The sequence below is a fragment of the Salvelinus namaycush genome, chromosome 11, assembly GCF_016432855.1.
Source record: "Salvelinus namaycush isolate Seneca chromosome 11, SaNama_1.0, whole genome shotgun sequence".
Lineage (NCBI taxonomy): Eukaryota > Metazoa > Chordata > Actinopteri > Salmoniformes > Salmonidae > Salvelinus > Salvelinus namaycush.
In genome coordinates, this window is record NC_052317.1 from 20,510,077 (window position 1) to 20,561,525 (window position 51,449).

Sequence of the window (51,449 nt, forward strand, 5' to 3'; positions counted from 1 at the left end):
GTGTTCCTGTATTTGTGCTTGATGTCATGCAGAACATAGACTTACCATTTTCATGTCAATTATGAAATTCCTTGTCTAGTTTAAGTTACTTGTGTAAATCAATGGAGACCTCGAATGTTCCTATTATTTGCAATGGTTTGCATTTGTAATGATCAGCACCCCACCCTAGTTCTAGTTTATATCGCAGGGTTGAATTTACTAAGCGAAACCTTATCCATAACAGTGCATCCCACCGTGATAGCTAACGTTAGTGTACTCATTATTACACTGCACCATTTTAGGTCTGATAGGAAGGAAGCCTTTATCAACTGTGCACATTGCACAAAGACCCAAGATAAATCCCGGACATACAGTGCATTCGGAAAGTTTTCGGCCCCTTGACTTTTTCTACATTTTGTTAAATTACATCCTTATTCTAAAATGGATTAAATACTTTCCCCCCTCATCAATCTACACACAATACCCCATAATGACAAAGTGAAAACAGGTTTTTAGAAATGTTTGCAAATGTATTCACACAAAAAAACATACCTTATTTACATAGGTATTTAGACCGTTTGCTATGAGACTCAATTGAGCTCAGGTGCATCCCTTTTACATTGATCATCCTTGAGATGTTTCTACAACTTGATTGGAGTCCACCTGTGGTAAATTCATTTGATTGGACATGATTTCGAAAGGCACACCTGTCTATATAAGGTCCCACAGTTGACCGTGCATGCCAGAGAAAAACCCAAGCCATGAGGTTAAAGGAATTGTCCGTAGAGCTCTGAGACAGGATTGTGTCGAGATACAGATCTGGGGAAGGGTACCAAAACATTTATTCCGCATTGAAGAACACAGTGGCCTCCATCATTCTTAAAGGGAAGAAGTTTGGAACCACCAATACTTCCTAGAGCTGAACAAACTGAGCAATTGGCGAAGAAGGACCTTGGTCAAGGAGATGACCAAGAACCCGATAGTCACTCTGACAGAGCTCCAGAGTTCCTCTGTGGCGATGGGAGAACCTTCCAGGAGGACAACCATCTCTGCTGCACTCTACCAATCAGGCCTTTATGGTAGAGTGGCCAGACGGAAGCCACTCCTCAGTAAAAGGCACATGACAGTGCACTTGGAGTTTGCCAAAAGGCACCTAAAGGACTCTCGTACCATGAGAAACAAGATTCTCTGGTCTCATGAAACCAAGATTGAACTATTTGGCCTGAATGCCAAGCGTCATGTCTGGAGGAAACCTGGCACCATCCCTACGGTGAAGGATGGTGGTGGCAGCATCATGCTCTGGGAATGGTTTTCAGCGGCAGGGACTGGGAGACTAGTCTGGATCAAGCGAAAGATGAACGGCGCAAAGTACAGAGATCCTTGATCCCTGCTCCAGAGCGCTCAGGACCTCAGACTGGGACGAAGATTAATCTTCCAACAGGACAATGACCCTAAGCACACAGCCAAGACAACGCAGGAGCGGATTCGGGACAAGTCCCTGACTTGAACCAGATTGAACATCTCTGGAGAACCTGAAAATAGCTGTGCAGTGATGCTCCCCATCCAACCTGACAGCTTGAGAGGATCTGCAGAGAAGATGGGGAGAAACTCCCCAAATACAGGTGTGCCAAGTTTGTAGCGTCATACCCAAGAAGACTCGAGGCTGTAATCACTGCCAAAGGTGCTTTAACAAAGTACTGCGTACAGGGTCTGAATACTTATGTAAATGTTTTGTATTTAATACATTTGCTAAAATTTCTAAAACTGTTTTCACTTTATCATTATGGGGCCACTGTGTTCTTGGGGACCTTCAATGCTGCAGAAATGTTTTGACATTACACAATCCTGCCTCGGGGCTCTACGGACAATTCCTTCGACCTCATGGCTTGGTTTTTACACATACGTGCACTGTCAACTGTGGGACCTTATATAGACAGGTGTGTGCCTTTCCAAAGGTGGCCTTCGTCTGCACTGAAAACGCTGCGCATGAGGAAATCAGGTAAAACTCTCTCACTGACCCCATGTCTCTGAAAGTCCTCCAATCAATAGAATTTACCACAGGTGGACTCCAAGTTCTAGAAACATCTCAAGGATGATCAATGGAAACAGGATTGAGCTCAATTTCGAGTCTCATAGCAAAGGGTCTGAATACTTATGTAAATAAGGTATCTTTTTAAATTTTTTATACATTTGCAAACATTTCTAAACACCTGTAATGTAACAAAATTAGGAAAAAGTAAAGGGGTCTGAATACTTTCCGAATGCATTGTAGGTTGGATTTGACAGAATTGAAAGGCGCAAAACACTGGTTTCTTTCTCACCATTTCCTTCACAACTCCCTGTTCCTCTCTGCTGTCAGACATGTTTGGTTCAGTAGTGGTGGGCATCGGGACGGCAGGGTTTGTGAGGATCAGGGACATGCTAGCCCCTCTGCCTTCCAGTGCAGCTGAGAAGCTCAGTGTCAAAGGATTCATTTCCAGGTGAGGCACCAAGACATCTCATTGTTTGCTGACAGTAACAAAACACGAAAATAACAATGGTTGCAATATATGAAATAAATAGAAACCTTGTGCACAGCAGTGTGTCCAGGTGCTGGTTTTGGCAGGAACAACTAGTATTAAAAACAACAGTAAAAAGCGCACGCTGAAAAAAAGAGATGGCCGACCTTGATTTTAGTGCTTATTTATTTTATACACAGTGTACAAAACATGAACAACATCTTCCTAATATTGAGTTGCACCCCCTCCTTTTGCCCTCAGAACAGCCTCAATTCATCTGTGCATGGACTCTACAAGGTGTCAAGTGTTCCACAGGGATGCTGGCCCATGTTGACTCCAATGCTTCCCACAGTTTTGTCAAGTTGGCTGGATGTCCTTTGGGTGGTGGAACACTCTGATACACACACACAAACCTGTTCGGTGTGAAAAATCCAGCAGTGTTGCAGTTCTTGACACAAACCAGTGCGCCTGGCACCTACTACCATACCCTGTTCAAAGGCACTTAAGTATTATGTCTAGCCCATTCACCCTCTGATTGTCACACATACACAATCCATGTCTCAAGGCTTAAAAATCCTTATTTAACGGGTTTTCCCCCACTTTCATATAAACTGATTGAAGTGGCATTAACAAGTGACATGAATAAGGGATCATAGCTAGCTTTCTCCTGCATTCACCTGGTCAGTCTGTCATGGAAAGAGCAGGGGTTCTTAATGTTTTGTACACTCAGTGTATATTTGCAGTGCAATGACCTTTTGTTGCACTGAAAATAGGAAATAGATAAGCACTAAAGTCAAGGTCAGTCGCCTGTCATTTTTCACTGTGCGCTTTTTAACTTCTGTAATACTTCAATATTGTAGAGTGAAGCTCCAGACGATCATATTACGTGATCTTGTTTAATGGTGATATATAATCACTGACCTGTCCTGTACTCGATCACAGAGGCAGCAGCTGGGATGTGTGGATGACTTTGTTGCGTGCACACTGTAGCAAACCTTTTACGCAACGGGAACAATTCAACTGTGCTCTTGACAAGTTCATGTAGTCTGTGTTTCACTCCATTTCAAATCAATTTCCCGCTACTGAATACAACTCTGTCTTCCCATAGGAGGATCCTAGAGGAGCAGCAGGGAGTGAAACAGATCACTATCGAGGATGCCCTGAGGAGAGATGACATAAAGGTGGCCTTCGTCTGCACTGAAAACGCTGCGCATGAGGAAAACATCAGGTAAAACTCTCTCACTGACCCCATGTCTCTGACGGTCCTCTGTGGTAGGTGTTTAGTTATCCCTCCATCAGTTTTGTTTCTGTCTGTAGTGCTCTTACACAACAGAGCTATAGTTTCACCATGTTACAAATCACCACTAGGAGTCAGCACTGGAACACGTGTCAAGCTTCAGTACACTGTTGCTTTTCTTTCTCAGTCCACTGAGGCTCAGTCTGTCGGTTAATTAACCATTCATTGACCCTGGCCCATTTACCAGGCCCTCAGACAAACTGTCTAACAGTTGTAGTTCATAAGCTATGTATTATACAACGTTGGGACACTGAGACACACAGTAACACGACAGTTTAGCAAGTTGTTCAAGATATCGTCCATGACCCTCATAGGTGCTTCATTGTAAATCGATCAGGTAACATCTGAGGAGGTTCTGGAGCTGTATCAACAAATGTCGCCCGGGGGGCTCCTCTGGCATTCACATTATCCTGAGCAGTCTCCTCCCTCTCCCACAGCTGATTACAATATGTGTAGCTGTTTGATGTCCACCTCTCAAACCCTGGAGAGCATGACCAAGGCTACTGCTCTCTAATGGCCCTCATTATGACTGCAAACTGTAGTGAAAACACACTCTTAAATTATGCTTTCTACTCTCCCTCTCACTGCTAAATGTTAGGAGTGTACAGAGAGGTATAGACAGGCTGTTAAATAATGGAGACTTATTTTAGGCTGGTTAATGAGGGGTATTGAGAACATAGTCATCATGTTTCACTGCTAGACAGTTCCAGGCTAACTGTCTAAATGGAACAGCAGGTACTGCCCTTCATACTATAAAGGAAATGAAAAGTAAAGGGGGAAAAAAGCCCTGAAATGTTCTTGAACTACTTTTTCATATAGGATACTTCATTATCTTCTTTTGTTGTCAATTTAATTGGAAGCAATGTTTTTGAGAAAGTTACAAGGAGTTTAAGAGTGGTCAATGTGAAGTTTTCCAAACTCTGAACACCCTGGGTTATTGAAACATTGACCGACGGGCTCTTACTGGGAAGTTTGGGATATTAAGTTACATTTGAGTTGTGCATCTCCCTAGTACAGAAGTCTTTTTAAATCTTCTTCATAATTTCTACTAATGTTCTGTTGAAGCAAGATCTCTTTGACACCCTTCTTGGCTACTCAAACAAACTAAATTACCCTATACTATTTTGCATGTTCTAACGGAGCACAGGGCATTTCTGGAAGCTGGGAAGCATGTCTGTGTGGAATATCCTATGGCCATGACACACAAGACTGCCGTGGACCTCTGGGACTTGGCTCAGGAAAAAGGTGAGCTGGACATAATCATTGGGAGAGATGTATTTTGGTTAATTTGAAGTGTAGAGAAGACATGGTGAAGTATTGATGACATTATGGGGATGATGTAGTAGACTCGTATCTTAACTAGTACTGATCACCTATGTATTTAATGTTCTATGTCTACTATGTACCTAGGAGTGGTCCTGCATGAGGAGCACATAGAACTCTTGACAGCTGACTTTAAGCAGCTGAAGAAGGACATAGCAGGGAAAAAGCTGGAGGAAGGATCCCTTCACTTCACAGGTGAGAGACAGACTGGAACAGGGAGTAAAGCACAAATACACAAAAATCCCAGCACCACTGATGCATCACCTCAAATACAACACTGATACATCACCTAAAATACAATACTTGCTACAGAAAATAATAAATAACTGCATAACATGTATCAATTTGATGTACATCGTCCAGGTCACAGGGTTCGGAATGAATATTTCATTCCAGAGCTTTTGATATAGTATAGCTCCCATCAAAGTGACTTGTAAAATGTTTTCTCAGTCTCCACAGTACACCCATTGGGGTTGATGTGAAAGAGAGCCAGCCTGTGGAGAGAGGCAGGCAGACAGGTCTCTGGTGTGAAATACAGCAGGGTGTTATTGATGAAGTCTAGAGGTGCATGTCAAACAGCACCCTATTCCCTACATAGTGCACTATTGTCATTGGTAGTGTACTACATAGCGAATGGGGTGCCATTTGGGATGCGGAATAGCTCTGTTCTATTTCATCAGAGCACTGCTGGGGAACAAGTTAGTTAATGCATATGAATGGGCTTCTCCTAAAGCAGCTGTGACTGAATAATAAATCATAGTTATCAACTTGAAACGCTCCACACAACCTCAGATGACAGACAATATTTTATAGCGGCTGACTTTTGACTAAGAATCGTAGCGGAGAGCGAGTGGAGGAGCCAGAGGGAGTAGTTTCTGACATTTGAGTCAGGGCTGTTTTAGGAGTTAGACTGTAGGAGGCAGCAAGCACCAAATGAAATATAACTGTATCTGTTGGGAAATTCACTTCAATGGTTCATATTCATTTTATGGTGTGATATAACAGCACCACAACAGTGTATGTACTGTAATGTGATGAGTACAAAATCAATACAAAAGGCAAAATGTGTGCTAACCAGTCCTAAACGTGACCAGATGATGATTGACAATGAGCCATTGGATTACATGTCCCTTTACAACTACTTCTGACTGTAGTTTTCCTATGTGTCGTCTGATAGGAGGTCCTCTGAAGCCGGGCTTTGGGTTTCCAGCTTTCAGTGGCATCGCCCGGCTTACCTGGCTGGTGGATCTGTTTGGAGAGCTGTCTGTCACCGCTGCCAGCATGGAGGAAGACCAGGAGAACAAGTACATGAAGATGACCACTCAACTCATGACTAAAGAGCAGAAGTATGTACTGTACATTAGAATCAAGTAATAATATCAGATAACGTGTCCTTCACAACACCTCAAACCTAGCTATTCGGCCAGCACCAAACATAATTGCCTTTATTACACCTAAAGAAAATACTGGTAGTCCAGCCCTGAAACTTTGGGTTAACTATAACCTCCTTGTAACATCTTATGGTTTTAATACAGGCCTCTCATGTGGATTGAGGAGAGGGGTCCTGGCCTGCCCAGAGTGAAGAATATCAACTTCCGCTTTGACTCATGCACCATGACCCTGCTTCCCCCGGCTGCCAGGGAGCCGGTGGGTCTCTTCATGCAGGACCTGGTGCTCTTCAGTCAGAAGCTGCTGGGCCAGGTGCCCCGTGACCAGCTCCATGCCGAGCGCCACAGGGTCCTCCACTGTCTGGAGCTAGCCGACCGCATCCAGCAGCTGAGCCAGCAAGGCCAGGGATCAGCCCAGAACGCCTAGAGACACAGTGGGGTCCCAGCCTACCGGGCGGCCCCAGCAAAATTACAGTAACTTTTACATAATTCCCAGGTTTTCCCAAACCTAAGCAACCCTAAGCCTACTGGTAGATGTCCAAGCGCACAAGATCCGGACATAAATAAGCCTTCTACAGTACAGCTACTGTAACCTGCTGTACTACTGACAGACGCACTCGCAACGTCTTTGAAATGTTAAGGGATTTTATTCATAAATGAGGGAAAGGAGATGTGCAATGCCTTTCAGAAACAGATAGGTCTCTAAGGCATGTCAGCTTATTATATTAGGGTTAGGCTGTTACTCACAACCGACCTCATATGTACAACATCTTCACATTGATGAAAGGTCCGTTAATAGTTTGATGTTTGCATTGTGTTACTTATTCAAGTTAATCTACATTACATGTACTATAACTTTCTGGTGGTTGAACACAGCTCATGATGCTTTAGCTGGTGGTGCTTTTATGTTCATTATTTCTCATGACATTTATTGACTTATGTTGTTTAGCTACCGTGCACTCAGAAGTGGAAAGCAAAACAGTGTCATACTGATCCTTGCATGTTCAAATCATTCACTCTCTACAATAGGTGTTTGCCTGATACCTCAGGTAAATATTGCACTGATGAATATTTAGATAGCTCTGGCAGGTGAAAGTGTCATTTACACTGCAACTTCAAAGTTGTCAAAATGTTGTTAGACTGCAATTGGCACATCTGTTTTAAAGTATTATTTGATTAATGTTCATTCCTTGGAGAGGGAGTGTATTATCATGTGTTGACAAATTGACAGTGTTGCTTTATTCTATTTATTCAACCATAAAGCGCCGTTTTTATTTACAAAGACGTGAAGCCATGGCTGAAACCACTTCCCTGGTGTTAGCACTAAATAAATCACTCTTGTGATTGTTCTTGCAACGTGCTTCCCTTCCCCTTTCTCTGTTTCAAAACTACTTCTACATGGCTGATGGTGATAACTTAAAAGACAAAATATTCTTTGTGTATGTGAACTTTGAACTGTTCACTCCAAAAAGTCTTAAGGTTGCAATTCGATGGTAGAACAAGTCCTCCTTTTCTTTGTCTCCCCAGTGACTATCCCTCTGAATGGGGCCACAACAGAAACCAGTATTTCAATGGTCTCCAAATTAGTGTTGCATTTAATTCCGGGATGCTGACAGACTAAATTTGTGCCTTATTGGCCTGCTCAGTTCCCTCCATTGTTAACATCCATGTCAGTCCCATCTAATGATGTCTATGGTTCCATCCCGTGTCACACAAGTACACACTACCCAGTGCGGTTTGGACACTTTTAACTGGGTGTCACTGTAGTGTTATTAGCAATTTATAGGGAGATAAAATTTCTTCATCAGTTGAAGAAGGAGAATTGTACTGTTATATTGGATTATAATGCCTGAATGTTTACATGTTGAGTGTATTGTAACTGTATAGTTTGCTATAAGATTCATAATTTGCTGGTATCCATATTAATAAAGTGTGCCTGATTGATCATCTTCCTGTATGGTTCTGGATTTTCATCCTTGATGAAATAGTCACAGGGTGTCATAATAGTACATGGTACTTATAGAGCACTTTTTCAAGGATCCAAAGTCACTACAAAAACAAACAAATAAACAGGAGTCAAAACATCAGACTAAACAAGAACATGAGTAAAGAGAGGGGTGGGCTCAAGGAAGGGAAAGAGTGTGATGTAGGGTTGGGATTTGGATACGAACACGGTTTAGGGTAAGGCTTTGGGTTAGGTGCTGCTCAGTATGGTGAAGAGAGTAGTGTTTTTGTAGTGTATTTCTTTGTGTGTGGGGACGGGGGGGGATTAAGGGTAGGCTTTGTCAAAGCGGTGGGGCTTCGGGATGGACTGAAAGATGGTGATGGACTTAGAGCCACAGATTGCTGGAGGGAGGAGCAACCCTGGAGAAGGCCCTGCCGCCCAAGCTCTGGAGCTTTGCCCTGGGGATGACAAGGTGGCCTGCTGTAATTCACACAGGATTGCATGTGTAGGTTGGTAGGGGAGAATCAAATCAAATGTTATTTGTCACATGCAGATGTTAATGCGAGTGTAGCGAAATGCTTGTGCTTCTAGTTCCGACCATGCAGTAATATCTAACAAGTAATCTAACCTAACAATTTCACAACAACTACCTTATACACTTAAAGGAATGAATACGAATATCTACATAAAAATATATGAATAATTGATGGCCGAACGGCATAGGCAAGATGCAGTAAATGGTATAGATTACAGTATATACATATGAGATGAGTAATGTAGAGTATGAAAACATGTAAAGTGGCATTGTTTAAAGTGGCTAGTGATACATTTAAATACATCAAGATGGCAAGATGCAGTAGATGGTATAGCGTACAGTATATACATATGAGATGAGTAATGTAGGGTATGTAAACATTAAAGTGGCATTGTTTGAAGTGGCTAGTGCTAAATTTATTACATACATTTTTCCATTATTAAAGTGGCTAGAGTTGAATCAGTATGTTGGCAGCAGCCACTCAATGTTAGTGATGGCTGTTTAACATTCTGATGGCCTTGAGATAAAACAGCTTCTTCAGTCTCTCGGTCCCTGCTTTGATGCACCTGTACTGACCTCGCCTTCTGGATGATGGCGGGGTGAACAGGCAGTGGCACGGGTGGTTGTTGTCCTTGATGATCTTTTTGGCCTTCCTGTGACATCGGGTGGTGTAGGTGTCCTGGAGGGCAGGTAGTTTGCACCCGGTGATGCGTTGTGCAGACCTCACTACCCTCTGGAGAGCCTTACGGTTGTAGGCGGAGCAGCTGCCTGTACCAGGCGGTGATACAGCCCGACAGGATGCTCTCGATTGTGCATCTGTAAAGGTTTGTGAGTGTTTTTGGTGACAAGCCGAATTTCTTCAGCCTCCTGAGGTTGAAGAGGCGCTGCTGCGCCTTCTTCACCACGCTATCTGTGTGGGTGGACCATTTCAGTTTGTCCGTGATGTGTACACCTAGGAACATAAAACTTTCCACCCTCTCCACTACTGTCCTGTCGATGTGGATAGGGGGCTGCTCCCTCTGCTGTTTCCTAAAGTCCACAATCATCTCCTTTGTTTTGTTGACATTGAGTGTGAGGTTATTTTCCTGACACCACACTCCGAGGGCCCTCACCTCCTCCCTGTAGGCCGTCTCGTCGTTGTTGGTAATCAAGCCTACCACTGTAGTGTTGTCTGCAAACTTGATGATTGAGTTGGAGGCGTGCATGACCACGCAGTTGTGGGTGAACAGGGAGTACAGGAGAGGGCTGAGAACGCACCCTTGTGGGGACCCAGTGTTGAGTATCAGCGGGGTGGAGATGTTACCTACCCTCACCACCTGGGGGCAGCCCGTCAGGAAGTCCAGGACCCAGTTGCACAGGGCGGGGTCGAGACCCAGGGTCTCGAGCTTAATGACGAGTTTGGAGGGTACTATGGTGTTAAATGCTGAGCTGTAATCGATGAACAACATTCTTACATAGGTATTCCTCTTGTTCAGATGGGTTAGGGCAGTGTGCAGTGTGATGGCGATTGCATCGTCAGTGGACCTATTGGGGCGGTAAGCAAATTGGAGTGGGTCTAGGGTGTCAGGTAGGGTGGAGGTGATATGGTCCTTGACTAGTCTCTCAGCACTTCATGATGACGGAAGTGAGTGCTACAGGGCGGTAGTCATTTAGCTGTTACCTTAGCTTTCTTGGGAATAGGAACAATGGTGGCCCTCTTGAGGCATGTGGGAACAGCAGACTGGGATAAGGATTGATTGAATATGTCCGTAAACACACCAGCCAGCTGGTCTGCGCACGCTCTGAGGACGCCGCCGGGGATGCCGTCTGGGCCTGCAGCCTTGCGAGGGTTAGAAGGTCTGAGAAGGTTTTGTATTTATTATGGATCCCCATTAGCCATGGCAGCAGCTATTCCTGGGGTCCAGCAAAATGAAGGCAGTTATATACTTCTCTACTACCACATATCTTCAACACAAAATCCATGTGTATGTGTGTGTATAGTGCGTATGTTCTGTTGTGTGTCTCTTCACAGTCCCTGCTGTTCATATAAGGTGTCTTTTTATGTTTTTTAAATCTGATTTTGCTGCTTGCATTAGTTACTTGATTTGGAATAGAGTTCCAAGTGGTCATAGCTCTATGTAGTACTGTGCACCTCCCATAGTCTGTTCTGGACTTGGAGATTGTGAAGAGACCTCTGGTGGCATGTCTTGTGGGGTATGGGTGTCTGAGCTGTGTGCTAGTAGTTTAAACAGACAGTTCGGTGCATTCAACATGTCAATACTTCCCACAACAAAAAATGGTGATGAAGTCAATCTCTCCTCTATTTTGAGTCAGGAGAGATTGACATATATATTATTCATGTTAGCTCTCCATGTACATTTAAGGGCCAGCCGTGCTGCCCTGTTCTGGGCCAATTGTAATTTTCCTAAATCCCTCTTTGTGGCACCTGACCACACGACTGGACAGTAGTCCAGTTGCAACAAAACTAGGGCCTGTAGGACCTGCCTTGTGGATAGCGTTGATTAGAAGGCAGAGCTGCGCTTTATTATGGACAGACCTGTCCCCGTCTTAGCTACTGTTGCATCAATATGTTTTGACCATGACCGTTTACAATCCAGGGTTCAGTCTCAACTTGCTCAATTTACACATTATTCATTACAAGATTTTGTTGAAGTTTAGGGTTTAGTGAATGATTTGTCCCAAATATAATGCTTTTAGTTTTTGAAACTAACATATTTCTAACTTATTTCTTTCCACCCATTCTGAAACTGACTGCAGCTTAAGTGTTGCAGTGATTTCACTTGGTGTGGATTACAACAGCGTGTTCCAGTTCCCACCAATATTCAGCAACTTCTCACAGCCACTGAAGAAGAGTAGGACAACATTCCACAGGCCAGAATCAACAGTCTGATCAACTCTACGTGAAGGAGATGTGTCACGCTGCATGAGGCAAATGGTGGTCACACCAGATACTGACTGGTTTTCTGATCCACAACCCTATTGTACCTTTTTTAATTTTTTTCCCCAATTTTGTGATTACGATCTTGTCTCATCGCTGCAACTCCTCACCGGGCTCGGAAGATGCGAAGGTCAAGACTTGACAAGATCGCAATTGGATATCACAAAATTTGGGAGACTGTCAGCTTTAATTTGAGGTTATTTTTATTTTTTTTTATCGGGTGAATCGTTTAGCAATTACAGCACTTTTGTACATAGTCTCCCCATTTTAAGGCAGCAAAAGTATTGGGACAAATTCACTTATATGTGTATTAAAGTAGTAAAAAGTTAAGTATTTGGTCCCATATTCATAGCATGCAATGACTATACAAATTTGTTGGATTAATTTGCTGTTTGTCTTAGTTGTGTTTCAGATTATTTTGTGCCCAATAGAAATTAATGGTAAATCATGTATTGTGTCATTTTAGAGTCACTTTTATTGTAAATAAGAAGAAAAAAAAATCCAAACACTTCCACATTAATGTGAATGCTACCATGATTACAGAAAGTCCTGAATGAATCATGAATAATGATGAGTGAGAAAGTTAGACGCACAAATATCATACCCCCCAAAAATGCTAACTTCCCCTGTTATTGTAATGGTGAGAGGTTAGCATGTCTTGGGAGTGCGTCTAACTTTCTCACTCATTCCCAATTAATTCAGGATTATCCGTAATCATGATAGCATCCACATTAGTGAAGAAATATTTAGAAACATATTCTTATATACAATAAAATGGACTCCAAAATGACAGGTGAGACTCACGAACACGTACGTGTTTGTTGTTTTGCTGTAGGATGCTCACAGGCCTCACAAGACTGGTCTGAAGGTCCCACAGTACCGGTTGAAAACATGAATGGAAGTATATATATATATATATATATATATATATATATATATATATATATATATATAAAGAGAGAGAGAGAGAGACTGTTTAGTGCCAAAAAGAAGGGGTTAAATACATGTAAAAAATGTGTTTCCTGATCTTTCTTATTTCTCTCAGATATAGAACAGACTCTTCCAAACAAACTTCCTTTCGATTTTTTGGGGGGACTATCTGTTGTTCCATGTAGTGAATCTGCTATTCAATGCGTTGGCATGGGCTAATAGAAGTAAGGCCAAAAATAATTTGGAATCAAACAATTTTTTTTATACAGTACATATATATTTCTTAAAACAATTCCATATAGCTATGTAGTACCACCCACCCATCCTTACAAACTCTTGCTCCTACAAGCCAAGATTATCACCACCTCCCATCCTTACCCTCTCTTACCCACCCAGGTCTAGTTTATCCCAACCTCCGTCTCAGACACATTTACACCCCTCTATACATTTACTTACTGATCCATTCCCCTTCAATCACACACAACATACACCCTATACCTCAGCACACCCATTCTCTCCCGCCCGCCCTCCTACACATATTCACTCTCCTTCTCTCCCATTCATATGCACATACACCACCTACACATACACCCACTCACACACTCACACACACATCCATAGGACAATTATTTACAATTATTGACTTCCTCTTTTATATTGTCTTTTCGTGTCCATGTATCTCATTGGCAACGGCTAATTCTATCATTACCTCCTAGAGAAGAATAGTTACTTGGGGACAATAGAGTGTAGATTGTATTGTCTCAATTTATGATAAACTGGTCTTGGGCATCACTGTATGCAGCCTAGTATACATATCGCTTTTTATGTGTTCCCTTTCATACCCATAGTACTGTCGTGAATCGGAGTTGAGACTTGATACCTTTTTCCTCCAGTGACTGTCTGATCGGAATGAATCTCTTGTGTTTTTTCCTCAGCTTGGCAGACAGGTCCTGGAAGAATCTAATGGACTGACCATGGATTTTGACTTCCTTTCCCTCCTGTGCCTTCAGAATGTTGACTTTGGTCTTATAGTTCCACAGCTTGAAGATGACCATGCAAGGATTTTTAGCGTTCTTCTGTTTCACGCTGATCCGATGGCATCACTCCAGATCCTACGTTGATATATCGATGTCAAGCTCCTCCGATATCAGCATGATCACGTAGATGGAAAGGTCTCATTTTTCCTCATCTTCCAGTAGGAGCAATATTCTCATATTATTTTGTATCATTCTGGTTTTAGAGAATTTGAAGTTAGGATAACCTGAACGTGTCACGGTTTACTAGGAGTGGTGGGTAGGAGTCAGGCGCAAAGAGCAGAGGGTTCAGTGATTTGTAGATGTATTTCTCCGGCTCAAAACGGTCACGCCAAATACAGGGCGCATAAACACTGACCAGCCCAAACACAGGGCAAACGATCCGGAGAACAATGAAACCACATCCACATCCACATCCACATCCACATCCACATCCACATCCACATCCACATCCACATCCACATCCACAACCGACAGAGAACACAAATAATCACGCACAAACCTAAACGGGCCTAACAGGCTTAAATAGACCAAAAATCAAGAAACAAACAGGAACAGGTGCAACTAATAAGACTAAACTAACAGAAAAGGAAAAAGGGATCGGTGGCGGCTAGTAGACCGGCGACGACGACCGCCGAGCACCGCCCGAACAGGCAGGGGAACCACCTTCGGTGGGAGTCGTGACAGAACGTTTTAAAGTTGTTCTTGTAGCTTGTAGGGGCAGGGCCATTTAGAATAACAACCACTGTATTCCTATGGTTCTCATTCGAACCCATGTTAATTTATGCAAATTTAAAATGTATAGTTCCAAAGGTATACATAGTATCATATATCCTTTGACAAGAAATCTAAGTTGGGCCAGTCTGAACATCTCAATGTTGGTTTGTTGTTGATAGCTTAAACGTGTATGAGAAAGGTCGAGAATTGTAGCTTTTTTTTGGACCATTCAAGTCTATAGGCCTTTTTTTGAAATGCATTGGGAGATAATTTAAATATTGTTATAGTTCAAAAAGTATAAATTTGGGGCAGTCTTAAATCTTTAAACTCCAGAGATTTAAGCTCTAGAGCTGGCTAAAGAAATCTAATAATAATATGACTATGTAAGAAATATAGAGTTGTGCTTTGCCTTCAGCAAGCACATCTAAATATGACTTTGTAAGAAATCAAGAGTTGTGCTTTGTGTTCAGCAAGCACACCTAATGAGTAAACACTGTTACTAAACAGGTACCAGGGAGAAGTGTCAGTCAAGCATGATGCCAGCAGACACTCTTGCCCGGAAAGGACTTTGCGCTAATTGCCAGTGACAATCTCAACTGTGAAGAACAGATCAGCTCCAATAGCTTGACTGTCTGAAGCCGCACCGATTGACAGCATATGACTTTAAGCAGGCAACCACCAATAATAAAGCATTGTAGAGGCCTGCATGATAACTATTCTGTATTGATGTTTCACAAGCACACAAGCTGTTGCAACCCGGACCCAGGGGCATGATACTGGTCTGATCTGAAGGATATATGGTTGCCAGGCGATGGACATGAGTGTTGCTCCTGCCTGTGCCATCTACTTCTGTTGTGAGACTCACAGAGAGTAACTGATGGTGATCAGAGAGAACACTATGGGTTACTCATTAAACATTTAGACAAGGTAGATACACACCCACACCAATAAGATCAGAAAATATATAAATGTATTAAATCCTTCATTCATTACTCATTACTCTTACAAATGACAAAACCTCTATAGCAGGGGTATTCAACTCTTACCCTACAAGGTCCCGAGCCTGCTGGTTTTCTGTCCCAGGTCTAAATCAGTCCCTGATAAGAAGGGAACAAAGAAAAAGCCCAGTGGAACTGGCTTTGAGGTCCAGAGTTGAGTTTGAGGGCTCTATAGCATTGCGTTGCATACTGCATATGATTTGTGTGATCTAAATGTTGTGACACAGAAGTTGTGACAGTGTGGAGTCATAACCTGTCATGGGTTAAAAAAAAAATCTGAATGACGGTCTGCGAGCGCTTTCGAGCAGTGCTTCTGCGTCCTTGAGTGCAGTGTTCCTAGGGATACTGTAGGGGCGTGTCGTGTGGATCATGATCATCGCGTATGTGTACAGAGGGAAAACACGTACGTTTGTAAAAATAATATGTACAATACGATTTGATGCTAAAGCTAATTGCCAGTGTCCAACTCAACTGTGAAGAACAGATCAGCTCAGATTGCTTGACTGTTTGAAGCCGCACCAACCACTGGCACCGATTGACAGCGCGAAATAAACAGAACTGTCGTGGCCCGTGGCTCGCCAAACTGCAAACGCACTATGCGACGAGATGGACAAAGAATGATTTCTGATGAATTTTGGATTGTCACGGTGTTTAGGTGAACAAGGCTACTGTCCGGTGTTGACATCTCGCCAATTATGGCAGTTCTGTGTGGAATCATATTTCTGTTTTGGTTAGTGGATGAGGTGAGTATCTGATATTTATAGTCATAAATTCAATCAATGTGAAAGTGAAGAATTATTGCCCTCTTTTTGCTTCTGACTCGTTGGTCTCTCAAATATGAATTAAAGCCCTGGGGTTTATTGAATGTCAACATAACAATGTGCCTTGCTGCTGCAGAAATGGTAGGCTATTGAAAACTATTAAGGCCTATGAAAGTTAGGCAGTTATGTAAGGTTACATAAGTCAGTGGTATATCGAAGGCTATTCTGTAGTAATGTATTAAGATCTATTTTATGTTCTTGAAATGAAACATTCTTTTGAAAAATTCAGCATTCGTAACAATCTTACTGGGCTCATATTTACATCAGCCTGGATCATATCATACCACAATATGAATTAGTTTGGCCTTGTCTTGCCGCTGATCATTTGGTTCCATCAAATAAGAGACAACATACACCAGTGGTGGTTGGTGACGTTTAAGATGAGGAAGGATGATTTTTGTTTTATGAACATGTCTTATTACAGCACATTGGATGACTGTCATTCATATTCCATTCACCCAGCTCAATGTAACATCGATAGGTTTAGGCTACTACATGATATTCAAATTTTCATGAGGTTGCTACAACCTAGCCTATGAATGAAGGTTTACAGCGTAGGTGATTCGGGTCGAGAGAATTTTGAGTAATCAAGGTGATAGACAGTGCCACATTCAATACCGCCTTGCACACTCTTGCGTGCATCTAGCTGATCTAGTGTGTAATCAATAGTCCAACATCTGCAAAAAAGAGTTTTGAGTGGAAAAATTCAGATATGGTTATACATGTTTCGTTCCGTTTGCTTCCGTTTAAGAAAAGTTTTTCAACAGAAAAGGCACAATGAAAACACCCCTGATCACGCACAAATGCAATTAATTTTCATAGCAACCACATACAAACAGCTTCTTGTATATATAATTCCATCTATCTAGGTGAAAAAACCTTCCCAAGCCAAACCTTCATATCATGACCACTAACCGCTACACACAGCCTACATCATTGTCACGTCATAGTCAACATAGCTACTAGAACTAACACTTTAGTAAACCACTACAATCATGCAGTACAGTGTACAGTCAGCAGCAAGCACTTTAGCAGTTACACCGGTGGGCCCCGGTGGTAATAAATTAATAAAACCAAAACGTACCTTAACTTGGAAGAGTTTCAGTGTTGGATACCCATAGCCAGCTAGCTAACATAGCATCTGACCCTGTTTGAGCCGGGTGTTTGAGTAGGCTAAATTAGCTAGCTGCATTCGACGCTAGCTAAGTAAGTGAAAGTGAAAAAAATATAAACTGTGAAATATAGTTAACTGTCTTTCTCTTGCATCTCCTTAATTTTGAAATTAATTAATTGGTTCAAAACTGTTCAACTATTGTCTTTCTCTCTCTTTGAGTCAACTACTCACCACATTTTATACACTGCAGTGCTATCTAACTGTAGCTTATGCTTTCAGAACTAGATTAATTCTCTGATCCTTTGATTGGGTGGACATGTCAGCTCATGCTGCAAGAGCTCTGATAGGTTGGAGGACGCCCTCCGGAAGTTGTCATAATTACTGTGTAAGTCTATGGAAGGGGTTGAGAACCATGAGCCTCCTAGGTTTTGTATTGAAGTCAATGTACCCAGAGGAGAACAGAAGCTAGCTGTCCCCTGGCTACACCATTGTGCTAGCCTAAAGAGTGCTGCTGAGACTACTGTAGACCGTTATTGCAAAACAGTGTGTTTTAATCAATTATTTGTTGATGTAAATATATTTTGTATAGTTTTATCTAAAAAGGATCACCTTTTTTAATGTTTCACTATTTTTATTTTTATGAAATTTGCTGAGTAGGATGGTCTTCCCTTTCCTCCTCTGAGGAGCCTCCACTGACACACACACTAACACACACACACACACACACACACACACACACACACACACACACACACACACACACACACACACACACACACACACACACACACACACACACACACACACACACACACACACACACACACACACACACACACACACACACACGAGGCAGCTCTTCCTCTGCTAACCATTGTTAATTGTCACTGAGCTGAAGCAGTGACAAACAGCTCTTTGTGGTCCTTTCCGTGCCCACAAAGGCAGGCTCCAGTCCTGCTCAGGGGCTGCCTTTGTGTCCCCCTGCCATGACTGTATTTGGAAGGGACACCCTGCTAGCTGCAATTGACCGTGGACACAAACATCCACCTGGCAGGCTGGTGTGGAAAAAAAGGCTGGAGTGTTTCCCACAATTACTCCCATTAAACAAGGGCCAATGCTAGCTGGCTTGCCTCACAGGTCACACATGCCTTAAATGGTGATGGAAGGACATCAAACAAAGTGGACGTCTCATCGTCATACAAGCCAGAGCCTCAGAAAAGAACACAGTGGAATAGTTTGTGATTATGCCCAGTGAGGGCAGTAATAGTGAGTCCACAGCCTGTTTTTCTCCAGTACCTCATTTAGAGGCTTGTTATACACAAAGCCCTGGGCCTGGTCTGACAGAGGCTGCATTGTATGTGTGCAGAGTGGGTTCTGGTCTCGTCTGGACTTTGCAGTCAGCGGTTCACAATCATCTTGAGTTGGCCTCTGAACATAGAGCATGAAATAGAAGTTTGGTTCATGAAATATGAACTTTACTTACAGTAAGTGATATTTATAATACCAATGTTAATGACAAGACAACCAAGTCCTGTTTGGTGGTCACATTTGGCACATCACAGAGAAATTCAACTACAAGGAATTCACATGGTTGACATGTTTACATGCCCAACACAATGGCCATTCAACATGTTCTCTCATTTCTTATCTGCCTTTCAAGATGATTTTATAATGATGCTTCATTTTCCCTCTGAGATTGCTCTTTGATTTCATACCAGCAACTATAAATCAATGACCAGTTTTCCTCTTCTCATATACAGTGCACAGCTTCCAAGAAGTACTGCTGGTATTTTGAAGGAGGCTACCCGATCTATTTCATGTAAGTATACTGTACATACACATGGGTAACATAATTCATCTGGACACAGACACAATTACATTGCAGCATACTGTATATTAATTGTTAATAGTAAGACATTAATATTTTACAAGACATATTTATTAGTTTTCAACCTTCTGCCATTCGGATTAAACTGTTTGTGAATTTAAAGAGTGCAGTCTATTGATTCCCTCTGGCTTGTTTAAAGGCCGGGTGGTGTTTGGTTAAAGAAAATGGTCCCTGGATGTGGATGAATACAGAGAAATCACCCAGGTTGGTAACGTTATTATGAGTCAATACCAGCCTTTGACTCACTCCACTATCATAGCAGACTCATTTTGGCAGTCATTCAAAAAGCATGCCGTCGAAGCGGCGAGGGGAAATAATGAATAAGCTGTAGCTTTTCCAAATCCAAACATCAAATCCAACACAGCATCTAGTCTCGAGGACCAGACCCTAGGCATCACAGTGATTAGGGTCTGGTTTCTATGATGGACTCTTTTGTCATAGAATAACTACGTCACTGCCTACATTGATAAGGTGAAAAAAATCTGGGGACTCCCAACAAATCACGAGGCAGACATGCCAGAATGTCGGGATTCAAAACCAAAGTTTGCAGGCAAAACATTTGCAGTGGTTTTAGTTAAGGTAGTTGATGCAAACTAGCCACTTGCGAAATGCACTCATTAAAAATAACCTCTGATCTCCATCTTGCTAGCTACTATTTAGTATTTTATTTAAGTGGAAAGGTAGTGACGTAGGTTGTGACGTAGTTCCTCTATGCCTAAAAACTCCATCAATGAAACCAGACCATAGTCACTTGTTGCCGAGGGTCGGGTTTTTGAGACTACACAGCATCCACTGGGTTGAGAAATCACATTGGAGAAGCTCTTTGACTTCTATCTAAATCATTGAACTAATGGGCTAATAATTAGTCTTCAGACCGAGTCTTTGCAATTCTAAAAACATGTTAGCCACTAGGCTGGCTGCAGAATTCTACCACTTGCTTTTAGAAAGGCCTCATTTTCAATGTATGAGGAGCTTTTAAAAATGCACTACAGTGGTGGTGCATCAGTACGAGTTATAAAAAATGTAAAGCCTAAGGATGGAGTTGGAGTTATGGTAGGAGAGAGAGGAGAGCATTACTGGGAGTTAGCATGCTGCAGTGACTGGGGGATTTGGATTGAATTGCCTCTGTAAAATAGTGCACACACAGATCTAATGAAATACAGTATATTGCAGTGCGACTGTGGAATTGAAATAGTGCACTATTAAGAGAATGCTGGCTCAGCTCTATGCCCTCTCCTAGCGCTGTGCTGCTAATGACTTGTGTAATGGATGGCCTTAATGCTGAAAGCCGGAAATGCAGCTCTCACTTATAGTACTGCTGGTTTTAAAATACAGTATAAAATACTGACAGAAGGAGAGGGAGTATTTCAAATGCTGAGGAGGATTTGTCATGGAAGTGGATTGCCGTCTATTTAGCCAGAGGATTTGGATGTTCAGTGCAGATCAGTGGATGATGAACATTTCTCTGAAATCTGTAATGATGCCATAGATCATCTCTCCTCTATGTTTAAAACTGAAGCTGCTATCTGCCTTTGAAAACATCAGATACCGCAGCTCTCTGCGCATTGCAGATCTGAAGCCTGGAACTGCCAAATCACATCTCTGCCTCACACAATAAGCACTGCCCCATCGACATAGAAAAAAACTATTAAAGTAATTTGTTAAAATGAATGAGTTTCTACTTACTTCAATGACTAAGTATGATTCATTCTTACCTAAAAGTTCCTATATTTGACATATAAAACATTGTGTGTGTGTGTGTGTGTGTGTGTGTGTGTGTGTGTGTGTGTGTGTGTGTGTGTGTGTGTGTGTGTGTGTGTGTGTGTGTGTGTGTGTGTGTGTGTGTGTGTGTGTGTGTGTGTGCGCGCGCACAGAGTAGTCAAGTCACAATGAGAGCCTGTAGGGAAAAAAAGGAAGGGAAGTGCTGCTAGGGTTAACAATAGTAGGTCTTTGTAGATAGGTGTTATTTGGTAAAAGGGGTAAAAAATCATCAAAAAGAAAGGAGGACCAAGGCACTCTTAATATCATTAATTCAAATGCCTTTATTTACATGGCATGTTCAATGGAACCAAGACTTGAAAACTCTTGGTTCCGTTGAACCTACCATACAAATAAAGGCATCACAATGAGAGCCATTCATCATCAGCTCTCCTGCATATAGATGCTGACAATTGATCAGCAAGGGGTTCAGATACAGTTGAAGTCGGAAGTTTACATACACCTTAGCCAAATACATTTAAACTCAGTTTTTCACAATTCCTGACATTTAATCTTAGTAAAAATTCCCTGTCTTAGGTCAGTTAGGATCACCACTTTATTTTAAGAATGTGAAATGTCAGAATAATAGTAGAGAGAATGATTTATTTCAGCTTTTATTTCTTTCATCACATTCCCAGTGGGTCAGAAGTTTCCATACACTCAATTAGTATTTGGTAGCATTGCCTTTAAATTCTTTAACTTGGGTCAAACGTGTCAGGTAGCCTTCCACAAGCTTCCCACAATAAGGTGGGTGAATTTTGGCCCATTCCTCCTGACAAAGCTGGTGTAACTGGGTCAGGTTTGTAGGCCTCCTTGCTCGCACAAGCTTTTTCAGTTCTGCCCACAAATCTTCTATGGGATTGAGGTCAGGGCTTTGTGATGGCCACTCCAATACCTTGACTTTGTTGTCCTTAAGCCATTTTGCCACAACTTTGGAAGTAGGCTTGGGGTCATTGTCCATTTGGAAGACCCATTTGCGACCAAGCTTTAACTTCCTGACTGATGTCTTGAGATGTTGCTTCAATATATCCACGTAATTTTCCTGCCTCATGATGCCATCTAATTTGTGAATTGCACCAGTCCCACCTGCAGCAAAGCACCCCCACAACATGATGCTGCCACCCTCGTGCTTCACGGTTGGGATGGTGTTCTTCGGCTTGCAAGCTTCCCCCTTTTTCCTCCAAACATAACGATGGTCATTATGGCCAAACAGTTCTATTTTTGTTTCATCAGACCAGAGGACATTTCTCCAAAAGTACGAACTTTGTCTCCATGTGCAGTTGCAAACCATAGTCTGGCTTTTTTTATGGCGGATGAACCAGACTTGTGGAGGTCTACAATTCTTTTTCTGAGGTCTTGGCTGATTTCTTTTGATTTTTCCATGATGTCAAGCAAAGAGGCACTGAGTTTGAAGGTAGGCCTTGAAATACATCCACAGGTACACCTCTAATTGACTCAAATGATGTCAAATAGCCTATCAGAAGCTTCTAAAGCCATGACATCTTCTCTGGAATTTTCCAAGCTGTTTAAAGGTACAGTCAACTTAGTGTATGTAGACGTCTGACCCACTGGAATTGTGATACAGTGAATTATAAATAAAAAAATCTGCCTGTAAACAATTGTTGGGAAAATTACTTGTGTCATGCACAAAGTAGATGTCCTAACCGACTTGCCAAAACTATAGTTTGTTAACAAGGAATTTGTGGAGTGGTTGAAAAACTAGTTTTAATGACTCCAACCTAAGTGTATGTAAACTTCCGACTTCAACTGTAGATATCCAACTTCAGCTCAGGGACTCAAGACAAACTGAAATTAAAATGGAACTAATCCTAGTGCTCCCTCAATAGTTTACTTAATATTCATCTTAGACTGCAGAGCGTTTGTCATCTGCTTCATATGTCTATTCTCCTGGGCCTCTTGGTATTTGTCTCAGACTTTTATCTCAGTACTGTGCATATGAGAACTTCCATTTGTCTGAATGTGTTTTGAGAGGGTTATTGGAGGACTGTACTGTTTGTACAAAAGCCTTCTCTCTCAGTATTCTAGATGCTGGTGATTGTAATTAAAGCTTTCTCTCTCTCTCTCTCTCTCTCTCTCTCTCTCTGTGTGTGTGTGTGTGTGTGTGTGTGTGTGTGTGTGTGTGTGTGTGTGTGTGTGTGTGTGTGTGTGTGTGTGTGTGTGTGTGTGTGTGTGTGTGTGTGTGTGTGTGTGTGTGTGTGTGTGTGTGTGTTGTAGATGCCGGTCGTATGAGGACTGTTGTGGGACGCGGTGCTGTGTCCGAGCTCTCTCCATCCAGAGACTATGGTACTTCTGGTGAGTTCCCCCAAGACTAGCCTGCCAGTCTAGCTTCTCATCCTACTCTATTTAATATACTCCCTCCTTCCTCCTACTCCCCTCCATGCTCTATCTCTCTCTTTTCTCTTTGTCTCTCTCGCTTTCTCTCTCTTACTCTCTCACTCGCACTCTCTCTCTCGCCCCTCTTCTCTCTCTGTCTCTACCCAACTTAGCCCCTGTATGTACTTGTGTGCATTTATGCATAAGCCACTGGTTTGTTCATGGAGTTTATGGTCCTATGGGAGCACCTTTGTTTTTGCTTAGACCATGCCCCTCACGTGAGGGTTTCTTGCTGCAGCTTAGAATAGCTACGCTGGCTCACAGTGAAATGCTTCCCACTGGGCACAGACGTCAATTCAACATCGTTGGGTCAATGTAATTTCATTGTGGAACCAACATTGATTGACCAGCGTGTGCCAAGTGGGTTGATTGTTATGACATGATCTTAATATGCAATTCAGTCATTGTAGAAACTGCTCTGTGCATGCATTAGGGCTGTCCCGACTAAAACAAAGCTTGGTCGACCAAGAATCGTCTGTTCTTTCACCAATCGATTGGTCGACATTTTAAACGTATATTTTCCATATATTGACACATCGTATGTGTTTTAATCAAATCAACAATATTCACTGAGCTTGTCTGATGCTTTAAGCACACAGTTTGATTAAATAATGAAGACACACAAATGACAAGCAATTGATTTGATAGTGCTGGGCCAGGCTAAGACTTGCTGCGCTGTGTTAAAAAAACAAACATGGAGTGACTCTGACTAGCATCCAGTTGTCTCTTTCTCCTCCCTCCTGCAGCGAACACCACAGAACATCAAAGTGTTTATTGCGCTGTCCATGTTGCTGAAGGTGCAACATAATTAAAGCTATTTCTGACTGAAAAGTTATGTTTCCGAAATCCCTAATTTGTTTAAGAAAAACATTCCCTATTCCCTCAACCCTTGCTCTCTTTAGACCAAAGACCTATTCGCACAGAACTAGTATTACTAGAGAACGTTGGTTATATAATTATTAATCCAGAATGTCAGTTATTCCAGAGGATGATTCGGACAGGATTCATTTTTTTCAAACTGCTCCCTGTAATTCTTTATTTTTTCCCAATAAATTGGCAGTTAGGACGCAAGCCTGGAGGTTTTTATTCTAGGCGTGAATATATAGTATTTCAACATGTCCAGGTGATAGGTCACAGATAGATAACTCGAGCTTGGTTCGCAAGTTTCTAAACCATACCAAACCATCTTTCCTATAGTGTTGCCATAATATTTGAATTGAGGAAGTGTGATCATAATCATTAGGATATTTTAGTGATCCACAGTACGTCCTAAAACTAATTCCGTCCGAATAAGGCACAATAAGGCTTGACCTATAGCCAGGGCCGGTCTTTGCCATTCTGCCGCCATAGGCAAGACCAACAAATGCATCCCCCTGCAAAACTAGAATAGTCCCAGTAAGCAAAATTAAGTTGAAAAGATGTCTAAAATACGTATTTTCCAGACATTGAAGTTAGGTTCAATTTGGGTTCTGAATGAAGGGTGAAAGGTATTTTCTGTATGTTCAAATGTATATTTTCTAGGATGCTGAAAAGAAAAATATGTACTTTCCAGACGTAAACATGTGGTTCATTTTCGGTTCTGAATGAAGGTTGAAAATACTTATTTTACGGATGTTGAAAATACATCCTTTACAGACGTTGAAAATGGGGGGGGGGGGGGGGGGGGTTGAAATCAGGCTCATATTTGGTTCTGAATGACAGTTGAAAATATGTAATTTATAGATGTCTATGTTTAGACCAAAAACCAATGTCAGTGGATGTGGAAATCAAGGCCGGTCTGGAACTGCACCAAGAAAAGATGTCCAAAAGGCGTCGGTGTTGGTCCATGTTTACTGAGGCGTAGCCTACAGTGTTGCCTGAAATTTTATTTTATGAATGCCCATCTATGTGGTAAGCCTACCATTTGTAAAACACCAAAAAACTAAAACTGGACAATACCAAAAAAAAACATCCAAAAGATGTCTGCTTGTGCTTACTAGGTTGTAGCCTACCATGTCGGCCCAAGGGCATTTTATGGATGCCCATCCATGTGGTAGGCCCACCGTTTGTAAAACAGGCCATTGCTTTGGCTTTATTTGTCCTGATTCCTGTGACTAATCAATTTTACTATTTATGCACTGAGTATCAGTTACCCAACTTTATCAGGATTTATCGTGAGCCTATTCGCAATGTGTTTACACAGCGGGTAATGCAGAAGCAAATTTTTCTCGCTGTAATCAACTTGTCAAAAAAATGTACAGAAACAAACTTGAAACCACTGATCATTCACCCCATTGTGGTGTTTCACAATGGGGTGAAACACCTGGACAACAGTGATTGTCCATTCCATAATGTCCATTTTACTTTGGCCTGTTCTGATTTTAGGATTAGTTGTTTGTTAACATGACAGTTGACATTTTATTTGATTATGCCCACATAGGTTAGGCTGTTTGATCTGAGAAACCTGCATGATGTAAAAAGTGTCCCTTCTCATTACATTGTCATACATTTTATCTCCGGCCTGTAGGCTTCAGAAAAGGCCACACTCTTTATACCATATCCAATATCTGATACATTTTAAAAATATTTTTATTTCACCTTTATTTAACCAGGTAGGCCAGTTGAGAACAAGTTCTCATTTACAACTGCGACTTGGCCAAGATAAACCAAAGCAGTGCGACAAAAACAAAAACACAGAGTTACACATGGGATAAACAAACGTACAGTCAATAACACAATAGAAAAATCTGTATGCAGTGTGTGCAAATTAAGTAAGGAGGTAAGGCAATAAATAAGTAATTACAATTTAGCAATTAACACTGGAGTGATAGATGTGCAGATGAGGATGTGCAAGTAGAAATACCGGTGTGCAAAAGAACAGAAAAACAAAATCAAATAAGGGGATGAGGTAGGTAGTTGGATGGGCTATTTACAGATTGTCTGTGTACAGCTGCAGCGATCGGTAAGCTGCTCTGACAGCTGACGCTTAAAGTTAGTGAGGGAGATATAAGTCTCCAACTTCAGCGATTTTTGCAATTCGTTGCAGTCATTGGCAGCAGAGAACTGGAAGGAAAGGCGGCCAAATGAGGTGTTGGCTTTGGGGATGACCTGTGAAATATACCTGCTGGAGCGCTTGCTATGGGTGGGTGTTGCTATGGTGACCAGTGAGCTGATATAAGGTGGAGCTTTACCTAGCAAAGACTTATAGATGACCTGGATACAGTGGGTGTGGCTACGAATATGTAGCGAGGACCAGCCAACGAGAGCATACAGGTCGCAGTGGTGGGTAGTATATGGAGATTTGGTGACAAAATGGATGGCACTGTGAGAGACTGCATCCAATTTACTGAGTAGAGTGTTGGAGGCTATTTTGTAAATGACATCCCCGAAGTCAAGGATCGGTAGGATAGTCAGTTTTACGGGGGTATGTTTGGCAGCATGAGTGAAGGAGGCTTTGTTGCGAAATAGGAAGCCGATTCTAGATTTAATTGTGCGTTGGAGATGCTTAATATGAGTCTGGAAGGAGAGTTTACAGTCTAGCCAGACACCTAGGTATTTGTAGTTGTCCACATATTCTAAGTCCGAGCCGTCCAGAGTAGTGATGCTAGTTGGGCGGGCGGGTGTGGGCAGCGATCGGTTGAAGAGCATGCATTTAGTTTTTAATAGCATTTAAGAGCAGTTGGTGGCCACGGAAGTAGTGTTGTATGGCATTGAAGCTTGTTTGGAGGTTTGTTAACACAGTGTCCAAAGAAGGGCTAGATGTATACAGAATGGTGTCGTCTGCATAGAGGTGGATCAAAGAATCACCCACATCAAGAGCGACATCATTGATATATAACAGAGAAAAGAGTTGGCCCGAGGATTGAACCCTGTGGCACCCTCATAGAGACCGCCAGAGGTCCGGACAACAGGCCCTCCGATTTGACACACTGAACTCTATCTGAGAAGTAGTTAGTGAACCAGGCGAGGCAGTCATTAAAGAAACAAAGTCTGCCGATAAGAATACGGTGATTGACAGAGTCGAAAGCCTTGGCCAGGTCGATGAAGATGGCTGCACAGTACTGTCTTTTATAGATGGCGGTTATGATATCGTTTAGTACCTTGAGCGTGGCTGAGGTGCACCCGTGACCAGCTCGGAAACCGGATTGCACAGTGGAGAAGGTACGGTGGGATTCAAAATGGTTGGTGATCTGTTTGTTAACTTGGCTTACGAAGACTTTAGAAAGGCAGGGCAGGATGGATATAGGTCTGTAACAGTTTCGGTCTAGAGTGTCTCCCCCTTTGAAGAGGGGGATGACCGCGGCCGCCTTCCAGTCTAGGAATCTCAGATGATACGAAAGAGAGGTTGGTAGGCTGGTAATAGGGGTTCCAACAATGGCGGCTGATAATTATAGGAAGAGAGTGTCCAGATTGTCTAGCCCAGCTGATTTGTAGGGATCCAGATTATGCAGCTCTTTCAGAACATCAGCATCAGCTGTCTGAATTTGGGTGAAGGAGAAGCGGGGGGGGGGGGGGGGGGGGGGGTCATAGGCCAGTTTCTGCGGGGTTGCAGTTGTTGTTGGCCGATGTTGGGGTAGCCATGTGGAAAGCATGGCCAGCCGTAGAGAATTGCTTATTGAAATTCTCGATTATCGGGGGCCTCCTGAATGGCGCTGTGGTCTAAGGCGCTGAATGGCGCTGCAGCCGGCCGCGACCGGAAGACCCATGGGGCGGCGCACAATTGGCCCAGCGTCGTCCGGGTTAGGGGAGGGCTTGGCCGGCAGGGATATCCTTGTCTCATCGCGCACTAGTGACTCCTGTGGCGGGCCGGGCGCAGTGCATGCTGCCATGGTCGCCAGGTGTACGGTGTTTCCTCTGACACATTGGTGCGGCTGGCTTCCGGGTTGGATGGGCAATGTGTCAAGAAGCAGTGCGGCTTGGTAGGGTTGTGTTTCGGAGGACGCATGGCTCTCGACCTTCGTCTCTCCCGAGTCCGTACAGGAGTTGCAGCGATGAGACAAGACTGTAACTACTACCAATTGGATTCCACGAAATTGGGGGAGAAAAAAGGGGTAAAAAAAATAAATAAATCGCAATTATCGTGGATTTATCGTTTCCTAGCCTCAGTGCAGTGGGCAGCTGGGAGGGGGTGCTCTCATTCTCCATGGGCTTTACAGTGTCCCAAAACTTTTTGGAATTAGTGCTGCAGGATGCAAATTTCTGTTTGAAAAGCTAGCCTTTGCTTTTCTAAGCGACTGTGTATATTGGTTCCTGACTTCCCTGAAAAGTTGCATATCACGGGGACTATTCGATGCTAGTGCAGTCCGCCACAGGATGTTTTTGTGCTGGTCAATGGCAGTCAAGTCTGGAGTGAACTAAGGGCTATATCTGTTCAAATTATTTTTAAAGGGGCATCCTTATTTAAGATGGTGAGGAAAGCATTTTTAAAGAACAACCAGGCATCCTCTACAGACGGGATGAGGTCAATATCCTTCCAGGATACCCGGGCCAGGTTTTTTGACCATGGACCCATAACGGACGCAGGCAATGAGGCAGTGATCACTGAGATCCTGGTTGAAAACAGCAGAGGTGTATTTAGAGGGCAAGTTGGTCAGGATGATATCTATGAGGGTGTCCGTGTTTATGGATTTAGGTTTTTTTGTACCTGGTAGGTTCCATGATAATTTGTGTGAGATTGAGGGCATCTAGTTTAAATTGTAGGACGGCCGGGGTGTTAAGCATATCCCAGTTTAGGTCACCTAAACACCTAAACAGTACGAACTCTGAAGATAGATGGGGGGCAATCAATTCACATTTGGTGTCCAGGGCACAGCTGGGAGCTGAGGGGGGTCTAAAACAAGCGGCAACAGTGAGAGACTTATTTCTGGAGAGATGGATTTTTAAAAGTAGAAGCTCGAACTGTTTGGGCATATACCTGGATAGTATGACAGAACTCTGCAGGCTATCTCAGCAGTAGATTGCAACTCCGCCCTCTTTAGCAGTTCTATCTTCAAACCGGTGAAACTGATGTCATTTGGACATTTTGCACAGAAAATCGTTCCATTTTTTTTGGTAGAGTTATTGCATTCTCTCCCCGGTCCCTAAACGTCTTTGCTCCGCGAAAGTAGAGATGAGAGAGAAAAACTTTACTGATGTCAACTATATATCCTGAACAAAAATATAAACGCAACATGTAAAGTGTTGATCCCATGTTTCATGAGCTGAAATTAAAGATCCCAGAAATGTGAGCATTTTTCCTTTGCAAACATAATCCATCCACCTGACAGGTGTAGCATATCAAGAAGCTGATTAAACAGCATGATCATTATACAGGTGCTCTTGTGTTGGGGAAAATAAAAGGCCACTCTAAAATGTGCAGTTTTGTCACGGAACACAATGCCACAGATGTCTCAAGTTTTGAGGGAGTAGGCAATTGGCATACTGACTGCAGGAATGTCCACCAGAGCTGTTGCCAGAGAATTTATGTTAATTTCTCCACCATAAACCGCCTCCAACGTCGTCTTAGAGAATTTGGCAGTACGTCCAACCGGACAAAAATTCACAGACCACATGTAACCAGGCCAGGCCAGGACCTCCAAACCGGCTTCTTCACCTGCGGGATCGTCTGAGACCAGCCGCCCGAACAGCTGATGAAACTGAGGATTATTTCTATATGTAAAAAAGCCCATTTGTGTGGAAAAACACATTCTGATTAGCTGGACCTGGCTCCCCTCACAGGCCCACCCATGGCTTCCCTCCTGCCCAGCCATGTGAAATCCATAGATAACCATGGATTAGGGCCTAATGAATTTATTGCAATTGACTGATTTCCTTATATGAACTGTAACTCAGTAAAATCTTGAAATGTTTGCATGTTTCGTTTATATTTTTGTTCATCCTAGATTGAAGCATTCATTCTATTGATTTATGATATTTGTAATGAACACGAGGGGAGACAGACAGTTGGTGTTTTATTTGTAAAGGACCACAGGAGGAGGCAGGTAGCTGGGTCCAGGGGCAGGCAGATGGTCATACACAGGGGGTCCAAAAAGGCAACAGTACAGGCAGGGAAAAGGCTAGTAACGTCATCCGGGAGATCAGGCAATAGGTTGATAACAGGAAAACCGATAAGCTAAGGTACAGGCAGGGAATAGGCAAAAGGCGTCATTAGTGATGTATGCAAAAACTATCATACACGGGAGGTTTGAATTACAGGAAAAACAGAGCGCCAACTAGAAGTGTGTCACAAAACAAACAATACCCCACAATGATGCATACAGGTGTGTGAACAGGTGATCAGAATTCAGGTGATTGGGATCTGGAGTGAGCTGCGTCCAGGGGATCTATGTGTTTGAGAGTGTGAGCTGGAGAGTGAGCTGCGTTCAGGGGATCTAGTGTTTGAGAGTGTGAGCTGGAGAGTGAGCTGCGTTCAGGGGATCTAGTGTTTGAGATTGTTAGCGGGAAGCAGACGTACCAATATTCTGGTGAGCTAGGGTTTATTTAGTCTTCTATGGAAACATATAATGACAAGAGAAGCTACATGTATCTAATTATAGACAAGTTGACTAAGAAAAAGCCTACCAAAATGTCTGATTTTATAAACAGAAACTTATACTGATTGTACAAAACATTAGGAACACCTTCCTAATATTGAGTTGCACCCCCTTTTGCCCTCAGAACAATCTCAATTTTTGGGCCATGGACTACAAGGTGTTGAAAGCATGCTGGCTCATGTTGACTCTAATGCTTCCCACAGTTGTGTCAAGTTCGCTGGATGTCCTTTGGGTGGTGGACCATTCTTAATACACACGGGAAACTGTTGAGCATGAAAAACCCAGCAGAATTGTAGTTCTTGACATACTCAAACTGGTGCGCCTGGCACCTACTACCATACCCCGTTCAAAGGCACTTAAATCTATTGTCTTGCCCATTCATGGAGGGGTTATTAGCAATTACAAGCGGGTGCGGGTGAACAAACTAGTGCATGACTGTTCATGCTTCAGCGTAGAGGTTCATCTTGACTTTAGTTTGTTCTTTAGTTCAGTACACCTGTTTGAGAGAAAGGTCCTTATACTATATTTTTAACAACAAATCCTTCACCTCAAATCAAATGTTGTTATCACATGCTTCGTAAAACAACAGGTGTAAACTAACAATGAAATGCTTACTTATGTTACCTTCCCAACAATGCAGAGAGAAATAATAGAACAATTATAGCATGAGAACTAAATACACAATGAGTGTGCTAACGATAACTTGGCTTTATACACTGAGGACCAGTACCGAGTCGATGTGCAGGGGTATGAGGTAATTGAGGTAGATATAGTACCTTCAGAAAGTATTCACACATTTTGTTTTTACAAATTGGGATTAAAATGGATTGACTTGTCATTTTTGATCAACCAAAAATACTATAACGTCAAAGTTGAAGAGATTTCTAACATTTATAAAAAATGTATGAAAAATTAAACACTAATATATCTTGAGGAGATAAGTATTCATCCCCTTTAGACAATATATGTTAAACACCTTTGGCAGCGATTACAGCTGTGTCTTTTTGGGTAAGTCTCTAATAGCTATGCACACCTACAGTATTTGCCCATTACTCCTTTAAAAATTATTCAAGCTCTGTCAAGTTGGTTGTTGATCATTGCTAGAAAGCCATTTTCAAGTCTTGCCATAGATTTTCAAACCGGTTTCAGACAGAACTGTAATTAGGACACTCAGGAACATTAAACATCATCTTGGTAAGCAACCCCAGTGTAGATTTGGCCTTGTGTTTTAGGTTATTGTCCTGCTGAAAGGTGAATTCATCTCCCAGTGTCGGTTGGAAAGAAGACTGAACCAGATTTTCCTGTAGGATTTTGCCTGTGCTTATCTGTATTCTGTTTATTTTTATCAACAACAAAAAACTCCCTATTCCTTGCCGATGACAAGCATACCCATAACATGATGCAGCCACCACCATGCTTGAAAGTATGAAGAGTGGTACTCAGTGATGGGTTGTGTGGGATTTTCCCCAAACATAATGCTTTGTATTCAGGACAAAAAGTTAATTTCTTTGCCAATTTTCTTTGCTGTATTACTTACAGTAAGTGCCTTGTAAACAGGATGCATGTTTTGAAATATTTTTTATTCTGTACAAGCTTCCTTCTTTTCACTCTGACATTTAGGTTAGTATTGTGGAATAACCGCAATGTTGTTGATCCATCCTCAGCTTTCCCATTTCACAACCATTAAACTCTGTAACTGTTTTAAAATCACCATTGGCCTCATGGTGAAATCCCTGAGCAGTTTCCTTTTTCTCCGGCAAATGAGTTAGGAAGGATGCCGGTATCTTGGTAGTGAATGGGTGTATTGATACACCATCCAAAGCCTAATTAATAACTTCACCATGCTCAATATTTTTTTAACACACATCTACCAAATTCACTACTTGATTGAGCGACCTTACAGATAATTGTGTGTGGTACAGAGATGGGGTAGTCATTAAAAAATCATGTTAACCAATATTATTGAACACAGAATGAGTTCATGCAACTTATGGGATTTTTTAAGCACATTTATTCCCCTGAACTTGTTTAGGCTTGCCATAACAAAGGGTTTGAATACTTATTGACTCAAGACATTTAATATTTAAATTGTTTATGAATTTCCCTAAAATTCTACAAACAAAATTCCACTTTGGCATTATGGGGTATTGTGTGTAGATAAGTGACACAAAATCTAAATGTAATCCATTTTAAATTCAGGCTGTAACCCAACAAAATCTGGAAAAGTAAAGGGGTGTGAATACTTTCTGAAGGCACTGTATGTACATATACAGTGGATACAGAAAGTCACCACCCCCTTTCAAAATGTTCACCTTTTGTTGCCTTACAGCCTGAAATTGTAACGGCTTTCTTCCTGGGATGAAGGAGAGGACCAAAATGCAGCGCAGTTAGTGTTCAACATGTTTAATATGACGAACTGTGAACACTTACACCAATACAAAACAACAAACGTGAAAACCGAGACAGTCCTATCTGGTGCAGAACACAAACACAGAGACAGGAAACAACCACCCACAATCCCCAACACAAAACAAGCCACCTATATATGATTCTCAATCAGGGACAACGATTGACAGCTGCCTCTGATTGAGAACCATATTAGGCTGGACACAGAAACAGACGAACTAGACACACAACATAGAATTCCCACCCAGCTCACGTCCTGACCAACACTAAACAAGCAAAACACATAAGAACTCTGGTCAGGACGTTACAGTACCCCCCTCCTGAGGTGCGGACTCCGAACGCACCCCTAAAACTCAAGAGGAGGGTCTGGGTGGGCATCTGTCCGCGGTGGCGGCGCCGGACGAGGACACCACTCCACCACTGTCTTTGTCCCCCGCCTTAGCGTCCTTTGAGTGGCGACCCTCGCCCATGACCTTGGCCTAAGAATCCTCCCCAAGGCCCCCACATGATTTAGGAAGTAGCTCAGGACAGAGAGGTAGCTCAGGACAGAGAGGTAGCTCAGGACAGAGAGGCAGCTCCGGACAGAGAGGCAGCTCCGGACAGAGAGGCAGCTCCGGACGAGTGGCAGCTCATGACTGGAGGGCAGCTCATGACTGGCGGGCAGCTCATGACTGGCGGGCAGCTCATGACTGGAGGGCGGCTCATGACTGGCGGGCGGCTCATGACTGGCGGGCGGCTCATGACTGGCGGGCGGCTCATGACTGGCGGGCGGCTCATGACTGGCGGGCGGCTCATGACTGGCGGGCGGCTCATGACTGGCGGGCGGCTCATGACTGGCGGGCGGCTCCTGACTGGAGAGAAGCTCCTGACTGGCTGGCGGCTCCTGACTGGCTGGCGGCTCTGGCAGCTCCTGACTGGCTGGCGGCTCTGGCAGCTCCTGACTGGCTGGTGGCTCTGGCAGCTCCTGACTGGCTGGCGGCTCTGGCAGCTCCTGACTGGCTGGCGGCTCTGGCAGCTCGGGACAGACGGGCGGCTCTGAAGGCTCGTGGCAGACGGATGGCTCAGATGGCGCTGGGCAGACGGATGGCTCAGATGGCGCTGGGCAGACGGATGGCTCAGATGGCGCTGGGCAGACGGATGGCTCAGATGGCGCTGGGCAGATGGATGGCTCAGATGGCGCTGGGCAGACAGATGGCTCAGACGGCGCTGGGCAGACAGATGGCTCAGACGGCGCTGGGCAGACAGATGGCTCAGACGGCGCTGGGCAGGCAGGCCGCTCAGACGGCGCTGGGCAGGCAGGCCGCTCAGACGGCGCTGGGCAGGCAGGCCGCTCAGACGGCGCTGGGCAGGCAGGCAGTACAGACGGTGCTGGGCAGACGAGCAGTGCAGGCGGCGTTGGGCAGACGGCCGACTCTGACCTGCTGAGGCGCACAGTAGGCCTGGTGCGTGGTGTCGGAACTGGTGGTACCGGACTGGAGACACGCACCTCCAGGCTAGTGCGGGGAGCAGGAACAGGGCACACTGGACTCTCGATGCGCACTATAAGCCTGGTGCGTGGTACCGGCACTGGTGGTACCGGGCTGAGGGCACGCACCTCAGGGCGAGTGCGGGGAGAAGGAACAGTGCGTACAGGGCTCTGGAGACGCACAGGAGGCTTGGTGCGTGGTGCCGGAACTGGTGGTACCGGACTGGAGACACGCACCTCAAGGCTAGTGCGGGGAGCAGGAACAGGGCACACTGGACTCTCGAGGCGCACTATAGGCCTGGTGCGTGGTGCCGGAACTGGAGGTACTGGGCTGGAGACACGCACCGCAGGAAGAGTGCGTGGAGGAGGAACTGGGCTCTGGAGACGCACTGGAAACCTGGTGCGTGGTGTAGGCACTGGTGGTACTGGACAGACCGGACCGTGAAGGCGCACTGGAGGTCTTGAGAGCAGGGCTGGCACCATCCGCCCTGGCTGGATCTTCACCCTAGCCCGGCAGATGTGGGGAGCTGAGATGTTGCGCACTGGGCTAAGCACACGCACCGGGGACACCGTGCGCTCCACCGCATAACACGGTGCCTGCCCGGTACGACGCCCTCTCTCTCCACTGGAAGCACGGCTGGGAGAGCTGTAGCGCCGAGCTGGCAGAGGACGTGCAGGGCTAGGGAGGCGCACAGGAGGCCTGGTGCGTGAGGCTGGCACAGTCTTAACCAGACGGCTAGCACGCACCTCAGGACGAGTATGGAGAGCTGTTCCCGGTGACATCAACTCCCCGACACGTTCAGTCGGGCGGATGTCGTGCTTCATGCACCAAACCAGCACCTCCCTCATAACTCTCTCCTCCAATTTCCCCATGAACTCCTTCACTGTCTCTGCGTCGCTCACCTCCAATTCCGCCCTGACCGGCTCCTTACGGTAAGCAGGGGGAGTTGGCTCAGGTCTGACTCCTGACTCTGCCACACTCGCCGTGTACCCCCCCCCAAGAAATGTTTGGGGCTGCCTCTCGGGCCTCCAGCCGCTCTGCCGTGCTAGCGCCTCATAATAGCGCCTCTCCGCCTTCGCTGCCTCCAGCTCTTCTTTGGGGCGGCGATATTCCCCTGGCTCTGCCCAGGGTCCTTTGCCGTCTAATTCGTCCTCCCATGTCCATTCCTCCAAATAGTGCAGCCTCTCCTGCTGCTGCTGCTGCTGCTTGGTCCGGGTAAGGTGGGTGGTTCTGTAACGGCTTTCTTCCTGGGATGAAGGAGAGGACCAAAATGCAGCGCAGTTAGTGTTCAACATGTTTAATATGACAAACTGTGAACACTTACACCAATACAAAACAACAAACGTGAAAACCGAGACAGTCCTATCTGGTGCAGAACACAAACACAGAGACAGGAAACAACCACCCACAATCCCCAACACAAAACAAGCCACCTATATATGATTCTCAATCAGGGACAACGATTGACAGCTGCCTCTGATTGAGAACCATATTAGGCTGGACACAGAAACAGACGAACTAGACACACAACATAGAATTCCCACCCAGCTCACGTCCTGACCAACACTAAACAAGCAAAACACATAAGAACTCTGGTCAGGACGTTACAGAAATGAAACACATAAAATCTTTATTTACACACAGTAACCCACAATATCCTGGTAAATCATTTTTAAATTTTTTTATCTGAAAATTAATTAAAATTAAAACAACAAAATACCCTATTTGGATAAGTGAACACGACCCTGAGGTAATACTTGGTGGAACCACATTTTGCTTGAATTACAGCCATGAGTCTCTTTGTATACGTCTCTACTAACTTTGCACACATAGACTGTGCAATATTTGTCCATTCTTCCTTGCAGAATTGTTCAAGCTCAGTCAAATTGCATGGTGACTGCTCATGGACTGCACTCTTTAAGTCATTTATGTCGGGGCTCTGACTAGACCACTCAAGGACATTCAAGGCTGCAGGTTCTCCTCAAGAATCTGTCGGTATTTTTCACTGTCCATTTTCCCTTTTATCCTGACAAGTGCTCCAGCCCCTGCTGAAGAGAAACAACCCCACAACAGGATGCTGCCACCGCCTTGCTTTACTGTAGGCATGGTGTTCTTTGGGTGGAAAGATGTATTGGGTTTTCATCAGACATATCGTTTTGCGTTCAGGCCAAAAAGTTACATTTTGGTCTCATCTGACAACAGCACCTTTTGCCACTTGGCCTTGGAATCTACAAAGTGCTTTTTGGCAAAGCTCAAACAAGACTTAATGTGGCTTTTTTTGAGTAGTGTTTTTTTTCTTGCCACCCTCCCATAGAAGCCAGATTTGTGGAGCGCTTGTGATATTGTGGTCATATGCACACATTGACCAGTCTTTGCCAAATAGGCCTGAAGCTCCTTCAAAGTCACCATTGGCTTCTTGGCAGCCTCTCTGATCAGTCTCCTCCTTGCCCGGTCATCCAGTTTGTAGGGACGGACTGATCTATGCAGGGTTTGGGTGGTGCCATACGCTTCCACTTCTTAATAATGGTCTTAACTGTGCTCCAAGGGACAAAGCCTTTGAAATCTTTTTATATCCATCCCCTGACTTGTGCCTTTCCACAAATTTATCTCGTAGATCTTTTGAAAGTACCTTTCCACCCATAGTGGATTATTTGCTTTGAATTGCGCTACTAAGCAGTGGAGTCCTCTATGAACAACTGCTTTAATTCTGAACTAAACAAAGTCACTACTATCATAGATGGAAGCCAATTAGCTTGATTTGTTCACTTATCCAAATAGTGTATTTTATTGTTTTACTTGTAATTCATTTTCAGAAATGTTTTTTATTTTTTTATTTTTTTCACTTGGATATGGTGGGTTACTGTGTGTAAATAAAGCCGGAAAAAGTCAAATTTGATGTGTTTTCATTTCAGGCTGTAAGGCAACAAAAGGTGAACATTTTGAAAGGGGGTGGTGACTTTCTATACCCACTGTAGGTAGGGGTAAAGTGACTAGGCAATAGGATAGATAATAAGCAGTAGCAGCAGCGTATGTGATGACTTAAAGTTGGTTCAAAAGGGGATCAATGCAGATAGTCCGGGTAGCTATTTGGGATTGTATGGTTGTAGTGTGCTCGGCCCTACATTTCCTGTAGTCAACGATCAGCTCCTTTGTCTTGCTGACATTGAGGGAAAGGTTGTTGTCCTGGCACCACACTGCCAGGTCACTAACCTCCTCCCTATAGGTTGTCTCATCGTTGTCGGTGATCAGGCCTACCACCGTCTTGTCGTCAGCAAACTTAATGATGGTGTTGGAGTTGTGCGCGACCACGCAGTCATGGGTGAACAGGGAGTACAGGAAGGGACTAAGCACACACCCGAGGGGCCACCGTGTTGATGACCAGCGTAGCGGATGTGTTGTTGCCCACCTTCACCACCTGGAGGAGGCGGTCAGGAAGTCCAAGATCCAGTTGCAGAGGGAGGTGTTCAGTCCCAGGGTCCTGAGCTTATTGATGAGCTTGGAGGGCACTATGGTGTTGAACGCTGAGCTGTAGTCAATCAACAGCAATCTCACATAGGTGTTCCTCTTATCCAGGTGGGAGAGGGCGGTCTGGAGTGCAATAGAGATTGCGTCATCTGTGGATCTGTTTGGGCAGTATGCGAATTTGAGTGTGTTCAGGGTGTCTGGGATAATGATGTTGATGTGAGCCTTGACCAGCCTTTCAAAGGCTACAGATGTTAGTACTCTGTGGCAATAATCATTTAGACAAGTTACCTTGGTGTTCTTGGGCACACCACAGGGACTATGGTGGTCTGCTTGAAACATGTAGGTATTACAGACTGGGTCCAGATTAGTGTTCCATTCCTTGAAAGTGGCAGCTCTAGCCTTTAGCTCAGTGCGGATGTTGCCTGTAATCCATGGCTTTGGGTTGAGACATGTACGATCACTGTGGGGACAATGTCGTTAATGCACTTATTAATGAAACCGGTGACTGATGTAGTAAACTCCTCAATGTTATCGGATGAATCCCGGACCATATTCCAGTCTGCTTGCGAAACAGTCCTACGGCTTAGCATCCGCTTCATCGGACCACTTCTGTATTGAGCTGGTAATTCCTGTTTGAGTTTTTGCTTGTCAGCAGGAATCAGGAGGATAGAGTTATGGTCAGATTTGACATATGGAGGGCGAGGGAGATAGTTGTACGCATTTTGTTTGTGGTGTAATGGTGATCTAGAGTTTTGTCGCCTCTAGTTGCACAAGTTACATGCTGGTAAAAATTAGGTCAAATGGATTTCAGTTTCCCTGCGTTAAAATCACCGGTCACAAGAAGCTGCATATGCATTTTCAAGTTTGCTTATGGCACGTTGAGTGTGGACTTACTGCCAGCATCAGTTTGTGGTGGTAAATAGACAGCTACGAAAGATATAGATTAAAACTCTCTTGGTAAATACTATGGTCTGCAGCTTATAAGGAGGTATTCTCAGGTGAGCAAAAACTTGAGACTTCCTTAACATTAGAGATCATGCATCAGCTGTTGTTAACAAAGAGACACACACCTCCTCCCTTCGCTTTACCCAAAGCTGCCGTCCGGTCTAGACGATGCGTAGAAAAGCCAGCGAGATGTATATTATCCATGTCCCGTCTTTTCAATAGATTCAATAACACTATTCAATAACACTATTATAAGGACGTTTTGGAGACACAGAGCTGCTTTGAAATATACAGTACCAGTCAAAAGTTTGGACACACCTACTCATTCAAGGGTTTTTCTTTATTTTTACTATTTTCTACATTTAAGAATAATAGTGAAGACATCAAAAAAGACTGGTACTGTACACGATTGTCCAATTTATATTGATACTGGGCTATTGGGATATTATTTTACTTGTGTAATAAGAGTCCAGACTGTCAAGGATGAACTCTCTAACGCCATTAAATTGAGCATATAAGGTCTTTCAAAGACTACCATTGATGTCAGAGGACTCGATGCATGGAGGTCTCTTTCCCTCGTAAGGTCAGAAAATCTTCCAGCTCTCTCTTTCTTTCATATATCTCATTCTGGCTGTAAGGCTATGTACATATTGCATTGGAGTTGACGGAGCTCGTATAAAGTTCTGAATAAACGTTCAAGTTTTGCTGTCTGTGTTTGCAGGCTACTGCTGATGATGGGCGTGTTGTTCTGCTGTGGGGCAGGGTTTTTCATCCGCAGACGCATGAACCCCTCCCCACTTCCTGAGGACACCTTCAATGTGTCATTCACCAGACACCCAATGACAGCTTCAGGTGAGTCACAGTCACACCAACCGCCTTGTGTCATGTTCTCTTCCTCCACTTCCTCCTCTTCATATCATACTTATACATCCAGTCCCTCTCCCATTCTCCCTACCCTCACTATATATCCTATTTCTTTCCAAGTACACATCCTTCATTTTCTCGTTCAACTCCCCACTCCCACATCCTCTCTCCAGATCTCCTTCAATTTATCTCCCACTCCCCCCCATCTACTCATGTCCTTGTCTCCTTCTCATTTAATTGCTAACTATTCCACAGTAATTTATACACAGCAGTACAAAGGAACTTTTCTCAGTTTGCTCCAGTCCTCAGTAACTTCTGATATCGTAACAGATGGGACCTGTGTCTCTGATCTCATACAGTACAGTGATTGACTCTACTATTGATTCTGGATCTGCGTTCCAAATGGCACCCTATTCCCTTCTCCTCTTTCTCTCATACACACACACTCTCCTCCAAGCCCCTGCAGTCACTGACCTGGAAATATTGGCATTAATATTTAATGTTCTGGCTCTGGAGGGAATTGGAGTGAAACATAATAGTGCTAATATTCCATATGTTATGTGTTGAGGTGTAAAATGTAATATGTTCTAGTTCAGTGCTGCACCATGGTCCATCCTTGTCCCTGAGTGGACCAATGGAAACTGAGCTGTTGGAGAGAAATGCTGCTTATTCATATTCATGCCTGTAACACATACTCTCTAAACCCAAACATCACTCATCATCACTCAAACATCACTCATGAACATCATCAGTTCAGCTTTCACTATAGCAGTCAGGAAATGTAGCAGTCACAATGCAGAAGTCTAGAGGATAGTGGTATTGTGTGTGTTGTGATCTGCCCTGTATTGCTGGCCCCGTTATTTACGTCAACATTACGAAACAAAATATGACAATACACTGTGCATAGATGGTGACCATGGTAAATTCCATTAATTTCTCTCTTTGTCCTCTAGGACTGCAGCAGCCCGGCATGCAAAACTATGGAGCCTCAGGAGGGATGATCCTTACCCCTACATACCCCATACAGGCCCATCCCCACCCGGTCCACCCCTCCCACATGGCAGCACCCTACCCACACCCTCCCCCTCCCGCCTACTGCAACCTCCCTCCTCCACCCTACGAACAGGTGCTGCAGGCCTCAGAAAAGAGGTAACCAGGAGGGAAAAGACATTGGAATTAATTAAATGATTTCAAACCCTTTAGAGTTCTCAACCCTGCCACAACTGACAGCAGAGATGGGTCACTGGCCCACGTTCGAGTAGAAAGCGAGTCTGGTATGGTAATGGAATAGCATCTCGATGGTAAAAACATCCATGCTCATTAAGGGCTGGTTTCCTGGACACAGATTAACCCTGATCCTGGACTAAAAAGCATGCATTGAAACATGTATTATAATAGCTTTTAGTCCGGGACTAGGCTTAATCTGTGTCTGAGAGCAGCCTCAGTTTGAATCACAATGGATCGGTCTCAGTGTTTGTTTTCATGTCACCTCTCTAAGATGTCGACCAGAGGTGAGACCCAATGGTATAAAACAGACATGGATCCAGACAGTTTGTCTATTAACAACTAGCCTGTCTGCCTGCATGGTGCTCTGTCAACAACACTGTGTCAGCTGGAAGAGCAGCATCTATCTGAGCATAACTCAGATCACCCACTCAGGATATAGGTATTATTGCCCACTATCTGTTATGTTTTTAATATCACTGCTGTCGGAGCATTTAGTATCACTAGTACAGATCAGCAGCCTAGTACAGATCAGTAGATTAGATCAGATCAGTAACCTGTAATACTGTGGACATACTGTAGAAATACCAACTCTGTTTCCCTTTGTGGCCCTCAAAATGCATTTTGTGTATGTCTTCCAGTGGAGGCTGCGGAGGGGAGAACGGAGCAAATGGAATGGCATCAAACACATGGAAACCATGTTTGATGTATTTGATACCATTCCACTCAAGTCATTACCACGAGCCCGTTCTCCCCAATTGAGGTGCCACCAACCTCCTGTGATATCTTCTATATTTTATTAAAGTAGTGTAGCCAATAATCTATGCAATTTGCTAATGAATTCAGATGTAGATTGTGGTTGTTGTTTCTCACAATGTTTTCACGGTATCCTGAATTAGCATAGTACACAGTTAACATGTATCACCAGCTTGCCTAATAAAGTTTGGCTCTGGGGGAAGTGATTAATCTGGAAATGTATTGTGTTCCTTCCAAATGGTTCAAGATAATGTCACTACAATGCTCTGTACACAGATTCCAAATCTAATATTTCTCATCACAAGTTTCTAGTGTTCACTTTTCTCATTCAACAATAATACTAATACATTACTTTAAACCACCAGGTGTCAGTCAACATCTGTGTAACATGTCTGATTTTCAAGCATGATCCAACTCTTTTATTCTGTACTCTGGAGGCAAGCTGTTGGGCTGTACCGATGTAGAACACAAACCATTGATTTCAGTATCACATTAGTTCACTCTTTTCCAATGGATTTTCAATTTAAGTGGATGCCACACATCAAATCCTATAAATGGGTGTTTTGTACACATCCCGCAGAGCTTTTTTAATAAATTATTTAAAAAGCTTAAAACATGTTAAATTAACCCTTTGTTTATTTCCAACAACTGTTAATACAGAACTACATTAAATTACTGTAAGCCACACTCGTTACCGAAAACGGTTCTCTGAATGGAGAACTACAGTGAGTGTACACTATAGACATTGCAAGCACTGGCTGACTTTCTAGAGAGGTATTTTCCTAGTGTGCAGCAGCAGCACAGCAACAGTCAGTGGCTCACAGGATTACTCTCTTCCCTGAATACAAAACCCTGAGGATATTAGCATAATGCCACCAATTGCTTAATGACGTGATTACATGCTATTTATCCAACATCCTGAATGTAATCCACCGACTCAAAATATTTGTTCACAGTAAGAGCTCTCTGTATCACAAGACACTGTTACACAATGATGCTCAGTAGTCCATACAACTTGTGTGTGTGTGCGCGCGTGTACCCGCACTACATGATTCACCTCATCCACTTTTAAACCTTACCTGAAAAATGTACTCTGACTGAGGCACCTTCAATCTAGATATACTGGTTTGATGCGAGTGCAATTTGCTCCGGGTCAATTCTCAGTTTTCTGAGAAAGCTATCGCTTCTGTATAATACAAACTAGAGTATAAAACGTGTATTTACTCATGCCTCAGGACAGCTGGCAGTGCAGTTGTGGGATGGCTATGTGTTTATTCATGTGTCGTCCTGCATCCTCCAGTACGCATAATATTACCCAGGTTAAAAAGGGAGTGATAATATTTTACATAGCTTATATTTTTCACTCTTGATGTACTCATGCCTTTTGGTGAGTTGATCCACTGTTACATGATTGAACAGAGATGGGCAGTATTTCTGTTACCGTACATGTTTTTGAAATACAAAATACTCAAGAGCAATTGAAATGTGTATTTCACTGGCCTGAACTACAATGCAATGTATTTTGTAATTAGTTACAATTTAAATAAAACATACATTACTTTTCTCTAATTTTTTTTATAGCGTCTCACAATTTTGTGGCCCCCTATCACCCCAAATTTACTGCATTGGTATCGGAAGTGTGATGCCACTATGGTGTGATAAAAATGTCTGCTAAATGACAAATGTTGTGTGAAAATGAACATTTGCAAAGCACACTGGGTATTGTTCTAATGATCTCCATCCCCAAAACAATATAACTGATACTGAACAAAAATATTAACACAACATGCAACAATTAATGATTTTACTGGAGTTACAATTCATATAAGCAAATAGTAAATTGAAATAAATAAATTAGGCCCTAATCTATGGATTTCACATGACTGGGCAGGGGCTCAGCCATGGGTGGGCCTGGGAGGGCATAGGCCCACCCACTGTGGAGCTAGGCCCAGCCAATCAGAAGGGCTTTATTACAGACAGAAATACTCATCTGTGGCATTGTCTTGTGACAAAACTGAACATTTTAGAGTAGCCTTTTATCATGCAGTTTAATCAGCTTCTTGATATGTCAGGTGGATATATTATCTTGGCAAAGAAGAAATGCGAACTTACAGGGATGTAAACAAATGTGTACAACATTTGAGAAATAAGCTTTTTTGTGCATGTGGAAAATTTCAGGGATCTTTTATTTCAGCTCATGAAACATGGGAGCAACATTTTACATGTTGCGTTGATATTTTTGTTTTTTGTGCCAATTTTGATTGAAATTGGTTCAGTGGGGACTGAGGGAGCATAGGGCCCAGGGAACATAGGGTGGACCCCGCTGGGGAAGAGCACATGATGTGACAGAATTGACTTGCAGTCGATCAATTTGTCAAGGAGAACAGAGACCATCTGTTTGGCTTTTTTTTAAAAACAAGGAATCTTGTCGCACAAAGTCTTATGAAAATTAAGTACATTTGTGGTATACAGTGCCGGAAAGTATTCAGACCCCTTGACTTTTTCCACTTTGTTACGTTACAGCCTTATTCTAAAATTGATTAAATAAAAAAAATCCTCAGCAATCTATACACAATACCCAATAATGACAAAGCGAAAACAGGTTGAGAAATTTTAGCAAATGTAGTACAAATAAAAAACAGATACCTTATTTACATAAGTATTCAGACCCTTGAGCTCAGGTGCATCCCGTTTTCATTGATCATCCTTGAGATGTTTCTACAACTTGGAGTCCACCTATGGTAAATTCAATTGATTGGACATGATTTGGAAAGGCACACACCTGTCTATATAAAAGGTCCCACAGTTGGCAGTGCATGTCAGAGCAAAAACCAAGCCATGAGGTCGAGGGAATTGTCCGTAGAGCTCCGAGACAGGATTGTTTTGAGACACAGGTCTGGGGAAGGGTACCAAAACATGTCTGCAGCATTGAAGGTCCTAAAGAACACAGTGGCCTCCATCATTCTTAAATGGAACCACCAAGACTCTTCCTAGAGCTTGCCACCAGGCCAAATTGAGCAATCGGGGGAGATGTCAGAGATGTGACCAAGAACCCAATGATCCCACTGACAGAGATCCAGAGTTCCTCTGTGATGGGAGAAACTTCCAGAAGGACAACCATCTCTGCAGCACTCCACCAATCAGGAATTTATGGTAGAGTGACCAGATGGATGCCACTCCTTGTTAAAAGGCACATGACAGCCCGCTTGGAGTTTGCCAAAAGGTACCTAAAGAATCTCAGACCATGAGAAACAAGATTCTCTGGTCTGATGAAACCAAGACTGAACTCTTTGGCCTGAATGCCAAGCATCATGTCTGGAGGAAATGGTGGTGGCAGCATCATGCTGTGGGGATGTTTTTCTGCGGCAGGGACTGGGAGACTAGTCAGGATCGAGGGAAAGATGAACGGCGCAAAGTACAGAGAGAAGCTTGATGAAAACCTGCTCCAGAGTGCTCAGGACCTCAGACTGGGGTGATGGTTCACCTGCCAACAGGACAATGACCCTAAATAAACAGCCAAGACAACGCAGCCGTGGCTTTGGGACGAGTCTCTGAATGTCCTTGAGAGCCCAGCCAGCAGTGGTGGAAAAAGTACCCAATTGTCATACTTGAGTAAAAGTATAGATACCCTGATAGAAAGTTACTCAAGTAAAAGTGAAAGTCACTCAGTAAAATAGAAGTAAAAGTCTCAAATGATTTGGTTTTAAATATACTTAAGTATCAAAAGTAAATGTACTTGCTAAAATATACTTAAGTATCAAAAGTAGAAGTAAAAGTGTAAATCATTTCAAATTCCTTATATTAAGAAAAGCAGACAGCCAGGGGCACACTCCAACACTCAGACACTATTTACAAAAGCAAATGCATTTGTGTTAAGTGAGTCTACCAGACCATAGGCAGTAGGGATGACCACGTGTTCTCTTGATAAGTGATCTAGGCTGTATCACAACTGGCTGTGATTGGGAGTCCCATAGAGCGGAGCACAATTGGCCCAGCGTAGTCCGGGTTTGGCCGGTGTAGGCCGTCATTGTAAATAAGAATTTGTTCTTAACTGACTTGCCTAGTTAAATAAAGGTTAAATAAAAAAATAAAAGATATATATAAAGATATATACACTGCTCAAAAAAATAAAGGGAACACTTAAACAACACAATGTAACTCCAAGTCAATCACACTTCTGTGAAATCAAACTGTCCACTTAGGAAGCAACACTGATTGACAATAAATTGCACATGCTGTTGTGCAAATGGAATAGACAAAAGGTGGAAATTATAGGCAATTAGCAAGACACCCCCAATAAAGGAGTGATTCTGCAGGTGGTGACCACAGACCACTTCTCAGTTCCTATGCTTCCTGGCTGATGTTTTGGTCACTTTTGAATGCTGGCGGTGCTCTCACTCTAGTGGTAGCATGAGACGGAGTCTACAACCCACACAAGTGGCTCAGGTAGTGCAGCTCATCCAGGATGGCACATCAATGCGAGCTGTGGCAAGAAGGTTTGCTGTGTCTGTCAGCGTAGTGTCCAGAGCATGGAGGCGCTACCAGGAGACAGGCCAGTACATCAGGAGACGTGGAGGAGGCCGTAGGAGGGCAACAACCCAGCAGCAGGACCGCTACCTCCGCCTTTGTGCAAGGAGTAGCACTGCCAGAGCCCTGCAAAATGACCTCCAGCAGGCCACAAATGTGATAAAAAAAAATACTTGAAATCGGCCCTAATTAATCAGCCATTCCGATTAATCGGTCGACCTCTAGTCTGAATACTTATGTAAATATGATATTTCAGTTGTTTTTTTTTCATAAATTTGCTAACATTTTCTAAAATGCTTTTTTTGCTTTGTCATAAAGGGTTATTGTGTGTACATAGATTTCTTTTCATTTTTCCCTTATCAATTTCAGAATATGGCTGTAACATGACTTTTTCCAAATGTTAAGGGGTCTAAAAACTTCCCGAATGTTGTTATAAAATCAGCGGAAGTAGGCCAAGCCAAGGCATGGAGAACTAGAACAAACCGGAAGGGAAATCAGACCAACTGTCAGAACATAACTTTCCGCAGAATGGAAATAAAGCAGAAAATTGAATCCCAGAAGTGAATTACCTCTGAGAACAATCATATCACCAGAGCGTGTATCAGCACACATTTTTCAGATGGTAAATGGGTCTCCCTGCTCTCACTGTATTCCCACTGACCACCATTATCAAGCTTTCTAGAAATATAGCAATGTGGAAATGTGGAAATGATGAAGTGAGGACAGAAGAGGGATAAAGAGATTAACTTGCCCAAATCCAGAAGGGTGATTTTATTTCATTCCAGACTTGATTTATTCTCTCCCGGTTATGAAAATGTTCTTCCCTTTCAAATAGCATGCAGTCATTGTTAAATCTAACTGTTACAATTAAAATGTTCAGCACCTATAGAAACACATCATGCTCATGTCTTCCCCCTTCAAGAGTCCAATTACTGATTTTTCAAGTTTCACACTATAGAATTCCAGAACTCACCACCTTGGAACCCTCAAATTGGATTTGACAAATGAAGGAACTTGATGTCTGGATGAATTGTCAAGAGGTAAGAGATGGCTTGATGTTCTCAGTCTGGCTACAATGGGTCAGAACAGAGGGATCTGCTACAGCCAGACAGGGTCTCCAGGGAATGTCTAGACTCTATAGACAGTCAGACCCTTCCTTATTTCCCCCTGAACACATAACTTATTTACATCCCAGACGTCATAAAAGTTTGAACACCTGATGGGTCACATTGAGAAATAAAGAAACCCAACTCCTAATGGCATGGAAACCCAACCCCCAATGGCATGGAAACCCAAACCCCTAATAGCATGGAAACCCAACCCCAATGGCATGGAAACCCAACCCCCTAATGGCATGGAAACCCAACCCCCAATGGCATGGAAACCCAAACCCCTAATGGCATGGAAACCCAAACCCCTAATGGCATGGAAACCCAACCCCAATGGCATGGAAACCCAAACCCCTAATGGCATGGAAACCCAACCCCAATGGCATGGAAACCCAACCCCAATGGCATGGAAACCCAAACCCCTAATGGCATGGAAACCCAACCCCCAATGGCATGGAAACCCAAACCCCTAATGGCATGGAAACCCAACCCCCAATGGCATGGAAACCCAAACCCCTAATGGCATACCAAATGTTAGGAAATCAAAGTCAAATGGATGCATTTACAGTACTAGAATCTTTGAATGTGGAGACCGGTATGGAAGTAGTGTAAAGCTGGCAACTCATCACACTAGATGCAAGAATCCCTGTGGCCATGTACTTTTAGGTAACACCACCATCTGTTGGTGGGAGGAGCATGGAAGGGGCAAATGTGGTCGACGTTACAATAATTTCATAACACACACCACTTATATTAAAGCATTTATATTCAAAGTGCCTTATGAATTCACCAACAATAGAGCACCTTTGAAAGAGAGGGGGGAAAGTCAGTAGGTAATAAAATGTGTATATATTTATTCACAAAACATCTTACTTCACTATACATGAACTTGAACTAATAGTCAATGTCCTCTGAATTCCTATGTCAAGCGCTCATTCTTTTAAACAATTTGTAAAAGCTAAATACAACATACTGTATCTTGAGGAGAGAATGCCGACCTCAGAAGTGGTGCAACATAACCCTCCTTCACACAACTGGCACAAATCATAGATACTGCCTTTCTATACAACTCTGCAGAATAGTAAAGAGAAAACATTCTCAGATTCTGGTTCAGTCAATAGGATTACTTCTTACACATATGGGACAAACAGAACACCGACTACCACTGTCAAATAAAGAAATATACTTTTTATTAGACATTTCATAAAAAATAAAATGTAAAACGTGGTAGATAAAGTATTATGTACATTGAGGTAAATTATAATTTAAAAAAAACATTGGTCTGTTGAGGAGGTATAGTTAACATCTTTAGATTGTGTTTTTACTTTTTAGTCAAACGTCACATTGTTTCATTTCCTCCCTTTTCAGCAGAATCATGGGAGCACATATGGTGGACTTTGAATATGGTTCCATATAATATTCTTGAGAAGTCAAAAGTAGGCATTGGGAGAAATAAGAAGGCTCTTTTGTACTGGAGCCACATACTGCAGCTACTTGACACTTAAAAGCTACTGTAGAACATGTGATAAAGATGTCAAGGGAACTGTAGTGAAAATTCTAACCATAAGGGACGAGAGACTAAATTCTTCAAACAACAATTTTATTATAAGATTTGCAAAAATGGAGCGGTCAACAATCCACTCAACAGTGCAGTTAAAAGCCCAACGAACAGTGGCTCTCAGCTTTTAGAGAAAAGTCCATCCACTTTGTCTATGTGGCAGTTAGCAGATGTGTGCAAACAGGGGTGGGGAACATGGTGTATAAGAGGCGTTTAGCTTGTCTGTGCAGATTAAGATAGCTGACATCGCCACCATTGTCTGTTACTTCCTGCAAGTTTACACACAGAGGAGTTCCTGCAGATAGTACAAACGGGATGTCACATACTGCGGTTGCACCCAGCTCTTATCTGTACGCCTAGACTTATGACTAAGTCAAACAAGACGAGGCTGCATCAGCAAGAAAAACACTAGCATATAACACATGGACAATTCTCCAAGTAAAACACAGGATAGCATGACTGATTTTGTAATTTTCCACGACAGAACTTTCAGGTTGGATCCCAATTATCAAACACTGTACGTTTCACAATGGTTTGCTTACCAGAAACATTTTTAAAATTCTGTTTCACAATCTGTACTACACAGCAGAGCTTAAATATCAATTTTGCGGTTGCATCAGAAGCCCACTACTAAATATGAATGCCTTGCTGCCTGCCTCACTGGTCTTTTTCCCCTTCTGCTAATCAGAGCATCTCATTCAGTACACAACTGCAGGCCACTTCCTCGTTTAGTGCTTGAGTTCAGGTCAGTGACAGCAGTAATCATGCCTGTATAATGATGGCTACATACTGTATCACTGGCAGAATGGGGAATTCAGTTACACACACTAGTTAAACTAAACTAATGGGGAATGGTACAGTATACAGGTATAAAGCACCATACATGACATACAGAACACACCACATTTGTAGATTATAGAACAATTGGGAAAGGAAATATCGTAAAACATTGACATTGGAGGGGGTAAATACAAGGTTCCTGGTGAACACTAGACTAGCAGATAGTGAGCATAGTTAGTGGAGTCCTGCTGATAGGGACTCAGAGGCTGTTGATGTTGCTGAGAGGAATACCTGGATGTTTCTAGCTTCAGAAAAGTGAAATGCTGCTTCAGAAAGTGAAAGGCTGCTGGTGATTTGAGACAGAAGAATGTGGTAGAAAGTAACATTTTTGGATGAGTAAATGACAACGGTTGCATCTTGTGTTCCACTGTAAAATAATACTTTTTTGGTTCAACATAAACAGTATATTATAGCAGCAATATTCTTCACCTCAAGTCTGATGAATGTGACCAAAAAACACAATCTATTGTTTTTCATCCACATGATGACTGGTTGACCAATTCTGCATTCTATGTATGGCACAACATTTAAAGGGTGTTTTGGTTGGTTAAAGCAGGTTATGCTGTAAACCTGCTGAAAGACAAAAACCAAACCAGTAGCAGATCTGAATACATGTACCTTTGTCAAAAAATATATATAAAAAAATAACACTACTCGTCAAACAAAATGCCATGGCACTTATTGACGACATCCATCTGAACTCTCTTCATCGTACTGTAGTCTACTCCTATTATTTGGGATTAGGATTTTTTTTTATTATCATGTAAGGCAACAATGCCCTAAAGTGCATTCCTTACTGCTGAAGCGATACGAAACAATGTCTACAGAATTTCCTTTACTCACTTAAATTCATGTTTACTGTGTTTTGTCCTATTGTAAAATAAGAAGTGAGGTCACATGATCAAATCTATAAGTTTAAAAGCATAAGGATATTACCAACTAATAAAGTAACATTTCGTTTTTTCTTTCATGCCAACAATGAAAGATCAACTACAGGACCTGAATAGGTCTCAATGGGCTTTCTCACTGTTAAGGTAGAGCTGTACACATCTCTAAGATATACAAATGTACATTCTTGTTTGAAATGTTATGCCCGTAGATATGTGAAAACTCATTGACATAAAACCAATACAAGTATACAGGAAATAAAAAAGCCTACATAATGTAGCTCCATCAATGCTTTCCCTTAAAACTGTACAGGATGCATTACTGCTGAGAAGA

The 51,449-nt window shown here is 43.0% G+C and overlaps 2 protein-coding genes across 3 annotated transcripts in view; both read left to right on the plus strand.

The window, feature by feature from the left end:
* LOC120055899 (biliverdin reductase A-like) overlaps positions 1-8,434 on the plus strand; it is an 8,684-nt gene extending 250 nt beyond the window's left edge. For both annotated transcript variants that reach the window (XM_039003940.1, XM_039003941.1), the window contains exons 2-7: positions 2,339-2,459; positions 3,586-3,705; positions 4,922-5,019; positions 5,185-5,292; positions 6,275-6,443; positions 6,633-8,434. In XM_039003940.1, coding sequence (XP_038859868.1) covers positions 2,341-2,459; positions 3,586-3,705; positions 4,922-5,019; positions 5,185-5,292; positions 6,275-6,443; positions 6,633-6,912 — 894 coding nt within the window. In that variant the 5' untranslated portion in view covers positions 2,339-2,340 and the 3' untranslated portion in view covers positions 6,913-8,434. The remainder of the gene's footprint in view (positions 1-2,338; positions 2,460-3,585; positions 3,706-4,921; positions 5,020-5,184; positions 5,293-6,274; positions 6,444-6,632) is intronic.
* A 7,547-nt stretch (positions 8,435-15,981) lies between these two features.
* LOC120055555 (vesicular, overexpressed in cancer, prosurvival protein 1-like) lies at positions 15,982-42,405 on the plus strand. The gene is made up of 5 exons (XM_039003430.1): positions 15,982-16,325; positions 19,278-19,336; positions 23,399-23,476; positions 40,072-40,202; positions 41,168-42,405. The coding sequence occupies exons 1-5, from the start codon at positions 16,278-16,280 to the stop codon at positions 41,365-41,367; spliced, it is 516 nt and encodes a 171-aa protein (XP_038859358.1). The 5' UTR covers positions 15,982-16,277; the 3' UTR covers positions 41,368-42,405.
* Positions 42,406-51,449: the final 9,044 nt, after the last annotated feature.

Coding starts and splice junctions, on each gene's coding strand:
- LOC120055555 (XM_039003430.1), top strand. CDS start 16,278: ATGGCAGTTCTGTGTGGAATCATATTTCTGTTTTGGTTAGTGGATGAG. Junction 19,337..23,398: donor GGCTACCCGATCTATTTCAT/GTAAGTATACTG, acceptor TGTGTGTTGTAG/ATGCCGGTCGTATGAGGACT. Junction 40,203..41,167: donor ACACCCAATGACAGCTTCAG/GTGAGTCACAGT, acceptor TTTGTCCTCTAG/GACTGCAGCAGCCCGGCATG.